At 65.5% G+C, this 54312-nt stretch overlaps 1 protein-coding gene across 2 annotated transcripts; it reads right to left on the bottom strand.

The window, feature by feature from the left end:
* Positions 1 to 218: 218 nt before the first annotated feature.
* On the bottom strand, positions 219 to 47378 carry THRA (thyroid hormone receptor alpha). 2 transcript variants are annotated; one of them, XM_048829750.2, is made up of 10 exons: positions 47210 to 47378; positions 26747 to 26823; positions 18977 to 19235; positions 13657 to 13718; positions 12283 to 12383; positions 11627 to 11774; positions 10753 to 10958; positions 9131 to 9277; positions 8657 to 8915; positions 219 to 8000 (listed from the first exon to the last, which is right to left on the bottom strand). In XM_048829750.2, exons 3-10 carry the CDS (start codon positions 19027 to 19029, stop codon positions 7750 to 7752), a joined length of 1227 nt encoding a protein of 408 aa, XP_048685707.1. In that variant the 5' UTR covers positions 19030 to 19235; positions 26747 to 26823; positions 47210 to 47378; the 3' UTR covers positions 219 to 7749. The 2 variants fall into 2 exon arrangements, with proteins under 2 accessions (XP_048685707.1, XP_048685706.1); XM_048829749.2 differs by lacking the exons at positions 18977 to 19235; positions 26747 to 26823; positions 47210 to 47378 and having other exon boundaries at positions 13657 to 14024.
* Positions 47379 to 54312: the final 6934 nt, after the last annotated feature.

Raw genomic sequence — 54312 nt, 5'->3', positions numbered from 1 at the left:
CCAAGGCAAGCTGCAGCGCCCCCATGACCCATAGCACCAGGCTAGAAATCCCCCCCCTGCCCCAATTTGGCTCAGGTATCCCTCGGGGTGGGGGCAGTGCCCCACAGCCCTGCCCCCCAATGCTCACCCCACATTCTGCAGCCTCCTGGGGTGATGGGGCGCCCACCCCTGCCCTCCCGGCTGGACACAGAAATCAGAGGCCAGCGGGGCGGTGGGGGTGGGGTTGGTTGTTTTTCATCATATATTTATTACATAAATATATAGTAAAATAGACCAGCAACAATTACCATAAAAATATCTTTCTTTAAAATCCTGACCAAAAACACAAAGGGTTTAAAATCGCACGTCACAGACACTGTGATTGTCATGTACAGCAGCAGCTCTCTGCCGCCCGGCCCCCTCCCTCGTGGGGCACGGGGGGATACATGGGAGGGGAAGGAGGGTGGTCTCACCTCCCTGCCCCGCCCCAGCCCCCGTTCCCCCCAATGCACTGAGACCCAAACATACATTCAGTAACTCCTGCCACTACCCTTCCACACCGCCGCAGCCGCGGGGCGGGAGCCACAATGCATAGTACATGGGCGGGGGAGGCCCCCCCAATGACTGGACACAGCAGGGAAGGACCCCCCCACCCCCCCAAAAGCGCCAAGCGAGCTCACGGTCTCTAGAGATGGGCTGGATTTGAAGCTGCTCCCCTCCCATTTCCCCCCCCAACCCCTCTGCAGAGCTTGGCGGGGGGGCAGGAGGTACCAGCTCCAGAAGCTAGGAGGTATGTGCTTGGTGACCAAATACTGACGGGGAGGATGTGGGAACATGGCGGGGGGGCACAGGCTGCCTCTGGCATAAATAGGGTCCCCCCTGGGGGTCAGCCCTCAGTCCCAAGGAGGGAGTCGGGGGGGGCCAGGGGGTGTTCATGCCACAGTCTGCCCACTGCGTGGCTGAGCTGGGGGGGGCCCTGGGAGCAGAGACAGAGGGGAGATAGCGACACTGGATAATGCAACTGCAACGGAGACCAACAGACGTGACCCGGAGCCGCCCCGGGGGAACAGCTAGACACGGCCACAGCCAGCAGGAGGCAGCATGGACCCCAGCCACCAACCTGGGGTGTCACGCAAGGGTGGGGGCCTAGCCAGGCCCGGCCCCATTGGCAGAGGGTGTATGTACGCGTGCCCGGGGAGTGTGTGCACCCAGGGGATGTGCGCACGCACAGGGGCCTGGCACTGAACCCCCCCATCCCCCAGGAGTGAAGTTGTGGCCCCCCAATGCTGGGGGCGCTTTACACAAGACAAACCACCGCCCCCAGCACACCTCCCCCCAGCATGTTTGAGCCCTGAATGCCTGAGGCCCCCTCCCCAGGAATGGGGGGGGTGTCACACCTTGCCCAGGGGGGGGAGGGGTTGGCCTGGAAGCCCCCCCTGGGGAATGGATTTGTCTGAAGGCTCCTGCAGACTCCCTGCCCCTTGGCAATGGTGGGAAGAAGGGAGGTTGTTGGGGTGGGGGTGGTTTTAGCTGGTGTACTCCCCCAGGCTGAGCCCCCCCACACCAGGCTGGCTGTCCGGGGGACTGGGGCCCAGCTCCTGAGGGGGCATGCATGGGGGCAGAGCACTGCCCGCATAACCGGGAGGGGCCTGGGAGATGGTCACTGATCTTCCTCTCTGCACCCGCAAGGAGCTTCCCTGACCCCGCTTGGAGGGTCTTAGCTTCCTCACCCCCAAGCTGGGGCTAAGCATCTCCCCTCCTTCCAGGGCCGGCAAAGGGCTTGGCCCCACAGGAGGCAGAGCGGGGCTCAGTTTTGTGGCTGCTGGGCTCTCTCTGGGGGGTGAGCCCCACGCCGGGGACAGGGCAGGGGATGCCTGTCCTCCAGGGGGCTCCCCCCACTGCTCCCTTCTAATGCTGGGTGCTGCATAGCTCCTGGCGGGCGCGGCTGAGCCCCGGGGCTGGGGGTCTCAGGGGGGTGCAGGGATACGTAGGTGTAGCACCCGCTACAGCACGCAGCACCCACCAGTGCGTACACAGACCTGCTCACACCCGCAAGCCTCGCACACCCGAGCCCCCAAGGAGAGTGAGGCTGGCTGGACGCCAGCCCAGCAGTGCCCCTCTGGCTGGCCAAGGGGAGCAAGCCACAGCGGGTGTCTGAGTGGTGGAGGGGCTGGAGCAGCTGACCGGGCACCCAGGAAAGCTGCGAGGAGAAGAGAAGAAATGGCGCTGGGCAGCGAGCGCGTCAGGTGATCAGTCAGACACACGTGTCCAGACCTGGGCGCCCCCCCCATGCTTGCACACGCGCGTGCACAGACTAGCGCACACGCAGACTCACAGACGCAAGGGCACACATGCAAACACAGACATGCACACCACACGTGCAAACACACACAGACCAATACAAGTGCGCCCCCCCCCGCCGCAGGGTTTGCAATAGGGACCAGGCCACTGGCCCAGCCCTTCCACCACCGTGAGCAGGACCCTGTCAAGGCCCTGCTGTCTGCCCCCCTCCAGGTCTGGGTGCCATTTCCCTGAGCAGGGGGGATGACAGCTCCCCCGTCCCCTGGGCCTTCAGCACCACCTCCGGCAGGGTCAGGCTGCAGAACCGGGCCAGAACTGTGCCCCACTCCTGTGCCAGGCTAGCAGGGGGAGGGGCCAGCTGAGAGGGGTCTCATACCAGGTGAGGGGCAAGGGGGCTGAATTTAGAGCCTTCCTCGCCAGCCACCTGTGGGCAGCCAGGCCCCTCCAGCTCTGCGCATTAGTGTTTGGGCATCAGGCTTGGCTGAGGGTCCTGCCAGCTGGCACTGCCGGTGGCCAGGGACCTAGTCAAACACCCGGGTCCCCCTCCCCTCCCTCAGAGACCAAAGCAATCAGCAGGACTGGGGGGCAGGGGAGGCTGAAGCTTCCTGACATCTGTCCCGCCCCTGCCCCAAACCCTATTTCCTAGACAAGCTGCTCAGCAGAGCGGAGGTACGCAGGGCAGCGTGTTTCCTCAGGACGGGGACTTCACAGTGTTCCTAGGAGCTTAAGACATTTTGCACCAATAGTGCAAAGAGACGAGGTCACAGCCCACCCCCAACTCAGCAGCCCCGTTGTCTCTGAACCGACCTGCCTGATGCTGGAGCCCGCCTGGAGCGAGCGGCTGCAGAGCGCGGCAGGGACTGGGGAGCAGCACCCACCCTAGGCGGTGTGATGGGGGCGGGGGGACACCATGTGTAACCCTGTGATCAGACAATGGGGTGGGGGGACAGTCGCTATTCGGAGCTGCCCCCCACAGCGTTCCTGCTGGGGAACAATCAGGGCTCCTGGGCTGCAGCTTTAAGCCGGGGGAGGAGGGGAGCCTGGGAGGGCCAGGAGAGCTTGCAGGAGTCCCAGCATCTCCACGGGTTTATAGAGAGGCCCCAGAATCAGAACCACCTCCCCCCACACGGGGGTTTGGATCAGAACCAGCCTTTCGCCTGGGGTTTGCAGTTGACCCATTTTTAGCCCCCTTCCTCCAGCACAGACCAGGAACAGCTGAAGACGCTGTGCCCGTCGCTAGCCACTTGGTGCCAAGCTGGAGTGGTGCCAGGCGGGGAAGAGACTGCCGGGTTCTGAAGCCAATTGCTAGCCCCAAGCATTCAAACCGGAGCTGTTTTATTAACTCATCCAATTTGGGTCCCTTTTCCCTGCCCTCCAAGCTGCACTCGCTTCCTGGTTTCTAGCTTTTCTCCGCAACCACCCCAGAGAAAAATCTTTTTCTTTTTTTAAATGAAAGCTGAAGTTTTCCCCTAACCCCCTGACGCTGGGAGCTGGGGCTTTACGAAAAGCATCAACCAGTGGGAGGAGAGCTGGCAACGCTGAGTAACGGGCCGGGATACTGCAGCTCACACCACCCCGGGCAGGGTAGGACCGATTACAGAAAGCCAGAATATCTGATGGGGAAACGTCCTCCTATATTGTACAGAATGGGCCACGTCTCCAAGCATGCGGCACCCACCCCTGGGCCCAGGTTTTCCACGGAGCCTGCGATGCTGGGGGCCGAGATTGTTTGAAAACCTGGGCCCTTCGTGGGTGCCGGGCCCTCGCGTCTCCACCTCTCCCAAACACAGGTTGCTCTGGGAATATACTGCAACAGGCAAGGCTAATACCAAAGGGGGCTCCAAAAACCTCTCTCCCCGCCAAAGAATCAACTCCTTCCATGGCTGCCGCTGGCTCCTGTGCCCTGGTCACAATGCTGACGGGACAGCTCCTCGGCCTAGGCCCACCACGTCCGGGTTCACGGCGGTGGCTGGGATCCCTGGCCAGCACACCAAGCTTTACGCCAGATCAAACCAACCAACCAATCAACAACAAAAGGTGTGTGGTTTTTTTTTTTTTTTTTGTAAAATAACCCGTAAAAAGATTTTTTTTAATTAAAAAAATTTATATATATAATTATATAATTATATATATATATATATATATATATATTAGCTTAAATCGGAGCGGCGTTAACCCTGTGGTGGCTCTCCTCACCCAGACCTGAACCTTAAACGGTACATTCAGAGTAAGCCGATCCCCCGCGCCATGGAGCAGCCCCCGCCCCCCCACCCCCGTTGGCCTCTCGACTGAGGTAAGAAAAAGAAAATTCACGCCCTAAAACGGGTAAGGAACAGCTTAAAAACAAACTCCCTCCACTGGATATTGATATAGATGGATAGATACAAATACAAGGCGCAAATCATTGGCCGAGGGTTTGCGGACAGACAGCTGGGGAAACGGGGGTGCGTGGGGGGGGTCCAAAGCATGGCTGACTACCAGTAAGTGCCCCCTACAGGCAGGGGTAAGTGAGTGCAGCTTCTCCGCACAAGGAGTGAAATTGAAAAGTCCAGAAAGTCTGACGTCCTTTGGGCCTTAGATCTGCCCCCTGGACGTTTAAATTCCTCAGTGACTGTTCCCCCCCAACCCCACCCGCTTTAAGAGAAAGAAAAGGGAAAAGCAGCGGAGGAGAAACTGAAGAGCCGGGCGGGCCAAGCCCCCGGGGCTGGCTAAGTGCAGAGGGACAGGCAGCTCCTTGCTACGAGCGCCGCGTCTCGCGCTCGCGGCAGAGGCTCAGCTCTGCTGGTTCAGCGTTAAGGATGGGTCGTGCCGGCGCCCCCCCACAGCTGCTGGCAGGCTGCAGGGGTGGGTTATTCCAGTGCCTCGGGTGCAGTCCCCGACAGGCGGTGCCGTGAACTCGCCTGCGCTGGGGAAGCCGCATCGGCCAATGCCGGGTTAAACACGCAGGGCCCGGCCGAGCTGGGATCGGAGACGCATGGGGGGGCACCCCAGGGCTGAGCCGGGTCTAAACACGCCTGCCGCGTCTCCTACGCCTCGTGCTTTCCCAGTGCGGGTGGGCCTCGGGCTGGGGACATGAAGGGTGACGGTGGGCGAGGGGGATCCCCGGGCACAGCAGGGAGTGTGCAGGGCCCATCCTGGTGACCACGGGGCCCTGGCTGTTGGGGGAAGTGGGGTGGCGGTGGCAGGAGAGGGATCAGCATGTCAAGCGGGGATGTAGACAACCAAAAAGCGACTCCGGGCCCAGTACAACTGAACTGCCCTGGCTTGGCCTGGCCCTAGCTCCCCCACGTGCCTAGAAAGGGGGACTCCCGGCCCCTGTGCCCAATAAGTGCCATTTTCCAGGGCTCCCCCATCCCTCCTCCCCCGCGCGCCCCTGCGTCCTGGAGAATCAAGGCTTTGAGGTGGTGAGGAGAGCTAGGCACTGGGATGGCAGTGCTGGCTGGGATGGCCTAGCTGGGGGGACAGGAGAGCACATGCTGCAGGCCAACACAGGGCAGACGACTGACGGCGTTAGTGCGAGCGGTGGCAGGGAGGGGGCCGTCCCATAGAAAGCGCGTGCTAAGGGCGGCCACCGACCCACTAAAAGCATGGGCCCCATGGGGAGCGGCGTGGGTGGGGCTCAGCGGATGGTCCTCCCCGGCCCCTTGCTGAGGAAGGGGTTCTCCCGGGGGCACGTTATCGGAGGTGATGAGCAGATGTTCCCTGCCCTGGGGGTATCAGAGTCAGACAGGCCACTAGAGGGGCAGGGACCTGGGCAGGGGGGGAGCCATCCAGGCAGAGCTGGTCAGAAAAAAGGCAAACTTCCCCATAGAAAATTATGACTTTTTGGCAAAATATTGAAAACTGCAATATTTCCATGCAAAATGGCACCGTGCTGCCTGATGGGAGTTGTAGGTCGGATGCCTCACGCTCCCATTCTCCTCCAGGGGCTGCTTTCTTGGGCTGGACTCCATCCTCCATGATGCCCCAGTGACTGTTCTTGGGCAGGGGGGGTCCATGGGAGCCTCTGGCCATGGTGCATCATGGGAGATGGAGTCTGACCAGAGAGTCCATCCCATAGAGATGAATGGGAGCTCGAGGCCCTCAAACCACAACTCCCAGGAGGTACGGCGGCACAAGTCCGAATTCAGCTCTAAGTTTTCTGGTGTTTGTTCCCTCAACGAAGCATCAAAACTTTCCGTGGGGAGCAGACTCTGCATGAAAAAAATGGCTCAAAGGAAAACCAAATTGTCCTGCGAGAGATTGTTTAAAGCCAATTTTTTTGACCAGCTCTTATCACCCCTCCCGCCCCCAGCACAGCCCCCAACCCCTGCGGGCTGAAGCCCCTCTCCCTTGCCCATGACTGCCTCGCCTTCGGGAAAGTGTCGGGACTACAGCCCTCGGCAGGCGCTGGGGGAGAGGTGGGTGTGCTGGGGGGATTGAGGTGTCAGGACAGACCTGCCTGCCCCATCCAGCCTGAGAGGTAGATGGGCCGAAGTGGCGGGTTTTTGCGGGGGAGGCGGGAAGAGGGCAAGGGACCTGAAAGGCCAACCTCGGAGCCCCGATTCTCCAGTGTGGCAGGGAGCTGACATTCTCCGGTGGTCCAACCCTGCAACCCTGGCATGGGGTTCAGCTGGCACCCTGGCTTCGCGCCCTGTAGTTCGATGGGAAATCGAGGCACCCCTGGGAATCTAGCCAGCGATTTCCCGCTGGAGTTTTGTCTTTCAATAAAAAAAAGTGCATTTGTCATTCATGCTCGGCTCCATGGCCTGAACACCCCCCCCCTCCTAGCCTCACCCCCTCTCCCTGCGCCCAGGTTCTCCCCGCTAATAATTTAATAGCTTTTCTCTTCTCAAAGTGCAGTTAGTTAATATTTTAGCCTCTCAGGGAGGGAATAAATGCTAAAAAGAACAAAAACAAAATCACCTAAGGAAATAATAAGGGAAACAAACGCTCTGACGTCTGGGACTGTCCTGTGCAAACAAACAAAATTCATAAAGTCCGTGGAACGAGAGAGGTTTATTTGGGGGGAGCCGTGAGGTGCCAGCTGAGCCCAGTGCCAGGGAGGTGATGGGACGGAGAATACTGTGTGTGGGGGGGTTCGTCCTGCAGTTGGGTGGAAATCAGGGCTATGTATCCATCCCCCCAACACCCCCATAACTGAGGGGTTCAGAGGAAAGGAGATCCAGGTTCCACTTATCCTCCCCTGCTACTCCAAATCCAACTCCCCCCAAGCCAAGCCCAAGTTTTGTGTGGTTTTTGAAAAGTTTTGCCCCTCCCCCCACCCCGACAGCAGCCCCGCCCCCATGGTCCCACCCCCTCCACGGGGGGGGGCGGGGGCGGCACTGCCGGTTGACACCCACGCGCAATATTTAGAAAAACAAACCAAAACGAAAAAGAACCAAGTAAAACGTGTCCAGGAGGGGCTGGGGGCGGGGCTCTCGCCCGAGTCCTGGCCCCGCCCCCTGGCCCCCTCCCCTCCCCCCCGCCCTAGACTTCCTGATCCTCAAAGACCTCGAGGAAGAGGGGTGGGAACAGCTCGGTGGGGCACTCCACCTTCATGTGCAGGAAGCGGCTGGCGTGGCAGGCTCCGATCATGCGCAGGTCGGTCACCTTCATCAGCAGCTTGGGCCAGAAGTGGGGAATGTTGTGTTTGCGATAGTTGATGTAGTGTTCGAACGCCAGCAGGAAGGTCTCCTGGCACTTCTCGATCTTCTCCACCCGCAACAGCCCGGTGCGGTCTGCGGGCGAGACGGGCGTCAGGGGGCCACGCAGCCTCCGCCCGAGGGTCGAGCCCCCGGCTGCCCTCTGTGCCTACCGCTGGCTATCCGCCCCTCTCCATCCAACCCCCACACCGCGCCTCCTCTATCCACCCCTCCCTCCCCACCTCTTCCCCTCTGCCCCCCCAGCCGCCTCCCCATCTGGCTGTTCAGTCCCATCATTACCGCTGTATCTCCACCCCATAGATGCTCCTTTATCCGTTCATCTCCACAACTACCCGCTATCTACCCCCACCACAAGCTCTCTGTCTCCAGCTCTCTCTGATACCTGAGCAACGGCTCCGGTTCTGGGCTCGCTGGCTGCACCGGGGACTTTGTCTCCTGCGCCCTGGGCCTCCCCCCTGGCGCTCTTTGCGGGCACCAGCAGCGGGAGCTTCACCCTCCCTACAGACGCTGAGCTGGTGCATCCCCGCAGCGTGGGGACCCCAGCAAGGGAAGCTGATGGGGGGGCGGGGGCAGGCCATGGAGATCTCAGCTGAGCTCACAAGGGGAGGAAGGAACCGCCCCCTAGCCCCATGGGCAGCATCGGCCATGTGGCCTGGTGCATGATGGGAATATCCCTCCCCAGCAGCAGGGCCCAGTGGGTGAGGGGGCGGCCGCCCCCCGCTGGCCCTTACCTGAGGACATGAGCAGCACGGCCTGGAGCAGGGCCACCTCCGTGTCGTCCAGGTTGAAGGCGGAGAGCGACTTGCCCAGGTCGAAGATGGCGTCGGACACCACGCCCAGCCCGCCGTTCTTCAGCTGCTCCCGCTTGACGGCCATCTCGCCGCTCAGTGTCAGCGTCTCGCTCTCGGGGTCGTAGCGCACGGCCGCCCGCAGCGACATGATCTCCATGCAGCAGCCCTTCAGCAGGATGATCTGGTCCTCGCAAGGCAGCTGCCGCGGGGCGGGGAGAGGGGGAGTCAGACACGTGGGGGGTGGGCAGGGTCGGGAGAGACCCTCGGCTGCCCCGTGCTCCGCCCACTGCCCCCCTTGGACTCCTCCCCCAGGCCCTGCCCCTCCCCGTCTCCCCCTGCTTTTAACCCCCTCTCTGCCCTCCCCCAACCCATCTCCCCTCTCCCGCCGACCACCCTCCCCCTGCCCCCGCCTACCTCTGAAAACATGGGCAGTTTTTTGGCAAAGTCCACCACGCGGGTGATGGCTGGGGTAATGATTTTTGTAAACTCGCTGAACGCCTCCAGGTCAACCTTGTCCCCATCAGGCATGGAGGCCATAGGCGACTGGCCGATGTCCTCGGGCTGTTGGGAAGGCCGGGACAGCCCGTCAGGGAGCCGGCCTGCCCATTGCGCTGCCTGGACCCTTCTCCCCAGCCTCCTCCCTGCATGAGCCCCCACTGCCCCCAACCCTGGGAGAGGGGCTCAGGGCTTGTCCTCTTGGGCCCCAGGCAGGCTCGGGGGGAGCAGCCTCCATCTGGGCCCCTTGTGGCCAGGTTAGGGGAGAGGTGGGGGGGGGGACAGGGTAAGAGAGGGAGCCATTCGCCCAGGGCACAGAGTCAGGAAGAGAACCCAGGAGTCCTGGCACCCTCTCCCCCACGCCTTGTCTCTCCCATGGCCCCAAGGGGCTGTGGCCAGGAGAGGGAGCCCCCTCAGCAGCCGAACCCTGGCTGGCACAGGAGGGGGGCCGTGGGACACCCGGCCTCCCCACTCAGAACTGTGCCCTTCACTCACCCACATGAGGTGGCATTAACCCCTTGGCAGCTGCAGGGGCCAGGGGGTGAGGCAGGATCAGGGCATGGATGAGCCCTTTGGAGGGGGGCTGGGTTTCCTCCCACTCGCTCCCGGGAGGACCCATCATTCTCCTGCGCTGCAGGTTTTGGGGTTAGCCTCTGCCCACCCCGTCTGAGCTCCAGCCAGACCCCTGGGCATTGCCCAGCAGCCAGCATCAGAGCCTGAATGGAACCGGGCTCATTCTCCAGGGTGTTGAGCCAGCAACAGGGCTGGGGAGAGAACCCAGGAGTCCTAGCTCCCAGCCCCCGGCCCCAACCCACTAGACCCGGCCTAGGTCAGCAGAGTTGGGAGGGCGCCCCCATCTGGCAGCGCTTTGGTGACCCACGTCTGAAATGAATTTGCTGAGTCTCAGCCCAGTTCCCAACGGCTGCATCCTGAGACTCCCCCCTTCTATCCCGACTGGCCCATATGAGCTCCCTGGGCTCAGCAAGGGCTGAGCGGGGCACAGAGCCGGAGGGTGGCCCTGCCCCCATGACGGAGGATGGGTGCGTCACAGGCGGCCTCGCAGAGCCAGTGGGAGAGGACGGGCTCAGGTTAGTGTTCTGTGATCCAGCACCCACTTGGAGAGGACAGTGTCGTGCTGCCAGATTTCTAATGGGCCCATCACCATGGTCTCTAGGCTCTGAGCCCAACGGGAAAGGGACCTCACTCCCACACCGGAAGGGGAGCAGGATGGGTCCCCCACACGGGCTGCACAGACACCAGCCAAGGCCAGAGCACAGGGGCGGGATCAAAGTGTCCCCTGCAAACTGCCGGCTCCTTGCAGTGGTGCGGCAGCTCTGGGCACCGGGGAGGGCCGTGTGCTCGAGCGGGCATTGCCCAGCAGGCCAGGGCACGTGAACGTGCGCGCGCCTGACTGCGGCTTGCACGCCTGCGAGGGGGCATACGGGCAGGGCTCGTCCGTGGTGGCTTGCCCCCAGGGCGAGCGGGCATACGGGCGGGCGTAGGCGAGGGGTCCGGGTCCGGGTCCAGGTCCGGGCGCTCACCAGGAATTTCCGCTTCTGTTTCCAGTGGCTGCCCTGGGCGTTGGTGCTGCGATGCGCCTCCGTCACCACGTGGATCAGCTCCCACTCCTCGGCGCTGGGCTCCGGGCGGTGCTGCAGGGTCTTGATCATCTCCTCCTTGCGCCGCCGCTCCCGGTTCTCCTCGATCAGCTTCCGCTTGGCCACCCGCTTGGAGTCGTCCAGCACCACTAGGGGGCAGCATGCAGAGGGGGCGGGGCGTGAGCACCGGGGGCGGGGCCCGACCGATCCAACCCCAGCTCAGCTCCAGGCAGCGGCCGTGGCGATTGGCCAGGGAGCCGCAGCACAGGACTGGGGGAGCCTTTCAATGGGCAGAAGGGGCACCCCGCGTCCTGGGCGGGGAATCCCGATGCCACGTTCCACATGACACCAGTGCGAAGTGAGGGGCCTGGGGCTACCCACAGGGGCAGCCCCTTTCTGGGGGCTCTGCCCCACCTGCCTCCACGGGTATGGAGGGTGGTCACCGCCCTCCCCACCCCCCCCCCCACACCCCACACCGGGGGGGGGGGGAATACGTGTCATTGTCTCACACTTGCAACCCCACCCCTCCGGCGTTAACCCCTTGCTGCCCTCACAGCTGCCCCCGGCCACGGTACCTGCTATGGCCCGCTGGCTTGTGGCTGGAAGAGGCGGGGGCTAGCAATGGAGGCGGGGCCAGAGTCCCCCCTCCCTGGCAGGCACCCGACCTGGGGAAACGGCCCCCCCCAGACAGGCCTGTAGCAGGGACTGCAGTAGCTGCTCCAATACCGGGCGAGTGAGCCTGGCCATGCGCTGCCTCCCCCCACGCCCTTGGCCTTGGCCCCCCCCCACCAGCCGCGGGCTGCCCCTCCCCCCTTACAGTCCATGGCCATGCCCACGGCGATGCACTTCTTGAAGCGGCAGAGCTGGCATTGGTTGCGGGTGATCTTGTCGATGACACAGCTGCCATCGTACTTGCAGGAGTAGGTCGGGTGCAGGTTCTTCTGGATGGTCCGTCGGAAAAAGCCCTGCGGGGAGCAGGACAGGCCCTGGTGAGACCCCCGGGCCGGGCCAGCCCCGAACCTATCCACCCCCGCCCCTGGAAAGGCGGGTGCAGGGGGAGGCCCCCAGAGGAACAAGCCCCCATGCAGCCCCACAGGGTCCTAAACAGGCGCAAGGCTGGTGTCGTGGGGGTGGCTCTCCTGGCACAGGGGTGCAGCCCCCGCTGAGGTGCAGCCCAGTTACGTGACAGGTTAGAGCAGGCAGAAGCGATGGAGGATCCTGGGTCCCCCTCCTCCAACGTTACCACAGCTCCCCTGCCCCAGAGGGGAGAGCGCCCCAGTGAGCCTCCCGCAGCCTGGGAAACTGAGCTCAATGATAGGAAGGTGCCCCCTACTGAGCCGCCACCCAGAGGTCTCCCCTCCACATGCAGACCAAGCCTAATGCTGCTGAGCTCGTGAGACACCCAGGCGCCTCCCTTGCCGGTGGGGGAGCCCGCTGCCCCGCAGGTGTGGGGGTGGCCGGGCCATGTCTCACCTTGCAGCCCTCGCAGGTGATGCAGCGGTAGTGGTAGCCAGTCGCCTTGTCACCGCACACGACGCATTGTTCATCTTTGTCCAGGTAACTAGGGATGTACCCTGGGGAGGAGGGAGCCCAGAGGTTACAGCCCTGCGGAGCCAGCGCTGTGGGGAGGGAGGGAGGGAGCCCCACGGCCTGCAGGAAGCGGGTGCAGTGGCAGAAGAATCCCGCAGCCTGGGACAGCCCCAGGGGTGGCAGGGACCCAGGCCCTGTGCCAGCAGGCTGGAGCCCCGGGGGGGGACACGTTCACCCAGCCAGACACCAGGTGCGACTGTCCTGCTCCATGCTGTAGGCCCCGGGCGCAGAGCCCAGGGCTGGGCAGCACACGGGCAAGGAAGGACCCGGGTGGGGCAGGGTGTCACAGAGAACCGGGGCCAGGGGCAGGTGCCAAGCAGCAGGCGAGCAGGGCACAGAGCGGAGGCAACGCAGACGTGTCCAGCGGGCCGCTGAGGAGCTGACAGCCAAAGCACATTGCGCTCAGCAAGCGGGCAGGGGCTGCCCATGGACCCAGGGCTCGGGACACAGAGAGACGCCCCCATGGTGCCTTGTTCTGGCAGGCGGGGACACGGGCGGGCGGAGGGGGCAGTTCAGGTGGCGCCGGGTGCGGCTGGCAGTGCCGGGAGGAACCAAGGGCTTGCACGGAAAATGCCAGACGCTGCAACCCAGGAACTTGACTCAGGAAACACAGACGCAGGTGGGCACAGAGCCCCCCATAAGCTGCCCATGCCCCCCCACGCCGTCCCCTCCCACACCAGCCCCTCCATGTTCCACACTCCTGTTGTGCTGCCCCCTCCACGCCTCTAAAAGCATCCGGCCCTGCTCCCATCCCAGCCGGGAAGCCCTGCCAGCCTTGTCCCTGGGACAGGCCCCCACCCCCGTCACGGAGGTCGTGTTGTTTGCTGAGCCAGTGGGTTTATCTCCCGCCGGCAGGGCCCCACTGTCCGGCCTGCTGGAGCTGATACCCTGACCTGCCCCAGCCCAACCTCCCTGGGACTCGGAGCTGGGCCCCCCCCCACGCCCTGGCCTGACCCTGAGACCCTCCCCAGGGCACTGTAGGAACGGATCTCCTTTGTGGGGGGCACACCGAACAGGGCAGGACCCTGCGCCCTCCTGGCCTGGACACCAAGTGCCCTGTGAAGGGGGCAATAACCCGCCCAGGGCTGGGGTGCCCCCCAGCCTGGGGCAGGGCCCAGTGACGAGGCCAAGGAGAAAACAGCCACATGCTTGACCCATCAGCTGGGGCACGAGACAACGCCCTGGGGTGCCCGCAGCCTGTCCTGGGGGCAGGGGGATGGGACAGGCCTGGCCCAGGGGTAGGGGGACACACGGTACCTGACATGCTGCTCTTCACCGAACATTGGCTGCTCTTTCTTTTGCGTTTCCCATCCAGCCACCTGCAGCAGAGCGAGAACAAGGCCTGGTTACTGGCCGCAGCGACGCCCCCCGCGCCTCCCCCCCTCGGGAGCCCCCCCGACAGGCGGGTCGCCCCTCCTGTCCCCATTGCACAGTTGGGAAAACCGAGGCCTAGGGCAGAGACCCACAGGCCAGCCCCAGCTCAGGCTGCAGGTGCCAAGGGGCCAGCCAGGGGCGGTGACAGGCTGCTATCTGGGAGAGCAGGGGAGATAAGGGGGCTTGGGAGGGCCAGGGGGAGGCTCTGAGCCCCCCCACACAGCTTCCCGGCCCCAGGCCTCCTCCTCCCACCCACTGAGTGACCTCCACTGGCCCTATAAACCTGACGCCACCCCCCCGTCCCTCTAACCCTAACCCCATGCCCCCCAGCCCTGTAACTCCGACCCCGTCCCTCCCTCTGAACCAGACCCCATTCCTCCCCGTCCCTCTAACCCCAACCCCATCCCCCCCAGCTCTGTAACTCCGACCCCGTCCCTGCCTCTGACCCCAACCCCACAGTCCTCTGACCCAGACCTCATCCTCCCCAGCCCTCTAACCCCAACCCCATCCCCACCAGCCTTGTAACTCCAACCCTGTCCCTCCCTCTGACCCAGACCCCATCCCCCCGTCCCTCTAACCCCAACCCCATCCCCCCACAGCCCTGTAACTCCGACCCCATCCCTCCTTCTGACCCAGCCCCCTTCCCCCCCCAGCCCTGTAACTCCGACCCCGTCGCAGCCTCTGACCCCGACCCCACAGCCCTCTGACCCAGACCCCATCCCCCCCCAGCCCTGTAACTCCAACCCCATCCCTCCCTAACCCCACAGCCCTCTGACCCAGACCCCATTCCCCCCGTCCCTCTAACCCCAACCCCATCCCCCCCAGCCCTGTAACTCCCACCCTGTCCCCTCCCTCTGACCAGACCCTATCCCCGCCCCCCGTCCCTCTAACTCCAAACCCATCCCCCTCAACCCTATAACTCCCACCCTGTTCCTCCCTCTGACCTGGACCCCATTCCCCCACCACCACCCCGCCATCTAACCCTATCACCACCCCGCCCCGGCCTCTAACCTGATCCCGTCCCCCCCCCGTGCAGTCTCACACTTTCCACGCCCTCAGAATCTCAATAAACAGGAATCCAAGGGTTGGATTCAGAGGCCCCAGGGCACTGAGATCGGGGGGCGAGGGGGGCAGGGGGCGCGGAAGCTAGTCCCCAGCAGTGGCACCCAACCTGCCCAGTTCGGGGGGTGGGGTGGGGGGGCAGATCCGCCCGCTGTGGGGGGGGGGGGGAGGCGGCATGCCGGCTGCAGAGGGGCCTCGCATGCCCTTCCGTCCCCAGGACGGCCGAGCTCGGAGGGGTTTGCTGCAGCGACGCCCCAGGAACCCCCAGGCAGAGCGACGGGAAACTGGCCAAGCAAACCACAAGGTGGTGCCGTGACATGCCACGAGCGAAACAGCCCCCAGCTGGATGGGTGGGGGGGGGGGGGCAGAGTCCAGGAAGGGGCGGGGGAATTTACCACCACAAATGGGCAACGGCCAGCGCCTCCTGGCTGCAGCCAGGGACTCCACCAACCACTGCCCTCTCGGACCTGCCTGCTGGGGCTCTTCCAGCTCCCTGGGTCCAAGAGGGGCCATTGGATTAGCACAGGGCAGGGGTCCCCCGCTTCAAGGCCTGGCAGGCATGGTGCAGGACAGGTGGGGGGGTCAGGGCAGGTGGGCACGGGGCAGAAGGGTGTGGGCCAGCCGGGGAGACAGGGTGTAGGGGACTGGGCAAGTGCAGGGCACACCGGGGGGCACAGGGCAGGGCAGGCCAGGGGGGCACGGGGCAGGAGGGCACAGGGCAGCCAAGGAGACAGGGCGTAGGGAACCAGGCAGGTGCAGGGCAGGCCAGGGGGGACAGGGCAGGAGGGCATGGGGCAGGAGGGCACAGGGCAGGTGGGGGGACAGGGTAGGCCGGGGGCACAGGGCAGGAGGGCATGGGGCAGGGCAGGCCGGGGGCCATGAGGGCACAGGGCAGGCGGGGGGGAAGGACAGGATGGCACAAGGCAGGCCAGGGGGCACGGGCCAGGAGGGCACAGGGCAGGGCAGGCTGGGGGGCACGGGCCAGGATGGGGGAGCAGGGCAGGAGGGGGAGGATCGCTGGCCCCCAGGGCCCACGGCTGGTTTTTCACTCTCAGTGACATTCAAAGACAAAATGTCCTTTTGGCCCAGCTGGCAGAGGCAGGTCGGCCAATCGGCAGCCAGGGGCCGGCAAGTCATTTGCATGGCGCGATTCCATTGGTGCGAGCGGCTGGAAAAGATCAGCCCCGGGTTTCCTGGGTGTGGGTCTGGCACCGAGCCAGGGGCATGGGGCTGGCACGGCCAAGGGGCTGCGGGCCGGGATTGAGGGGCACCGGCAGGGCTGTGCGTGGGGGACCGGGGAGCCCCGCCACCCCCCTGGGGCTGCTCCTGGGAGCGCCGCACTCCCTGGCACCTGCCAGGGGCCGACGCCCCCCCAGTCTCGGCTCTGTAGCGAGGGAAGGACGATCCTGCAGGGAGGGCAGCGCGGCGGAAGGGGGGCAGGCAGGCAGCACAGAGCCCAGGCATGACCCTGTGGGGCTGCACCACAAAAGGGGGGATTCTCCTGCTCCGAGGCCCGGAGCCGCCCAGGGGCTCAGAGGGTGACCCTGCCTTGGCCCAGCTCCTGGCCGGGGGGAGCCACGTGCTCCCCTGGGGAATCTGCCCCAGCCCTGCCTGTGCTCACACAGCTTGTTTACCAGCTGGGCACCGCCAGGGCGTGGGGCCCTCATCAGGGCTGCTGGGTCATCAGGGGACAGGAGCCTTCAGGGTAACGGGCTTCCTCCTGCCCTGCCTGACCCGGAGACTGCTCCCAGGGCAAATGAGGGCAAGCCGCTCCGTCGGCAAGGCGGGGCTGGAGTTGGGCAGAGAACCCCGGAGTCCTGGCTCTCCCCCTGCTCTAACCACTAGACCCCACTCCCCTCCCAGAGCTGGGGACAGAAGACAGGAGAGCTGTGGGGAGCCAGCACAAACCACTAGTCAGTTGTGTCCCTCCACTGCCCTGCCTCCCTTGGCCGGGGACCCTTTATCCCTCCCGACAGCAGCAGTAAATCACAGGCAACCTGATCCAGCGGCTCATGCCAACCCCTCCAGAGGAGGCCGGGGTGGAAAGCCCCGGCCCCAGCCCCACGTGGCTCTGCAGGGCTGGGCAGTGCTAGGGAGCATGTGTCAGCCCGGCCCCCACTTCCCCCGCCCTGAGAAGCCCCCCTCAGCGGGCCAGGGCCTCCAACGCTTCTCCTCCCATCCCAAGGCCCCCCGCCAGCAGGGGTGGCCCAGCACTTAGAGGGCAGCTAGCAGGAACCCCAGGCTCCGCCCCACCGAGTCATTCTCAGGCAGGTAAATGCCCCAGGGCTGGGTTCCTGTGGAGTGACACTGCCATCCGGTGGCCAGGTGTGCCAATCACAGGTGCACATCTCTGGCCCACACATCCCTGGGCTCCGCTCTCGGCCAAAGATGGGAATATGCGGGGAGACCTTGGATACGTTGCCTCCCTCCTCCGTGCCTCAGTTTCCCCCTCTGTAGGAGGGCACCTGCCTCCAGGGAGTGCTGGATGGGGGTAGTCACGGTCTGCACCCCTCAGAGCAGAGAGCTCCCCCACAGCAGTGCGAGGGTTAAGGGGCTGGTGACCCAAGGCCGGGATGTGAGGGACCCTGAGAGTGCGGGAGAGCATGTGCGTGCACAGAGATCTGCACAAGTGGTTGTGCACACACCTCGAGCCTCGCACGTCTGTGCCTGTTTGCACACACACACGTGCATGTTTGTTCTCCGGGGACTCCGTCTTTAGGGAAGAGCCTGCAGTCCCGGCTCTGCTCCAGGAGTCCTGCGCCAGCCCCGAGGCAGAGCGCTGCAAGGCTCAAGTCCTGCACCCAGGAGGAGTCCGGGCTGGCAGAAAGGCTGTTTGCAGCCCTGGAGGCACAAGCTGCTTGGGTCCCCCTGCCCCCCAAGCACAGCCCAGAGACAGAGAGGAATCCCGGCCCCTGCTCGGCTCTGCAGAATGTGCAGAGAGCGTGTCCCACAACCCGCCCCCCCGCCTCAGCCAGCACTGTCTGCCCACTGACCCCATGGGCCTGGGGAGGGTTCCTACTCGTGGCCTTCAGGCGGGTGGGTTTCCATCTAGTTTCCACCCCAAAGAACTTGACAACTAGGGATTGCCCCCACTCCCCCCCCCAAATGCAGCACGCTCTGGGGTGGATCACAGCAAGGGACATGCAGCAACGCTGCACGGCCAGTTAGGACAGGGAGTGACAGCAGAGACCGGGGGCAAGGGGGGGCATTCAAGGAGGCAGAAGTCATCAGCCATCTGATCCAGCGCTGGGCAGGGCCACCTGCACCCCAGGCCATGGGGGACAGGAAACCGGAGCGAGAGGCTGCGCAAATGCAGGGCAGGGGTGTGGGCCGCCTGTCTGGCCGCTGGCAAGGAGACACCTGCTGCTGCCCTGAACCCAGCTGGGCCGAGCCGGTGCCAGTCTGGAGCATGGACCCATTCTCTCACCCGCCCAGCCTGGGTGGGCAGCGCAGGAAACGGGGCCGGCTGACGCTGGCTCTTTGCATCACGTGCGGGCACGCCCATTTGCACTAGCGTACGCGCTCGTGCGGACCCTGTCTCTCATACCCCTCCCTCCGCTGCTGCCCCGGCTCTGCGTGGAGGGGAGGGGGCTGCTGGCTCACCCAGAGAGCCCCACGTGGGAGCAAACACGGCCCTGAATTCAGAGATATCCAGGGCCCGCAAGCCCCGAGCCACAAAGGGACCAGCATGGGCAGGAGGCCGTAGCCGGTCGGCCTGGCCAGCCCCTTCTCTATGCTGAGCCATGCCAGCCCCTCCCCCCGAGGGTTGAACTCATCCACCCATCCCCCAACGAAGAGGGCAGTGCCAATCTACAGGGATGAAAAGTCGGGGGTGGGAATCAGGATGAGTCCAGCTCAGCCGCCCACCTTGGGCCGCCAGAACCTGGGACCATCAGATCGGCAGCACCGAGCCTCTGCCGCTCAAGCTGAAGGGAGAACTCCATCAGCTAGCACCAGAGGTAGGCTCTTATCCCCTTAGAAGCCGGACCACTAGGGGAGGTTGCCCTAGGCCAGGGCAGGTCACAGCTGCTTTGGATGGAGAGGGGAGCGACAGGGGATGGCGGGGGGTTGGGAAGGGGTGCAGGGGGCTTAGCGGGGTTGCAGGAAGGGGGTGCGACAGGGGGCTCCCCCCAGCTCTTACCGGGTTTCCTCTGGCTCCGACAGGCAGTCCAGGGTGCTGGGCTTCTGTTCCATTCACCGCAATTCCATCCAGGAGCGCTCAGGAGAGACCAAGGTGGGCTCCGCCCCCAGGTGCTCTGCACCGCGGCCGCCACGGCAGACGCGGGGCGCCGGGGGGTGTCTATGGCGCGCTCCCCATGGCGCCCGGCTCAGCGCCCGCTGGCGGAGACCATCCCCCGGGGGTCGGGGGGGGAGGGGCGCCGATCCCAGTGGGAGACACCCTACAAAAAACAAACACGGGCTTGAAGTGGCAGCTACGGGGCCCAATCTTGGCAGAGGGCAGGGACTAACTCCCCGCCCAGAAGTGGCGGAAGAACCCCCGCTACTAAGCTGTGCTAGGGCTCTTACCGCCCGCCCCCCCACTCCCCGCCTCCCATTGTGGGGCTCAGCTTTGCCCTGAAAGGGCCCCCTCTAGTGGGGAGCACAGGCTCCATGCCCACCCCCCCAGCCATGGCCAGCGAGAGGGCTCAGGGGCACTTGCGCCCCATGGGGTGGGGACGGGAAGGGGCCTGGTTCCGCTCTGTGAAGGACGGGAGCCATGGGGGGGTGACTGGGATCCCGTCAGCCCCACTGCAAATCCCTGTCCCCCAGGCAACACCCCCGCCCCCCGGCTATCACACTGCTCTGATGGCAGAAAAAAGGAGGGGTACAGGTGAGACAGAAAGTCAGACACGGAGAAGGGGGCTGCTGGAATCCCCCCAGGGGCTCACCAGCCCTTGGCTCCCCCCCACCCCGGCCGGGAGCCTGCCCCCTTCCCCTTCCCCTTGCTGACAGCAGCTGAGGTTACCCAGAGGTTAACAAGCAGCTGGATGCCCTCCCGCAGCCTGGCACAGGGCACAGTCATGCAACCCCCCAACTCCCCACGGCTCCCTCCCCCAGCCCTCCCTTCCCCCCATCCCAACATAAGGATTTCTGCAGACAGCCTGGCACAGGGCCAAGCTAAGCAGACGCATCAAAGGGCAGCGGAGAAGCGGGGTCCCCGCAGGGCCCCCCTCCCCCTGAGGCAGGAAGTGCTGGGAGGTGGGGGGAGGCAAGCTGTGTCCTCGGCTGACCCCAGCGGGGTCTCGCCCGGTGCGTGACGGCTGGGCACGTGTGGGAACAATCGCCCTCCGGGGTCGGCTGAGGACAAGAGACTGGCGCTCCCGGCTTCCCGGCGGACCCAGCAGAGGCGCGGCCGCCCCGGGGCACACGGCCCCGCTGCCGCCACATGAGGGCCTCGGCGGAGGGGACTTGAGATGGCAAGTGACGGGGCCTGCCAGGCATCGGGGCTGGCACAGAATCGCAGGGGTGGGAGGAGAGACGTGCCGGGTGCATTAACCTACAGCTGTGGCTTGGCACATCCATTGAGCGCAGGAGTTTGCAGGTGGGGAGTGTGCACAAGAGTTTGCACTAGCATGCGTGGAGCGTCCGGACTGGCATGCCAGCGTGCAACAGGCTGCGCACGAGGGGGCAGACCTGGGCCTGGCAGAATGCAGCTCTGGGCAGAGAAGCATGTGCAAGGGGGCAGCCTCATGCGAGAGCAGGCGCACGTGTCCCGAGAGCCGGGGGGGGAGAGGGGAGAAACGTGTCCCGAGAACCAGGGGGGGAGAGGGGAGAAACGTGTCCCGAGAGCCGGGGGGGCGCACGCCTGTCCCGAGTGCTGCAGGTCACACACATGTCCGGGGGGCATGCACCAGTCACAAGCTCCAGCACCTTTGCCTCCTGGCCCGTGTGACACGGCCCTGATCTGCCCCCCTCCCCAAAAGCACCGGGCTCTGCAGGGCCCCCCAGAATAGCTCCGGCTCGCCCCCTCCTCTGGGGGGTGTCCCTCCCCCTGGAGCTTGTCTGTTACACCCATGACGGGAGGCCCCGGGGCAGGAGCCTTCGGGGAGCGAGGGGGGCCTGGGCGTGAGTGATTTGGAGAGGTGGGGCTGAAGATGCCCGGCCTTCGGGCTCCCCCACCAGGCAGTCGCGGGGCAGACGGGGAGACACTGGACAGCTCCAGGGCTGGGACGCGGAGACTCCAGGCCACAGGCTCCGATCCGGGTCAGACGGCCCCAGAGCCATTCCCAGCCCCGGGGCTGTTCAACCCCCCGCTCATCCACCTGGCCCCGCCGTGGCCTGTTCCCTGTCCTGCCCTCTCTGATGACCCAGCCCAGCACCCCGCTGCCCAGTCGTAGCAGAGAGGCTAGAACTGACCACGACGTAGGGGCTGCGCTTCCTGAGGGGGGGGTGTGCGTGTCCAGGGGACACCCAGGGCCTCATCTCCCTTCAGCAGGAAGAGAGGAGCCTGTGAGCAAATCACAAGAGAGTCCCCGCACTTGCCCTGGCCTGCGGACTGGAGCCAGCAGGACGGGCACAGACAAGAAGGGGGGTGAGAGCACCACTCTCTTCCCACAGCACCCAGAGCCCCAGGTAATGGGGGGAAACTGAGGCACAGAGGGGCAGGGACTGGCAGAGGCAGTACTAGAACCCAGGCATCCTGGCTCCTAACCCCCCTCTCTGCCCACCCCACCTTTCTAAACCCCGAGCCTGCACTCGCCTCCCAGAACCGGGAGCAGAACCCAGGAGTCCTGTTAGGCCCCCGCTCTAGCCACTAGCCTGTGCGGCCTCTCAGGGTTACGGTAGGCGCAGCTTTGACAGGAGGGGGAAATCCCTCACAAGGCAGCAACCTCCCCCCACACCTTACTGTGCTGCAAGGGCTTATGGGGGATATGCAAATGAATCTCCCCTCCCAGAGACTCGGGGGCTATCCCTGGAAGTGGGGAGGGCACCGGCCCGGGGCAGTGCCATGCCCACCTGTGGCCCAGCACCTCTCCCGGCAGGCAGGCGGATCCCTACAGCGGGCACTCCCCAGGGCACCAGCGGGTGGGATGAGCCAAGGACATGGCCTCACCCTCACAGGGATTCCCTGGGTGCCAGCCAAGGCCGGTCATGCTCTCGGCCCCAGCACAGAGCAGAGCGGTGAATCTCCACAGTTGTAGGGCTCTCACGCCAGGCACTGCCGGGGAGGGGCTGGGGGCGGCTTTCCCAGCCAGAGAAAGAAGCAAGGGGGGCTGGGGACGGGGACCCGCTGGGCCCCAGAGCCAGAAACTTCCTGCTCTCAAACTTCTGGCAAGTGCCCCAGTGCTGCAAGTGAGCAAGCAACTTAAAGCACAGACCTGGGAGCCAGGACACCTGGGTTCTCTCCCAGCTCTGGGAGGGGAGTTAGGTCTAGTGGTTAGAGCGGGGGGGGGGGGGCTGGGAGCCAGGACACCTGGGTTCTCTCCCAGCTCTGGGAAGGGAGTTAGGTCTAGTGGTTAGAGCGGGGGTGGGGGGCTGGGAGCCAGGACTCCTGGGTGCTATCCCAGCTCTGTCACTGGCCTGGTGCGTGACCTCAGGGCAGACCCTTCCCCTCGCTGTGCCTCAGTTTCCCCATCTGTACTCTGGGACATGACATGACAGCAAGCGAAGGGCAATGAACACAGGAGTGGATTTTTTTTGGGGGGGGGGGGGGGGAGTGCACAGACAAGCGATTGTGTGTCAATGTCTGTGCACACATGAGTATACAAGCAGGTGTGTGAATGGGCATGCCTGCTTTCAGCCAGCCCCCTCCTCTGCCCCCCAGCTGAGAGAACCGCATCTGGTCATTGCAGCAATAGGGGCCCCACGGCACCCTGCCAGCCCATGCCGCCCAAGAGCCCAGAGCGGAGTGTGGGCCTGGCAGCACACCCCCGTGCCCGCCCACAGCCAGCGCACATGGGTGTGCCGAGCCCCGGAGGGATCACTGCAGTGGGTGTGATGACATTAAGCCCCCGACCCCCGCCAGGAGAGCAGGGACGGGCGGGGGATCAGCTCCACAAGCCACCCTGCCCTGGCTGCCCAGAGACCAGCCTGTCGTGTGCCAGGGCTTGGCCCTGCTCTTGCGGCACTGCACGGCGGGACACTCCCCCAGCCCCCTGGGACTCCCCCAGCCTGGACAGGGCTGAGAGCAGAGGCAGCGTGGCCCCGTGGCTCCAGCCAGAGTAGGGAGGGACTGGCGGTTCAAGGACACCACCTGCTTCTGCCCCGCCATCAGCCTGCGGCAGCCAACAAGCCACATGTGGAGGAGGCTGGGACCTGGCCGGGCACTGGGAAGGGACGAACAAACCAGGCCTTTTCTGGCAACCTTGGCCTGCCTCACGGCCCACTGCACAGATAGGGAAACTGAGGCACTGAGCAGCATTGACGTGCCCCAGCTCACACGGTGAGTCAGTGCAGTGGGAGAGCCAGAAATAAAACTCAGGAGTCCGGACTTCCAGCCTCACCTGCTTTAACACACCAGGCCCCTCCCAGAGCGAGGCTAGGACCCGGAGTCCCAACTGCAAGCTCTAACCATGTGACCACGCTGCCAGCGCACGCTCTGTACAGAGCACAGCGTGGCCCTGGCGAGCCCAGTGCCCAGGGTGCCCATCTAAGAAGCCTCCCTTCTCAGCTCCACCCGCGCCATGTCCGGGAAAGCAGGACTCACACACCAGGGCCAGAGCCCGCCGCTTTGCCAAGCTCAGCGCCCAGGGAGAAGGCAGGGGCTGGCCCAGCTGGGGCACATGGAGTCAGCTTTCGCTCGGACCCAGGAGTCCGGGTCCGACACAGCAGGGTTTGGAATGGGGTGAGAGGTGCTTGTCACACTTCTCCTTTCCCCCTTCTCTCACTTCCCTGTAGGGGAAGTCGCTGCCGAGCAGCTGTGGGGGTGGGGGCTGCACCCCTGGAAGGTACCAGCACTGAGCTGAGGGGCACCAGGGCTCCCGGGGTCCAGACTGAGCACTCTTGCCCCCGCCCACCGCCCCGCCCCATGGGACTCTGACTTGCAAAGGCCTTGGCGCTCCCAGGTATCACAAGATGACTCAGAAGAAAGGAACAGTGTCCCCACACCACGCAAAAGTCTGGGGCCTGACCCAGCTTCCCTCCCAACCCCGGCGAAAAGTGGGTGGCCACAGGGCAGAGCCCTGCCCCCCAGCACCAACTGCAGGTCATCGTTAAGCTCTCCACCCATCTACAGGAGCGCTCTCATGTCAAAGAGCTTCCCCACCGCATGGGCACTGCTCCCCCCTCAGCCCAAATGCGACTACCTCTGGGGTGGACAAAGCAGCCAGGCAACAAGTACACAGCCAGGCTGCCCAGGGATCATGCAGCCAGGCCTGAAATGCAGCCACCTCTGGGGTGGAGCACAGCAGCCAGATAACCGTCACTTAGCAACACCACACAGCAGCAGGACAGGAGGTGAAGAGGAAACCTTCCCGCCGTCAGAGCTGCAGATCCTCGCACCAGGCAACCAAGAGGCTGGGCACAATTCAACCACTCACAAAGGACTGGCAGCCCTGGGCCTGATGGGCAAGGGGACAGGAAGGCTCAGGGGCAGCTTCAAGGCCATTGCTGTGGCCAGCGGGGGGCCGGAGGGAGGGTGCAGAGGGGGTGGGCCATCCCCGCCGCCCTGATCTGCCCCCCAGGAGGGGAGGCTGGCAGAGCAGCTGACACAGAGCCCAGCTTTGTTGCTGCATCTCCCGGGGCGACTAATCCCCGCACCTGTGGCTGGGCCGGAGGGTTTCCAGCTCCTGACCACAGGACACAGGCTGTTCCCAGCCCGGCGCTGCCCCCCACCCCCCCCGGCACATGCCCTGCCTGGCCCGGGCACAGAGCCCAGCTCCACAGCCGGAAGGGCCCCGCAGAGCCGCCCCACGTGGGATCAGACAGAGCCGGGAAACGAACGGGGAAACCCAGATCATCGGAGGAGAAATTAAAGAAAGGAAAAGCCCGCGGAGCATAGGGAACCGGGTGGGGCAGAGCAGGGAGAGATGGAAAGCCCCTCAACAGCAGGCCCCAGCCCATCCCACCTGGTTAACCACCCCCCCCAGCCCCTCCAGCCTGGTGACCCCCACCCCCAGTCCCTCCACCTGATTGCCCCGGCCCATCCAGCCTGATAAACACCCCCGCCCCCAGTCCCTCCACCTCAGGCCCCATCCCCTGTGCTGCCTCAGCCCGTGGGCCCGTCTCCCCATCCCAGGTCAGACACGTCTGCTCCCCCGCCCCGACCTTCTGTCTCTGCCACGGCCCCTGGGGAAAGCCCCCACCCCCAGCCTGCAGCAGCTGAAAACGTGGCCTGGGGCGCCGGGAAGGGCCCCTCCACGCAGCCCAGGGGAAACGCAGCAGGGAGAACCAGTGACCTCGCGCACAAAGCATCCCCGCCCTCGGGCCAAGGGTTCAAGGCCGGCTGGGGCCTGAGCGAGACGAGCTTGATGGGCCTCAGCCCAGACGCTCCCAGGCGCGGCTCCAGACAGACCCTGGCTGGAACCCCTGGAGCAGGGGGCAGGTCCCATCCAGGGAGGGGGCTAGCAGGGTGCGATGGGAGAGCCCTGCCATGGACCCAGCACCGGCCAGGCCTGGCTCAGCATCGCCCCGTCCCAAAGGTGGGACCCCTGAGGGGTGCCAGGCCCCTGCAGCAGGGGCTGCTCTCTGCAGACCCCGGCGCTCCCTGGCTGCTCTGCCCCAATGCCAGCCCGGAGCCGAGGTCCCAGCAAACGAGCCCTGAGCGGGCCTGGCCTGGCGCTGGGGGTGTCTGTTGCTGTGCGGGAGATGACGCAACCCAGCCGAGCGGTTGTGAAATGCCAGGTGCTGACCCGGGTGCAGGGGCTTCTGCTGGGGACGGGGCGGGCCCAGGCTCTCTGTAAGCAGGGCCTGGCACCTGGCGCGGGGGGCTGGGGCTGGCCCGTGGCTCCGTGGGGTGATACAGAGAGTCCCCCGCAGCCTGGCATGACAGACCAGCCAGCCCCAGCCCTGTGCGGCACGCGCTGCCCTCCGCCGGGGAGCCGGGCCGGTGACGGAGGGGCTGGCGATGGGGGCCGCGGGCCCTACTCCCTGCAGGAGCGGTCACTTGCCGCCCCGCCCTAGGAGCTCAGTGCTGCCTGCTCAAGAGGGACCCCCCCCCCCATCCGTGAGCCCCGTGGGCCCTCGGCAGGCCCCAATCCCAAGGGGAGCTCAGGCTCCATTGCCCCCGGTGCTCAGAGGGGGGAGGAGCCCCACACCCAGCAGCCGGGGCGCGCCGGGGAACATTCCGCTCCCGGGGAGAGCCGGGCCCACAGTGTTTCCACGGCGCCCGCCTCGGGGCACCAGGCCCACTGCCCCACCCCCGCCCTCGAGCCATCTGGCTCCCGGAGGCGAGTCGGCGTCTCGCCCTGGGGTGTGCGTGTCCCAGAGCAGGGACGGGGCATGCCGCCCCCCCCCACATCCTGCCCCATAGGGGGTGGGGTCATAATCCATACCCTATTGGGTTCCAGACGCCAGCATGGGGCCAGGCACGGAGAGGGATTCCCTGAGGGGAACAGGGCTGAGACCCCCGCCACGCTCATCACACACGTGGGCCCCTGCGCCGCAACCAGGTCCCCACGGCCCTGGGGGCAGAAGGCCCCAGAACACATTCCCACGAGCACCCCGTTGCCCTTTAAAGCCAAGCACCGGTCCCAGGGCCACCACCAGCCGCGGGGTTACTGGTGCAGCCACCGCACGGCCCGGGACAGAACCCCGTCCCCAAAGGGCTGGGGCGCGAGGGGCGACTCCATGAGTGGGCGGCCGGCAGCAGCAGGTATTTATCCTAGATGCAAACCAGCCACTAGAGGGAGACCTGACGCACACCCCCCTCCCCAGCCCAGCACCCCCCTTCCCTCCCCCCCCCCGGTGCCCCACCAGGGGCAGACGCCAACCGCACATGGCAACTTGGGGAAGGTAACAGAAAGTGACTCACAGTTGTAGGTGACACCAGGGTGGGGGGGCAGGGCGAGGCTGCTTCACGCCCCTCCTCTTCCTCCACTTGGATCCCTCCTGCAAGGAAGGTGCAACAGCAAGGTCAGGCGACAGAGCAGGGCTGTGAGGGGAGCCATTCCCACGAGCCGGGCGCCGTGGTGAGGTTCAGGGGCCAGTCGGGCCCCCCCGAGCACCCGCCCAAGGGACAGGGCTGACTCACATCCTTGTCCCCATCCGGCTAAAGCCAGGCAGTGCCCAGTTAATCAATCCCACCCCCTGGGCATGCTGGGTATCCCCATGGTACAGAGGGGGAAACTGAGGCACAGAGCAGGGAAGCAGCTGGCACAGCCAGCCGGTGGCAGGGCTGGGACTAGAACCCAGGTGCCCTGCGCCCACTGTGGGGGTGAGGAGCCGCTGTGGGTGGGATGGGGAGGCAGGGGCCTAAAGCTGGTATGCTCAGCTCCATGCCCCCCCACGCTGGGCACAGAACACCTGGGCTCCAACACCCACACTCTGCTGAGGCTCCCTCTTCACCCCCGGGCCCCAGCTCTGCAGGCTCCAGCTCAAAACCAGCCTCTTAACCCGTCGCCTACTGTTGGGCAGAGCCAGCTGTCCTCCCCAGAGCTCCGATGGGCTCATCTCTTAGCTCCCCCCGACAGGGGAAGAGCTGGGAGTCCAATGGCCAGCTAACCGCCCTGCAGAGCCCCGCTAGGCTCTGGGGCATTGCTGGGGGGCAGGGGGAGACGAGGAAGAGGTGGCTGCCGGGCGACAGGATGCCATCAGTGAGTGCAATGGCAACCGGTGCCCGTGGGGCTTGGCCTCTCTCGCCTCCTTTGCTCTTCCTCCCGCCCTGCCAGTTGTGGCGGTGGCTTTGGGCAATGTGCCCATCATGTGCTGGGAGCCCCCCTGACGGGCACCTGCTCCTCACCCCCCTGCCTGCAAGCTGGCGCCTGCCCGCCCCCCACCAGCGCAAGGTGTGGAAAAGCCCTCGCACGCTTCAGGCATCTCCCGCCCTGCCCTGGCACGGCACCCGGTCCAAGAGGGGCCCCAGCATGCCCCGCTGCAGACAAACCTATCTGGGGGGTGCCCGGCTCTGGGCAGGGGGCCAGGCCGGCCATGGTGCCCAGCTCACCAGCGGCCTCTGCTGAAAGCTGCAGCCTCGATGCAAGGACAGCCGGGAAAGTAGGTCAAGTTTGTCTTGGCCAAGGGAGAGAGTCCGTGTGCAGATTTATAACATGGCAACCACCACCCGGCTGGGCACTGGGGAGAGCCAGCCCGGGGGGCAGGGAGCTGGGCCCCATTTCTGAGCTTTAGCATCCCCCCTCCTCTGGAAGCACCAGCCCAAGGTGGAGCATCAGCGGGGGATGGACCTGGTGAGACAAAGGCAGAGCGCTCCCCAATGCTGCCGGGAGAGGCACTCGCCCCCCCTAATCAGAGCTAGCCCCAGTGTGATACTGTACTAGGGGGTCCTAGGCCACAGGGAGGGGGGCAGGGGGTGACGGGCTGCAGGGAGGGGGACAGGGGCTCGGCAGGGGGCGCCAGGCTGCTGGGAGAGGGGAGGTGGGGCAGGGGGTACAGAGCTGCAGGGAGGGGACCAGGGGGGTGCTCTCCCCTCTGGCTCAGAGCTCACCCCGCTGCACGGGGCTCTCTCGGCTGGGATCCCCACAGCAGTCCCCGCTGACAGATCTCGTGGGCCGTCCCCCGAGAGGCAGGGCGTGAACCCTGGTGTCCGGGCCCATTTCCAGCTCGGGAGATTCCCAGCTGCCTCCCTCAACCCCACCCTGCCATCCCGCCTCCCGGGCTACCCCCTTGGCGTTGGCGTTGGCATGGCGACGGGCGCCCCACCCCAGAGCAGGCTGCATGGCGGCAGCAGGGGAAGCCGAGCTCTCTGAAGTGGCACGGAGCCCGGGGGCAGGGGCTGCATTGGGGGGCAGAGATCCTGTCACCCCCACCCCCCCGCCTGCCCTTCCCAGGCTCCATCGCTCCCTTGCCCCCGCTGTCACCCCTGCCCCAGAGGGGTCGCTGGGCACCTTCAGGGCAGAGCCAAGCCACAGGTGGGCAATGGCAAACGCCCTTATGGGACAGGGGTCACACAGAGGGTGACGAAGAGAACCCAGGCATCCTGATGCCCAGGTCGGTATTTTAACCCTAAGTCTGACTCCTGGGTAAAGCAAAGCCTGGCTCGTGCCTCGGCCGGTGCCCGCGTGGGTTCAGACCCCGCCATGAGACCCAGCAGCAAAACCCGGGGCGCAAGCAGGTATGGGGGGGTGTCCATGCCCAGCTAGAAAAGCCCTCCCCATCCAATACCCTGGGCTGTCACGTGGACCCCCCTCCGTGGGCACGGGAGATGCCAACACGTCAATCCCAATCTGAGCCCTCAGCCCTGCCCCCGCATCCAAAGCCGCCAGCCCCTGGTGCCCCCGGGGTCCCCTGCCAGCAGCATCGCGGGAGCCTGCTGAGCTACCCGCTCCCTGGAGAGCGGGAGACGCTGCTCTGGCCCAGGGGAAAGGGGTGTGGGCCGCTGGGTGAATCACCCAGACCAGCTCCCAGGCGGGCAGGAACAGGGCAGGTCGGGGCTGCGGGGCATCGGCAGGGCTGTCTGGGAGCCAGGACTCCTGGGTTCTGCAAGGGCATAGGTTTTCCCTGCTTCCCAGGGCCTGGGGCCTTCCCCAAACCACACCCCGTCTGCCGTAACCATTGTGCTAGATTTTCTCTTCCACCACCCGCCCTGCAACCCTGCCAAATCGCCCCTGATCCTGGGGAATCCCCGCAGGGCTCCCTTCTGCTCCCCGCCACCTCTCTCTCAGCAGGGTCTCCGCTGGCATGGCACTCAGGGCCCCCAGTGCAACACCTCCAACTGGGGGTTATTTGGGCGTTCTCCGCACTGCCCAGGAGGAGCCCCTGGGGCCGGCGCCCCCCCCCAGCAGCCCGCAGCTCCCAGCATTGCTCAATCAGGCTGAGTCAGTCACTGGCACGTCCCAGCCCAGACAGACACTGAGCAGAACAGCCTGTGCCACAGGGCCCCTGTTAACCCTTCCCCAGCCTGGCCCGGGCCGATCCCTCCCCCTACCTGCTCTGCCTCCCCCCATGCACTCCCCACCCCCCCGTCTCAGCTCTCCTGTTGTCGGGGGGCACAGCCTGGGCCCGCTCCTCACTCCTCTCCCTGTCGCCAGCACCAACCCGGACTCGCCCAGGGCCTCATCCAACGCGTGGGGCTGGGTGCCCTCTGAGCCCGCGGGCAGGGAGCTGCCCGGCTCCTGGCACGTGATGGGCGTGAGGGGCAGACAGCAGGAGCGTGGGCAGGGACAGCGTGGAAGAGGCTCCGAGGGCGGGTGCCCGTGAGCAGGGACGCACACGTGCAAGGCAGACGGTGCCAATTCGCTCTCCCTGTCCCCGTGTTTACACAGACGCGGCGCTTGGCAGCTCTGCACACCACAACCATGTAGCGTGGGGGGGGGCCGGGAGCCAGGGCTCCGAGGTTCTCCCCCTGGCTCTGCCCCTCCATGAATCCTTGGGGTCAAGTGCTGCCCCTCTGTGCCAGCGAAGGTGTGCTCTGGGCGTCCGGTATTTGGGGCACACAGTCCCCCCAGGCGGGGGGCACACAGGGTCCTGGACAGCGCCCCCTGTAGCTCCCTCCCACCCAGGCCGCAGGCTGGATCCACCCTCTCGGGGCAGCCAGCCGGGGCCGCTCCCTGCTCCAGGCCGGCTCTTGGCTGTGCCCCACCCTGGGCAGCGCCCACACGCTACAGCGTAAATACAGCCCGGGCGAGGGGCTGCGCCGAAGGGTTCGTTCCATCGGGGATCAGCCGCGCAAACACTTCCAAGTATAGGCACTGGCAGGAAGCCAAGGACACAGGATCTGCGGCCTTCACGGGCCGGCTCCAGCCCTCATGCTGCGAGTCTCCCGCTACCCCCTCGCTGAGACCCCCAGCCGCACAGGGACCCCCCCACCCCGAGCTCCTGTGCCCCGCAGGAGGGGATGGGGCAGGGCTGGCAGCCACCGGCTCCGTATCGCCCCAAGTTGCAACACCCCAATCCCCAGCCCATCACCCCACCCTCTGCGAGTCAGCTGCAGGGCTGCCAATGGAACCCCGGAATCGTGGCTCCCAGGACTGTGCTCAGATCACTGGCGCCAGCCCCTGTCTCTCTCTGGGGTCCTACCTGGGGAGCACTCCCTGCCCCACACTTTGCAGGCCACTGCTGCTCCCCAGAGGTGGCTGCATTTTGGCAGAGTTGCAATTCCCACGGCTCAGGCACTGGAACGACCCGGGGGCCGGTAGCAACAACGCAGGATCTGGGATCCCCAGGGGTATGCAGAGAAACCCCCACATCCAAACCCGAATGGGACCAGCCCTCCTCAGCTGGGATCAGGGCTTTACAGGTGGGGACTGTAACTCTTACAGCCCCCTGGGCTGCCCCTGCCCCCAACATGCAGGCGGGGAAACCGAGGCACAGAGCAGGAATGTTCTGCCAGCGCTAGAAAGCTTAGTGTGTGCTGACATGATCTCTCCAGCTCAGGCGGGTCTCTCCTGTCTAAGGCGCGTTCTAGCCATGTCCCTGACACGCTCCCACGGGAGGCAGCCTGGCCTCGCCGCACGGGCCCAAGTCAGGTCTGGGAACGGCCTGAGATTTGCAGCCATTCACAGCACCAGCCGCAGCCTCTGGAGTCGCTGCTCAGCGCCTGGGCCCAGCCCCCCAACACCCGGTGAGAGCCCTGCATGCCTCCAGGGGCCCATAAGCAGGGGCCACTTCTGACATTTCAAAGACAGCTGCCAAGCTGGGTCAGAGCCGGGGCCGGAAGCCAGGAGACCCCAGCTCCAGCCAGGGCTCGGTGGGCAGAACCCAGCACCGAGGGCGTGAACAGAACGAACGTGGGGGAGAAAACTCAGCAGCATTTCTCACCACGCCTCCCCCCACACCAGCCAGACACCCAGCTCCCACCCCCAGCACCGGCCAGACACCCAGCTCCCACCCCCAGACATCCAGCTCCTCCCCCCTCCCACAGACACCCAGCTCCCACCCCCAGACATCCAGCTCCCACACACCCCCCTCCGCACCAGCCAGACACCGAGCTCCGCCCCCCAGCACCGGCCAGACACCCAGCTCCCACCCCCAGACACCCAGCTCCCACCCCCCCCCGAGCACCGGCCAGACACCCAGCTCCTGCCCCCAGGCACCCAGCTCCTGCCCCACTCCCACACTGGCCAGACATCCAGCTCGACACCCAGCTCTTCCTCCCCCTACCCTGCACCAGCCAGACACCCAGCTCTGCCCCCCTCATGGCCAGACACACAGTTCCTCCCCCATTCCTGCACCCCACCTCTCCTCACACCACCCTCCCCACGCTGCCCACAGCCCCCCTGGTGCTGGGGGGGGAGGGGTGTCGCACCACGTGGATCCGGTGAGATCCAGTGTTGCTAACAGGGAGCATGGAAAGTCCAGCCCAAAGAACAAGCCCCCTTGTCCGCTCTCAGTCCCAGCTGACTCTCCGTATGACCCTGGGCAAGTCCCTTGCCCACCTGCCCTTCCTCTGCCTCGGTTTCCCCACCTGGGCGTGCCACCGGCAAAGGGCAACGGGACTGGCACCCAGCCATGCGGAGCCATGCAGCCGGCCGGGCCCCACCCTCGGGCCATGACCTGGGCAGGGGCACAGGTGTGAAAGGCTCCGTCACGCTCTCAACGAGGTGGCTTAGGGCGAAAGCCGGCGCTGAGCCCGGATAAGCTGCGCTAACAATGACGACTAATTAACGGCCTCGGAAGAACCCACTGCAGCCCAGCAGCCGGGGGAGGAGCATTAGCGCAGCTCAGCTTGGGGCTCCTCCCGCCCTGCCCCTGCCCCCCTCATCCACCCAAGCTGCTTCTGCCCCAGCAGGTCAATCCCCTCCCCACGCAGTTCTCTGCCAGTCGGGGTTCACCCCCACGGCCGGCGCCCTGCCCCAGTGCTGCTTGTCCCCCCGGCCCGTCTCCCAGCACGCTGGGCGCCCTGCCCCCCAGCCTACACCCCCCCCCATATACCCACCTCCTAACACAGGGTCCCAAATGCACCTCCCCCATCCAAGGATCCTGACACAGCCCCCAACTCTCCCTCCCCCATCCCCCCCCAGCGACACTCCCTCCCCAGCACCCGGGCTCAGGGGACCAGACAGGCCCCTAATACACTCGGGGGGATGCCTCAGATGCCCATTCCCCTGGCTGGTACCCCAAGGGCAGCCCCAGCTCTGCCCGGGAGCCTCTGCCAGCCCTGCACCCGCAGGGCCACGGGCATTGGGACAGCTCAGAGAAGCTGGTGCTGCAGGGAGCCCTGCCCCAGCTCCTGCCACTCGTGTGTGAGGAATCTGGGGCCGAACCGAGAGCCCCCCAGCCCAGACGAGGGCTCCCCAGACGCTTGGACAACCCAGGGCAGCCTTGGACCCGGGGAGGGGGGGCTCTGGCGGGAAGCAGAGAGGGCGTCACGCCCGGCGTGGCCAGCCGAGGGGGCAATCGCCCACAGACACCAGGGGCTGCCCCACGGCAATGGCTTTGCCACTGCCTGAAGGACAACCGGTCCCTCCGCACCAGGCTCCCGCCACAGGGTGACTCAGCCAGACACCCGGCCAGGCCTGGACGGACCCAGCCAGCCGGTGGGCACCAAGCCCGCTCCTGACTTGCCAAGGGGAAGGGGGGCCCCCCAACCAGTCACCTGTGGAGAGCGGGACTTGAACCTCAGCCTAGGGCATAAATGAAATAAACTGGCCGAGTCTCAGCCCAGCGACCCCCCCACCCTCCCGTGCCCACCCTGCAAACGCCACGGCATGGCAGTCGGCTCAGTCAGGGGCTGCGGGTCAGGACTGAGGGGCCCTGGCAGAGCTGGGGGGGGAGCCCAGGGCTGGGCTGACAGGAGGCTGCGGGTCGGGATTGAGGGGCCCTGGCAGAGCTGGGGAAAATGGGGGGAAAATCACAAAACCAAAGCAGCAATGTTTCTCTTGCACCCAGAGCTGTTGGGGACACCCCCCTTTCCCCGCCGCACATACCCCAGGGTGGGGGGACCGGGGCAAGAGCCAGCCCCAGAGGTGCCTGTCCCGGCCGCCCTCCCTGGTTTCCCGGGCACGTATCCGAAAACGTTTCATTAGCTGAAGTGCCCCCCAGCGGGCGCCTGCCCAGCGGGGGAAGGGAGCGCTCTGCAGCGGCAGCCGACCTCCAGCACCTGTCACCAGCCCAACCAGCACCCTACAAACCTGCCGGGGCCAGCGGGCAGCGCCGGGGCCTGGCCGTCAGTTTTCCACCGGCGCCCACAGGGCACGCGCCACTGGCAGCCCGGGGAAACGACTGTAACAGCTTCCGAGCCGCACTCCCTGCCCCACAGGGGCCCCGCTTTCCTGTGCTTGGGCAGGAACCTGCATCTGCACCCGCCCCACATCTGTGCAACGGCACGTTCACACCCAGCAGCCAAGTGGGCCCGTGCGGATTCCTGCCACTGACGGGAAACCGGCTCTGCAGGGACCGGGGGGAGGCTTATGCCAGTGACCGACACCCCCCCGCCAAGCGGCGCTCCAGTTTTGTGGCCCAGTCAGTGCTGGGTGTCTCTGCCAGCTAGTGCCCACTGTGGGGCAGGATTTCTGCTGCCCACACCTGCCCCGCGAGGAAGGGGCTGAAACCCGACAAACTCATTTCCCACGAGGGCCCCACAGCACTGACATCCAGCTAGTCCCCAATCACCTAACCCAGAGCCTCCTCCCAGCTCCCTGCCCTGGCCCAGCCCAGCAGGGATTTTACTGCTGAGCTGGGCAAAACGAGGCGGGTTTTATGGGGCTGAAAAACAACTGGTGGGCAAAGTCCAGGGCCGGGCGGGACCCCGGCTAGGCCGGCGGCTGCAGCGGGGAAGTGGATTTGGGGATGTCGCACAGCCACAGAGCATTGCGGGACCCAGCAAGAGAAAACCCCAAGCCTCAGCCGGGGAGGGGGACCCAGGGGCTGGGGGCAGGAGCTAGTTACCGGGGGGGATGTTGCCCTAGACACTGAGTGGGTGGATGTTTCTGCCTGCAAGAAACTCGGAGGGCTGCGAAGCAGGACTGAGGGGCACCAGCAGAGCCGCCCACACATGCCTGGGAGCCTGGCACAGGGAACGGGCTGGCAGAGCTGTCCCGCCACAGATGTGGCCAGGTGCCAGGCGTGCAGACAGCTCCCAGCGCGGGCTGCAAAGATGGCTCAGCCAGCCCCGCTGGGAGGCAGGACGCAAGGCCTGGAGCAGCCGGGGCAAACGGACCTCAGGGTGACGGGGAAAGGGGCGCTACGCGGTGGGGCAGGACAGAGACAGGAAATGGGGCACTTGGAGGTGGTGCAGGGCGCTGGGTCAGGTGGGACCAAGCGGGTCTGGGGGGGGGATTTGATCCCTGCACCTCCCTAGGGCAGTGCTAGGGGCCTGATGCCTGGGCGAGGGGACAAGGAGACTCCCTCTGCTGGTGTCCCGAGGCGCCCAGCTTAGAGGCACTAACTTGGCCTGTGGGTGGGGGGCTAGCCTCGGGGGGATTCCCATTGGCTGGCATCTCGCTACCAGCACCGTGGAGCGGGATATCTGAGAATGAGGTTGAAGTGCGTGGCACCAATTGGGTACAGCCAGGCCAACGTTCCCAGGCCTGGCTTGGAGCCCCGCCGGTGGGTCAGGCCCTCCAAGGGGCACAGAACAGTGTCGGGGGCTACGTGAGAGTTCATCCCTGCTTAGGGCGGATTTAATCGGGGGGATGCCCGTGCCAAGGTCTGGCAGGTGCTCGCAGCTAGTGGGACCTTTGCAAGCTGATTAACCAACATCATCAACAGTTGGTGGGGAGGGGCCGGGCAAGCGGCAGAATCGGGGAGGGCGGGCATGGGCGTGTCACTGAGCGTGTGTACATGGAGGGGTGTGAATGAGTGTTTGTGTGGGTGCAGATGCATTCGTGTACATGTGTGAGTGGATTAAAAGGCACAGATAGGTACACGCACCGGCATGTGCATCAGAATGCATGGCCATGTGCACACGTGTGTGAGGCTACATGTGTGGGAGTGTCTGTGAGCAGGTCTGTGTCCAAGTGCCATCTACCCATCCAGGGGTGCACACCTGAATTTAACTGCACACCAGGGATCACGTGTGCTCTCTCTCCACCTGGGCGTGCACACACCGTCTCTGGCTGGGTGTGCGTATCCCATAAGTGTGCCTACCAGCATGCGTGTGTGCACGCCCCGTCCCTGGCTGGGCATGCACACCAGCGTGCACACCCCCTCTCTGGCTGGGCGTGCACGCAGGCGTGTGTGCGTGGCCTCTGCCAGGGTAGGCATGTCCCTGGAGGTGCGCACACCGATGGGTGGCTGGGGACAGCCGGAACATGACTAAATGCAGCTGGAATCCCAAGCATTCGGTGGCAGCAGCTGGGCTGTTTGGAGTGGCTCAGGTTTGGAAGGAGGATGCCATGCGGATGACATAATAGAGACCTGGGACCCAGCCTACCCCCATGGCAGGGAGAAGACGCCCGCAGCCGCCCCCACACGGGGGCCGGGGTGCCAATGGTGCTGAGGCTCTGACTGCGCCGGGGTGAGGAGTTTAAGCCAGAGCACAAGGCCTCGGCCTCTGCTCCATGGGAGGTGACGATCTCAGTGCTACAAGCTCCCTCCCCGCACAAAGACAGGCCGGGATCTACCTGGCAACAGAACAAACAATTGTGAAATCAACCGGCTGCCAGCACGCTCCCGTGTAAAGAACCCACAGACCGCCAGCCTACACCTCCCTGCTGCCGCCCCGCCAGGGCTGACCTACATTGGGAGGGCAGGGGTCAGCTCCAGGCTGGAGGGCCGGGGAGGGTTGTGCTGGGGGAGATCGACCTCTTGAGAGTCAGTATCAGGTGTAAAAGTGTTTGTGCAGCTTCGAAAAAAAATTAAAAGCAAAAGATGACTCTAAAAACATGCCAACAGGGCCCATGGTAGCAAATGAATGCAACATTTGGGCCTGTTTATGTAGTGGGTGACATAAATACACAGTATTAAAATCACACACACACGTGCGCACCTCTTCCCCCCCCCACAGCACGGAGATCTCCCACTTCCTTACAGCTTGTGAGATTCTGCCTGACAAGCCAATCTCCCACACCCTGAAAAACAGGAAAATTAACTTTTCTAGAAAACTTTTTTTTTTCTGTCCTGGGACTTTGATTTCAAGAGTTATAAACAGCTCATTGTTGGGCGTGTGGCGTCAAAGGGAACTGCGCTGAGCAGCTTGGCAGAGCCAGCATGAGAAGGTGTTGGGGGTTTTAAATCCAATCACTGATCATTAGAAGATTTAGCATTTTATGCTTTGCATGTCGCCTTTTGTTTTCCAAAGGATCCCCAGGCTGAGCAGCGTGCCGCCAAGATGCGGCCATTTCTGGGATGAGAGACAGCAAACCGCATACAGGACTCGCTGGGATGACGCCTCTGGCTAAAAGCACAGGACTTCTGGGTTCTATTCGCAGCTTTGAGAGGGGAGTGGGGTCCAGTGGTCAGAGGAGGGGAACTGGGAGACAGGACTCCTGGGTGCTAGTCCCAGCTCCGCCCCTGGCTTGCTGTGTCACCATCCGCACTCTGCGCCTCAGTTTCCCCACCTCCCATGGTTGCTGCAAAGTTTCACAAACCTCAGAGGGGAAGCGCGGGAGGCCTTTACTGAGAGGAGGGGAAGCTCTGACCAAGGGGGCCAGAGCAAACACCAGCTTTACGAGAAACACCACAGGATGCTGAACGCCCCCAAGGATGATCTGACCCACGGCTGGGGGAAAGTGCGAAAACCCCTCCTGTTTCACAACTACAGCCAGAGAGAGATGTGGAGCCCCCTCTTGCACCATCGCTGTGAAACCACCATCCCCTGGCCGGATGGCCAAGCTCCCCCTGGGGGCAGGGCGCAGGGCTCAACGCCCGGGGCCGTCCCCAGGAGACGGAAACCTGCATCCTGGGCCGGAGAGAGCTGGGGCCGAAACCATGTGGTAGCCTACGTCAGCGCCCAGGGAGCGAGTCCAGCTAACGCCCCAGCGACATGGCCACCCTGTGACCCAGCATATGGGCCAGGAGAGGGACCGCGGCAGAGAAAGGAGGGGTCAGAGCCCTCCGGGGACACAACTGATGGGGCACTGGGGGGCGGGAGGCAAAGCTGGGCCAGTCGCCAATGTTCCCTGACACCTGGCGAGGAGGGCAGGCAGGAGGTGCCGACCCCAGGGCCTGGACGGGTTAGGGGACGGGCAGAATTGCTTCTGCTCCAGAGACTAGCCAGACTTTTGGCAAAGAAACCCGCGCGGCTTGCGAGCAGACAGCTCCCCAGGGAGCCCGGCGCGATCGAGATCTCACTGGATTCCAAGACACTTGATTGGCTGGGGACGCACGAGTCGGAACCCTGGGGGAACCAATCAGCATCTGGGATTCTCCAGGGAATCCCCCGCCCGCAAACTCCTGCCCCACCCAACACAGGGCGCAGCAGCCGGTGTCACCCCCCAGCCCCATGGGCAAGCCCTGGCCCTCCTGGCTCTTGGAGCCCAAGGAGTCCCCCTCCCCCCTGCAGCTGGAGAGGAGGGGCCGGCACCGGAAGGTTAAACCAAATGCCATCCTGGCCGCTGCTGGGGTTGCAGGGGAGAGCCCTGGGGGGAGGCATGCCAGCAGACGGGGTCCCAGAACAGGGGCTGCCGGGGGGCTGTTCTGAGCAGGAAGGCAGCCTCGCGGCCCCAAATTGGGAGTTCCTGCCAGCTGCTTCCGACTGTGGTTCACCCGGGGAATCCCCGGCTCCCACTGGCCCATCACCCACCTCGGGCACAACCCTCCCCCAGCCGGCGGGGCAGGCGGGGGCTCGCGGCACACGGGGGTCACCGCTCACTCAGCCCAGTGCCCTGGCTCAGGGCCTAGCGGCTGCGGTCGCCATACCAGCGCTCTCTGCTCTGAGCCCGCCACTCCCGTCACACGAGCTACCAGACTCCCCCAGCCCCAGCAGCCAACGCGTAACGAGCATCCTGGGGCTCAGCTCTCCCTGCCCCCATCACAGTCAGTCCTCTGCCCGGGGAGCATGAAGGGCTGACGGAGCCGGGGAGACTGAACAGCCCCCACCCCACTCCACTCCACAGGGCCCCCCCCCAGGGCTGGGAGCAGGGTTTGCCCAGACGCTGCCCAGCTGGTGCCTCTGGGCTCCTGCAGATTCCCAGACATGCGACCCTAATGCCTGCGCCCTGCCCCCATTCACCAGCTGCGCAAGGACCCGGGTGCAGCAAAGTGCCCATGGGCCAGATCACCAGCATCTGCTTCCATGCCCCATGTCACGGGGTGGGGAGACTTGAAAATGACTCTCAGCCGCCAGCAGCAGTAAATGTCTCGTCCCATGCATGAGACCGGGCAGCAGGATGCCTGGGTCCTATTCTGGCTCGATGAGCAAGTGGGAAATAGGAGTTCAGTGGTTAGGTCAGGGTACCAGCACTCAGGACTCCTGGGTCCCATATCTAGCGTTGTCAGAGCAGGGGGGCGAGTGGTTAGAGCAGGTGGACTGGGGTGGGAGTCAGGATACCTGGGTTCCATCCCAGTTCTACCACCACCTTGCTGAGGGACCTTGGGCAGGTCACAGCAATTGCTATCCTATGTCTTCGCATAGCGCCCATCACTGTGGCGTCTGACCTCTCCGTGCCTTGGTTTCCCCATCTATAAAACAGGGCTGGTGACCCTGTCCTGCACCCGCAGAGCACGCCGAGGTGCCTGGATGAAGGCTGTTGTCACTGGCCTGGTCCCTGGGCCCATCCAAGTGGTGTCCGGGCAGCCCCCGTAGGATGCCCTGAAGGATGTGTCTGCACTGCAGCCGGGGCAGACAGACGCTGCGGCTCAGTCCCCGGGTCGGGTGGGCTGGGGGGTCCCCGGATCGGGTGGGCTGGGGAGCCGCAGCGCTGGTGTCTCCCCTGCGGCAGCGAGGCTGGGGCAGCCGGTTCGGGTGCGTGCTCCGGGGCTGAAAAGAGCAGCGTGGACGTTTGGGCCGGAGAGCGCCCCCCGGCTGGGTCTCAGAGCCCGGGCTCCAGCCCCAACGGGGTCGCCAGCCCTGCAGGGCGAAGCCCGTGAGCCTGAGTCAGCAGTGCCGAGCTGAGCCCGGTTCCAGGAGGTCGATCCCCCACTGCGCCGAGCCGGGAGCCGCCCCGGAGCCGTTCCCCCCGGCCTACGCTTCAGCTGAGGTTTGTTCCAGCGCTCAGACGCTCCCCGCCCCACCCCGGGGAGCCGAGCACACCGGCTAACGCAGCTCTGCGCACCCCGGCCAGCCAGCCTGAACCCAGTTCCCCTACAGGGGCTGGGCCGCGCTCTGGCAACCTCGCCCACCCAGCCGGCTGCGGGGCCCTGGCAGGAAGTCGCACGGCGCAGGCGGAGCCAGGAGGCGTCTGCCGATGTGCCAGTTGCACGCTGCTCTGTGGCCACAGCCTTGCGAAGGGGGAGGGCGGCTGAGTCAACAGGTTCTTGGCCCTGGTCCGCCCTGGTGCAAGGCGCTGTCTTCATCACAAGGCTCTGCCCTTCCGTCCAGAGTGCCGGGAACAGCTGCTACCCAGGCTCCCGACGCCCCCCAGGAGGGGCTGGCCGGCCAGCACCCGCCCCGCGTGGAGACACCAGGGCACGGAGCAGGGCAGAGTCTCAACCGAGGCTGGCTCCTGGCCCCCGCTGGGCTAGGAAACGCTCCCCAGAGCAGGGAATAGAACCCAGGAGTCCTGACCCCTCAACCCCCACCCCAACCACGACACTCCTGAACCCAGGGGTCCAGACGACTCCTTCGCTGCTCCAGCCACTAGCCAGGGCTCCCTCCCCTCCCACCCTTGCTCCACCAGCCTCCTGGAGACCCCAGCCCACGGCCCAGCTGGGGGGAGGGGAGGGCACAAAGCCATGGGAGAGCTGGGCTCGCCCCGCTTCCCCACCAGGTCCCCAGTTCTGAATTCCAGGCGTCCTTGCAGCCAGAACCCAGCCAGGCCAAGGAACTTCCCAGCGTCGGGGCCAAGGGCCTGTCCCGGCTCTGCCTCCCAGGCCGCTGGGGCTGCTGTTGGATCACACTGTCAGCGCTTCCCAGGAGGGTGGCGACCCACATTCCAAGCGCTCCTCCCAGCTGCCTGTGTCTAGTGCAGACATGGGGGTGGAAGGGCCCTCCCTCCCCTTGTACGGGAGCACTCAGAGGTGCAGTCCCCGGGGCCCGGAGCGGAGAGGGGAGAGCGGCTGATGTCCCCAGCTCTCCCGCCAGAGCGTGAGCCCTAAGCTGAGGCTGTCCCCTGACCCCCCCCAACCCAAGATTCCAGAGGGGGTTCCCAGGTGTGGGGGGTGCCCCTACATTCTTCATCCCCCCCAGCGAGGCCCCCTCCTCTGCCGCTTCCCGGGTACTGGGCAGAGAGGTTGGGGCTGCGTGTGTGGAGCCAGGGAAATCAAACCCGGCCCTGCCTGTCTTAGCTCTTCCTTGCCTGCTCCACTGCGGTGGGCACACCATGGGCACGCACACGCCTGCTCATCCATGCGTGTGTGCAGGGAGGAACACACATGCCTCTCTCCACGAACCCCTGTGCGCTCCTACTCCACACGCGGGGATGCACATGCAGGTCTGTGTCCGTGCACACGCTCCTGAGCCAAAATGCACCGGTGCGCACAGGGGCACGGATTCACCCTTGCACACGCAGGGGGGCGTGGATTTGTGTCCGAGTCCATGGTGGGATGCAGACATACACATGGATCCACGTGTGCACGAATCCATGTCCGCCGCGGCACGCATGCACATCGTTTGTCTACTGCAGGGACTTTTGCCAAGAATGGGGCGGGGGGGGGGGGGACCATTAAAGAAACCTCCAGCTCTCAGCGAGTTCCTCACCCTGAGAAACACCCTGGGGCCCAGGAGAAAAATTAAAAAACCTCAAGGAGCTGGGGAGAGGGGAGGTGCGGGGGGGGTCCTGCAAACTGGTTCCACAAGGTGCTGGCACAGGCGTGTGCCTGCCCTCAATTCCACAGCAGGGAAGGAAATGAAATCCCTGAAGCCCCCTCCCTCCCCCAGCTCTCCCCTAGCCCAGGATGCCTTGGGACAGGCTGGGGGGGGGGCCCTGTGCTCAGGCAGGGGCACACAACAGCCCCCCCACACCCCTCCCATGCATCACACCCAGGCAGGGACCCACCCTCAACCCACGTGCAATGTCCCGGGAACTGTTTTAGAGAGCTCAGATCTCCCCATTCGCATCCAGTTCCTACCATCTGCCTCGCCCCTGTGCGGGCAATCCGAGGCCATGGGGCGGGAGAGGGGGGAGGAAGCGAGCGCAGGCCATGGAGAGGGCAGCTCGGAGGGCTGGCGCAGCCAAAGTGGGCGCAGCCAAAGGTCATGCCGGGCGAGCCGGAAAAGCCGGCGCAGGGTTTGCCCCACAGCCATCACTGTTGCGAGGCCCCTGCTCACAAGCCCCACAGGCTGAGGGCTCCCTTGGCGGCTCCACTCGGCCCAGGGAGCAGACAGGGTGGCAGGGCCTTGGAGCAGGACGGGGGTCAGGAACGTTTGATGCAGTGTGGCCACAAGCCAGGCAGAGACGGTGCCCGCCAGGCGCCAGGAAGCAGAGAGCTCAGCTGCATGTGCACCCCTCCTAGGTAACACCAACGTGCTCATGCAAACCCCAGCTTGCACATGCGCACCAGGGCGCCTACCCCAGGGGGGCAGCTTGATTTCTCGGTGCCTCTGTTCCCCACCCATACAGTGGGGAAAACCCCGGCTTTCTCCCACCCCATGAATTCTGCGGGGATAGGCCTGTCTGGGCAGCGCCCGGCACGACGGGGCCCCGACCTCGGCCACTGAGCGTCTGGCCGGCGCCCGGCACGACGGGGCCCCGATCTCGGTTACTGTGTGTCTGGGCAGCGCCCAGCCCGACGGGGCCCCGATCTCGGTCACCGAGTGTCTGGGCAGCACCCAGCCCGACGGGGCCCCGATCTCGGTCACCAAGTGTCTGGGCGGCGCCCGGCACGACGGGGCCCCGATCTCGGTCACCAAGTGTCTGGGCGGCGCCCGGCACGACGGGGCCCCGATCTCGGTTACTGCATCTGGCCGGCGCCCGGCACGACGGGGCCCCGATCTCGGTCACTGTGTGTCTGGGCGGCGCCCAGCAAGACGGGGCCCCGATCTCGGTCACTGTGTGTCTGGGCGGCGCCCAGCACGACGGGGCCCCGATCTCGGTTACTGCATCTGGCCGGCGCCCGGCACGACGGGGCCCCGATCTCGGTTACTGTGTGTCTGGGCAGCGCACGGCCCGACGGGGCCCCAACCTCGGTCACTGTGTGTCTGGGCAGCGCCCAGCACGATGGGGCCCCGATCTCGGTTACTGTGTGTCTGGGCAGCGCCCGGCACGACAGGGCCCCGATCTCGGTCACTGAGTGTCTGGGCAGCGCCCGGCACGACGGGGCCCCGATCTCGGTCACTGAGTGTCTGGGCGGCGCCCGGCACGACTGGGCCCCGACCTCGGTTACTGTGTGTCTGGGCGGCGCCCGGCACGACGGGGCCCCGATCTCGGTCACTGTGTGTCTGGGCGGCGCCCGGCACGACTGGGACCCGACCTCGGTTACTGTGTGTCTGGGCGGCGCTCGGCACGACGGGGCCCCGACCTCGGTCACTGTGTGTCTGGGCGGCGCTCGGCATGACGGGGCCCCGACCTCGGTCACTGTGTGTCTGGGCGGCGCTCGGCACGACGGGGCCCCGACCTCGGTTACTGCGTCTGGCCGGCGCCCGGCACGATGGGGCCCCGACCTCGGTCACTGAGTGTCTGGGCGGCGCCCGGCACGACGGGGCCCCGACCTCGGTCACTGTGTGTCTGGGCAGCACCCGGCACGACGGGGCCCCGATCTCGGTCACTGAGTGTCTGGCCGGCGCCCGGCACGACGGGGCCCCGATCTCGGTCACTGAGTGTCTAGCCGGCGCCCGGCACGACGGGGCCCCGATCTCGGTCACTGAGTGTCTGGCCGGCGCCCGGCACGACGGGGCCCCGATCTCGGTCACTGAGTGTCTGGCCGGCGCCCGGCACGACGGGGCCCCGATCTCGGTCACTGAGTGTCTGGCCGGCGCCCGGCACGACGGGGCCCCGATCTCGGTCACTGAGTGTCTGGCCGGCGCCCGGCACGACGGGGCCCCGATCTCGGTCACTGAGTGTCTGGCCGGCGCCCGGCACGACGGGGCCCCGACCTCGGTCACTGTGTGTCTGGGCGGCGCTCGGCTGGACTGGGCCCCGATCTCGGTTACTGCGTCTGGCCGGCGTCCGGCACGACTGGGCCCCGATCTCGGTTACTGTGTGTCTGGCCGGCGCTCGGCTGGACTGGGCCCCAATCTCGGTCACTGCGTCTGGCCGGCGCCCGGCACGACTGGGCCCCGATCTCGGTTACTGTGTGTCTGGCCGGCGCTCGGCTGGACTGGGCCCCGATCTCGGTCACTGCGTCTGGCCGGCGCCCGGCACGACGGGGCCCCGACCTCGGTTACTGTGTCTGGGCTGCGCCCGGCACGACGGGGCCCCGACCTCGGTTACTGTGTCTGGGCGGCGCTCGGCTGGACTGGGCCCCGACCTCGGTTACTGCGTCTGGCCGGCGCCCGGCACGATGGGGCCCCGATCTCGGTTACTGCATCTGGCCGGCGCCCGGCGCGACGGGGCCCCAATCTCGGTCACTGTGTGTCTGGGCGGCGCTCGGCTGGACTGGGCCCCGACCTCGGTCACTGCGTCTGGCCGGCACCCGGCGCGACGGGGCCCCGATCTCGGTCACTGTGTGTCTGGGCGGCGCCCGGCACAACGGGGCCCCGATCTCGGTCACTGCGTCTGGCCGGCGCCCGGCACGACGGGGCCCCGATCTCGGTCACTGCGTCTGGCCGGCGCCCGGCACGACGGGGCCCCGATCTCGGTCACTGCGTCTGGCCGGCGCCCGGCACGACGGGGCCCCGATCTCGGTCACTGCGTCTGGCCGGCGCCCGGCACGACGGGGCCCCGATCTCGGTCACTGAGTGTCTGGCCGGCGCCCGGCACGACGGGGCCCCGATCTCGGTCACTGTGTGTCTGGCCGGCGCCCGGCACGACGGGGCCCTGCTCGCTGCTGGGGTCTTTTGGCACTAACAGGTTATAAACTACTATGACGAGTTCTCCAACTGCAGCTACCCGTCATCTTCTACCAATAACCGCAGAACAAGCCAGACCCCCCCAGTCTCCACAAAGCCCCCTCCCCTTCGCCAGAGGTGGCCTCCAGCTGACAGGACAGTCAGCTGGGTTTCCTGATAGCTTTAGCAGAGCCATTAATTGTGTATGTGGCAATGGACAATGACAAGGGGAAGGCAGAGAAAGCTGAGGAGGGACCCCGGGGATGGTGGGGGAGGGACTGCAAGGCGGAGACAGCTGCATACAGGGTGCTTTGCCCAGCCGCTCCAGATAAGAGCATCAGACCTGGCCCTCGGTGGGCTCACAGGTGACTGTGCCCCCCGGCCTGACCTCCCACGCTGCCCCTGCTAGCCCCTTCCAGGGACACCTGGCACGGTCTGCTGGAGATCCTGAGCAAGTCATCCCGGACTTGTGGGAGGACGGACGGGGTGCCATACCCGGCCCTGCCCAGTACGTTCTCCTTCCACTCTCCAGAGCGGGCCCATTCACACTCCTAAGGGACATCCCGGGGTCACAGGTCACCTGCCCCCTCCGCCCAAACCAGCTCCCGCAACCACAAAATCGCTGCAAAAAATTAAATGCATTCCTGACGCCGCTCGCCAAGTTTGGAGAGGGGGTGGGGCCAGGCTGAGCAGAGCGCCCTCCGCAGGCTCCCCGGGAGCGGAACGCGTGAAGCCAGGTCAGCTTGGGCGCAGGCAGACCTTGGCTGAAGTCTGACGGGGTCCCTGTTTTCTGGGGGGCGACGGGGTGATGTTCAATCCAGCAGGCCAGGGCCAGGGGCTGGCTGGGGGCACGCTACAGAGGGCCTGACCTTGCGTGTGTCCCCACAGCACTCAGCCCCACGCTGGATTGGGCCCCCACCTCACCCCCACCTCCGGAGCGTGCTGGCCACGGCTGTCACTCTCCTTTCCGCAGACTTGGCCGCTGACACCGTGACTGACTGTCGCTGCTACGCCCGTGCCGCCCGTCTGGAGCCTCCCTGGGCTGGGGAGCGGAACCCCACTGCACGGGTCCAGCGGTATGCCCCACTCCCCCACGGATCCCCGGCCACAAGTGGGGGGTGACGGGGGGGGGGAAGGGGAACACTGCTCGCTCCTACCCCTCCCTGCCACCGAAGAGGAGTTGTTCAATCCGTCTGGCTCTGCCGGAAAAGGGCCGTGCCAGCATAACGGAAACCCACGCAGCCCCCCTAGGACCCCCCTGACTTGTGATCAGCCAGCCACATGCCAAATGGCCCTGGTTTTTAAGAAAATATTTACCCATATTTTCCTCCCCGCTCTGCCTCCCCCTCCCCAACTCACCTCCCCTTTGCTCCAGCAGCCCCCCAACATCCTCCCCCCTGCAGCAGTCGCTCGCTCGCACACAGGTCCTGGCGCCCCACCCCACCCCCTTTAAAAGCAAAAATACCATTGCCGGGCAGTAGAAAGCTGGGGATATTCAAAGTCAGAAACACAGAGAGAGAGAGGGTGTCCCCCCCTCCCCAAAACTGGATTAACCCCCACCCCAATAGCTCCTGTCCTGCAAACAACTCCTTCCCGGGCCCAGCTGGTCAGCAGAGTCAGCGTTGCCATCATTCCAGGGGAGATTAGAGGCGCTTTGCCTGCTGCATCTCTGTGCGGCTGGGGGACCCAGCCCCAGCGCCCGGGGTCCCGAGTGCCAGGCCCAGACTGGCACGGTGCGGGGCAAGCTATGTCCACAGTAAACAAACCGAGCTTTTAAAGGGCTGGCGCTGTCTGGCAGTGCGTGTGTCTGTCTGTCTTGCCCCTCCAGCTAGGCCAGAGCTCTCCATTAGCTGGAGAGGAAAATATAGGTTAATGCCAGCCCGGGGAGTGGGCGGGGGGGGGCGGATTAAAGCTGGGTGTCAGGAAGGAACCTGGGATCCGGGCTTTGGGGTAGGGTGGGGTTGGGGGGGGCGGTGAATTAGTAGGAAACACAACACGGTGCAAAATACAAAACCCAAGCATGTGTGTGCGGGGGGGGAGGGGGGGATAATTGCCCCCTCCCCAGCCCGGGCCATGGCACTGACAGGGCCCGGGGCAGCAGGGAAGGGGGGCAACAGAGAACCCAGGAAACCGGACAGCACCTGGGGGGGAGGCAGAAGGGGCACGCTGGGCGGGTAGCCCCCCCCCCCGGCGCAGGGGAGAGGAGCCCCGCTGTCCAGCTGGGAAAGGCAGGAGGGGGGTGGGGGGGCTCAGCCCTGTGACTCTGCAGTTTAATCCCTCCAGTGCACGGACCCCCGCCCCCATGCACAGACACCCCCGTGCAATGCAATGCACGCGGCCCCCCCCCTCACTAATGCACGGGCCCCCCACGCACGGCCCCCAGATCCTGCCCCGCAGCGCACCCCGGTGCCTTACCTCGGCGGGGCTGCTCCTCGCCTGCCCCCCGGCTCTCCGCCCCGCTCTCCCGGCAGGAAGCGGCGGCTCGGCTCGGCTCGGCTCGGCCCGGCTGCGGGGGCCCCGGCGGCCCCGGGCCGGTGGCTGCGCGCGCGGGGCCGGGTCTGTAAATCCGGGGCTGGGAGCGCGGCTCTGGCTGCGTGTCCCCGGGAGCGGGCTGCGGAGCGCGGCGCGGCCAGGCTCCGCCCCGCCCCGCCGGCTCCTGCCGCGGCCCCAGCCCCCTTCGCCGGCGAAAGGCCGCTCCCTGCCGGCCGCCCGGCTCGCTGCGCCCGGCCCCGGGCCCCCCCGGCCCCGCCCCGCCCCGCCCCCGCGTTCCCCTGCGCCCCCCCTCCGTGCCCCGCGTTCCCCGGCCCCCCATCCCCTCCTCCCCGGGCCCAGCCCCTGCGCCCCCCCCTCCGTGCCCCGCGTTCCCTGCCCCCCATTGCCTGCGCCCCCCGACCCCGCCCCTGCGCCCCCCTCCGTGCCCCGCGTTCCCCTGCCCCCCATTCCCTGTGCCCCCACCCCATTGCCTGCCCCCCATCCCCTCCTCCCCGGGCCCAGCCCCTGCGCCCCCCCCTCCGTGCCCCGCGTTCCCTGCCCCCCATTGCCTGCGCCCCCCGACCCCGCCCCTGCGCCCCCCTCCGTGCCCCGCGTTCCCCTGCCCCCCATTCCCTGTGCCCCCACCCCATTGCCTGCCCCCCATCCCCTCCTCCCCGGGCCCAGCCCCTGCGCCCCCCCCTCCGTGCCCCGCGTTCCCTGCCCCCCATTGCCTGCGCCCCCCGACCCCGCCCCTGCGCCCCCCTCCGTGCCCCGCGTTCCCCTGCCCCCCATTCCCTGTGCCCCCACCCCATTGCCTGCCCCCCATCCCCTCCTCCCCGGGCCCAGCCCCTGCGCCCCCCCTCCGTGTCCCGCGTTCCCCTGCCCCCCATTGCCTGTGCCCCCCGACCCCGCCCCTGCGCCCCCCTCCGTGCCCCGCGTTCCCCTGCCCCCCATTCCCTGTGCCCCCACCCCATTGCCTGCCCCCCATCCCCTCCTCCCCGGGCCCAGCCCCTGCGCCCCCCCCTCCGTGCCCCGCGTTCCCTGCCCCCCATTGCCTGCGCCCCCCGACCCCGCCCCTGCGCCCCCCTCCGTGCCCCGCGTTCCCCTGCCCCCCATTCCCTGTGCCCCCACCCCATTGCCTGCCCCCCATCCCCTCCTCCCCGGGCCCAGCCCCTGCGCCCCCCCCTCCGTGTCCCGCGTTCCCCTGCCCCCCATTGCCTGCGCCCCCCCTCCGTGCCCCGCGTTCCCCTGCCCCCCATTCCCTGTGCCCCCACCCCATTGCCTGCACCCCATCCCCTCCTCCCCGGGCCCAGCCCCTGCGCCCCCCCTCCGTGCCCCGCGTTCCCCTGCCCCCCATTGCCTGCGCCCCCCCTCCGTGCCCCGCGTTCCCCTGCACCCCATTCCCTGTGCCCCCACCCCATTGCCTGCACCCCATCCCCTCCTCCCCCGCCCCCGCCCCGCCCCCGCGTTCCCCTGCCCCCCATTCCCTGTGCCCCCACCCCATTGCCTGCACCCCATCCCCTCCTCCCCCGGCCCCGCCCCGCCCCCGCGTTCCCCTGCCCCCCATCGCCTGCGCCCCCCCTCCGTGCCCCGCATTCCCCTGCCCCCCATTGCCTGCGCCCCCGGCCCCACCCCTGCGCCCCCACTCCGTGCCCCCCATTCCCTGTGCCCCCACCCCATTGCCTGCACCCCATCCCCTCCTCCTCGGGCCCAGTGCCTGCGCCCCCCCATTCCTCTGCCCCCCTTTGCCTGCGCCCCCCTGGCCCCTCCTCCCCAGGCCGGCCCCTCCTCCCCGGGCCAGCCCCTGCGCCCCCCCTCCGTGCCCCCCATTCCCCTGCGCCCCCCCGGCCCCTCCTCCCCGGGCCAGCCCCTGTGCCCCCCCTCCGTGCCCCCCATTCCCCTGCCCCCCATTGCCTGTACCCCCCCGGCTCCTCCTCCCCGGACCCAGCCCCTGCATCCGCACTCTATGTCCCCCATTCCCTGCCCCCCTTTCCCTGCGCCCCCCACCCCATTGCCTGCATCCCATCCCCTCATCCCCGGGCCAGCCCCTGTGCCCCCACTCCGTGCCCCCCATTCCCTGTACCCCCACCCCATTGCCTGCACGCCCAGCCCCCACTCTGTGCCCCGCATTCCCCTGCCTCCCATTCCCTGTGCCCCCACCCCTTTGCCTGCACCCCCTGTCCCCCTCCCCTGCACCCCCATTCTGTGCCCCCCATTCTGTGCCCCCATTCCGCTGCCCCCCATTCCCTCCTCCCTGGGCCCAGTCCCTGTGCCCCCACTCCATGCCCCCTGTTCCCTGTACTCCCATCCCCTCCTCCCCGGGCCCAGCCCCTGTGCCCCCATTCTGTGCCCCCATACCCCTGCACCCCATTCCTGTCCCCAGCCCCTGCTGCACCCCCCATTCCCTTGCCTCCAAGCCCTGCCCCCCCACCCTTTTCCTCTGCCCTCCAGGCCCTGCCCCCCCACCGCATTTCCCTGCCGCTCCCCGGGCCCAGCCCCTGCACCCCTCACCCAATTTCCCTGCACCCCCCATTTCCTGCATCCCCACCCCATTCCCCTGCCCCCAGCCCCTGTGCCCCCACCCCATTTCCTGCCCCCCAACCCCTGCATCCCCACCCTATCCCCCTACACCCCAGCCCGTGTGCCCCCCATTCCCTGCTCTTCAGGCCCAGCCCCTGCATCCCACAACCCCATTTCCCTTCATCCCCAGCATCACCTAATTCCCTCTCCCCCTCACACTCTGTCCCTCCTCCAGCCTCTCTGCCCCCACCCCATCTCACTGCACCCGCCATGTGCTCCAGGACACAAACAACCCAGTTATTTTACCGCATTAGCCAATGTGGTCTAGTAGAGTAGTCTGAATGCAGGACTCCTGGGTCCTACTCCCAGCACCTTCCCTGATGGCTGTCTCTAGGTGCCTCAGTTTCCCCATTTATCAAACGTGGCTATTTCCCAAGTGAATGTGTGTGGTGCATGCACACTGCTGCCCTCTACTGGCTGCAATAAGAGCTGCTACACTGCGTGTCACGGTCCCTTTACCGCATGCTCCCCTGTCTGTATGTTGTCCGGCATCTTGTGCATTTGTAAGCTCCTTGGGGAAGGGGCCATCCCTTTAGTCTGTGTTCGTACAGCGCCTAGCACCATGGGGCCTGGTGCATGACAGGGGCTCTCAGCTGTTGCTGCAATTTGGATAATAACCATAAAAGTCCCCACGCGGCTTATAGCTGAATGGAGATTCTCGGGGCTCCGAGCGCAGGGCCTGGGAGATCTATCTCCTGCTGAGTCTAGACATGGGCTGGGCCTAGATTTTTTGCAACTCCTGGGGCGTACTCAAGATTAGCTAACGTTTATGAATCCCTTTGAAGGCAGGAAGCATGCATTAATTTTCATTAATGATAATAAAGAACACCATGTAAAGCAGAAACCTCTTCATAACAGGGAGACCGGGGCTGGGAGGAGAAGGAGCTAAGCCGCTGGGCTGCCGTGTGCGCCGCTGAACACCGACTTCTCCTTTCCCTCTGTAGTCGTCAGCTTTGCCGGCGGCCCGTGCTGGAGAAGCCCTGTCAAATTGAATGCAAAGTGATCACTGGTCTATGGGCTCCCGATTCTTCCCCCGGCGGGTTCTCTCCTGGCTGTGGAAATCTATAGGATGATTAAAAAACCCCACACCCACTCTTCTGTAGAAAGGATTAAATTCCGTAGGTCATTTGTCACTTCTGTAGGACCCCATCAAAAGATTATGGAGCCCTAATGGTTTCTCCCTTGGGAAATCCCGCTGGCTTGTTCACGAGGAGATGCCCAGAGCTCGGAGTTCTCAGGAGTCGTCGTCTTACGGTAGCACCTTGGAGGGTTGTGGCAGGCTCTGCACATACACCGAACAGGACAGTCCCGGCAGCACAGTTTGCAGTCTAAGGGCAAGTCGAGGCACCAGGTGGCTCCAGACCGAGCGCCAGGGAAGCACCAGCAAACGCTGGGACAATATCAGCAGTATGACCAGCACTGGTCTCAGCACACCAGCCTAGTTGAATTCCAGCTCTGGTTAGACACCACCTAAATCCTTGGCACTGGCTAAATGTTAATTCTCCACCGGTCCAGTGTCTCTCCTGGTGGCCACAGGGCTGGGACAGCTGTCGGTGAGGTGGAAAGGCATAGAGAGGTTGGCCCAGAGGGCAGGGGCGCTCCGGCCAGCAGCAGGTAGGCAGGCAGGCTTCAAGGAAGCTGGGTCTAGATGGGTACAAGTGCCTGGGAGGGGTGCAGAGACAGAAAAGGGCGGATGCTAGTCTCAGTTACACCAGGGAAAATCCTCTGGGCTCACAACTTCCCCTAGTGTAACCTAGAGCAGAACCTGCCCCGCAGTCCATGAAACTGGCAGGACAGTTTAGAAACGTGGGGCAGGCTGGAACCAGACAAGAGTGATTTCACACACATACACACACACAGAGAGATACAGACACACACATGGTGTGCAAACACACAGCTCCAGAGACACAGACACTGGAGCATGCAAAACGCATGCATGCTCACACCTGGGCATGCAGGCACCCACAAATGGCCCAAGATGTAGACATGTAGGTGGCGTGCAAACACACATGTTCACACATGCAGAGAGAAGTGCACTGCTGTACGCAAACACACACACACACACACACAGGCCTCTGCATGCACAGCCGGAGACAGACAGACACCCACGCACAGGGGTGTAGTCACATTCACACGCACAGAGGCAGCCCCCCACCCCACAGCCATGCACATAAATCAGCCTGAGATAAACGCCCGTCAGGAGGAGAGGCCGGGATCAGAGCCCAGCGCTCTGTGGTTGCTCGGGGGAGAGCGATGATCTCACAGGGGAGCAATGACAATCCCCTTGTTGTGGTGAAGATGTTGGCCCCCCTATGCTCCCCTGGGGTACCCACAGGCTGGGCGGGGGAAGATTGCACAGGGTCGGAGGTACTATTGTGCATCCTGTCTGCCAGCCCCATGGCTGAGGGGGACAAGGACTGGCTGGTAGAGGGTCCACGCTGGGCTGTCCCCCAACTGAGTCTAGGGTAGAGGCTGCTCAGCCGTTATGAGGCCAAGGGTCTGCTGAGCTGTAACACTCGGGCCCCCAGCATCAGAGGGGCTTTGTGCCTCCGTCGCGTGAGGCTGCCAGTATGACGGGAGCCAGGGCGTGAACTCCAGTATCCTGGCCATAGACCAACTCGCCTCATTCTGTACTACCATCCCAAAGGCCCCGCTGTGGCATCAGCTGAACACGGCCCCCACCTCTCCTCCCGGACTGAACTGCCACCCAGCGTCGCCCTGCGCGGTTAAAGAGCTGCTGTGCCCCACCCCAGAAGCGGCTGCATTTGGGGACTGGGTGCAGCAATCCATGGCTGTTTTCCCATATGGCAGGTGTCTGGGCCGGCACGGCACGGTGGGCGAGAAGGGAAGGGCATTAAAAGGTGATGCCCTGAGACACACAGCACTGACCCTCTTTCCCTGTACCCCAAACCATTCCCAGCTCTGGCTCCGCCCCTTCCTGGCAGCTGCCATCTCCAAAACTGCACAGGTCCGGCGTGCAGCCCCGAGGACCCAGTCTGGGGGTGGGCAGAGAGATGGGCGCACCTCACAACCAGGTGTCCTGTCCACAGGGACGCATGGCTCTTCTGCCAGCTCAGCTCTTGCTCAGGAGGGAGGGGAAGGGGCAGGCGGGGGGTGTCACGGAGTCCCCAGGCGATGCTCTGGAACTGCTCCCTACGAAGCCAGGCAGGACTCTGGGGAAGTCTCCTCTCTGGGAGCAGCCTGTCTGCAGGACACACAGCTCATCCGGCTTCCACCTTCCTGGGTCTGACCTCGGAGCATTCAGCATCCTCTGCCCCTCCGTGCGCTTCCCACAGCCAGTCCGCCCAGGCAGGTTCCTAGAGAAGCCAGAGGGTCCTTCCCCCCAACTCCGCAGTCAGATGTGACTCTCAGCCAGCCAGTAAAACAGAAGGTTTATTAGATGACAGGAACATGGTCTAACACAGAGCTTGTAGGTGCAGAGAACAGGACCCCTCAGCTGGGTCCATTTTGGGGGGCAGTGAGCCAGACAACCCCATCTGCACTTCACTCCATGTCCCCAGCCAGCCCCAAACTGAAACTCTCTCCAGCCCCTCCTCCTCCAGGCTTTGTCCCTTTCCAGGCCAGGAGGTCACCTGGTTCTTTGTTCTCCAGCCCTTTAGCTCTCACCTGGCAGGGGGGAAGGGCCCAGGCCATCAGTGGCCAGGAAACAGGGTGTCGGCCATTCTCTGTGTCCAGACTCCTGCACACACCTGCCCTCTAGGGCTCTGCAACGATCATACATGCTTACCCCACCACCTAGATACTTAAGAACTGCATAAGGGAAACTGAGGCACCCCCACAATATTCAGAGGAAACATTAAGAACAGTCCCACTTCGTCACAGGGGGCATGTGTGTGTGTGCAGAGCAAGGGGAGCAGCTTTGGAGAGCTGGTGAATACTGCGGGAAAGGAGTTTGCTGGGGTTCGGGGAATGTAACAGTTTGGCCCAATGGTGAACAATATAATTTGTGCTTGGGGGACGGGGGTGCGGCTTAGGTTGGAGGGGATCCACAGCACCAGGGGTATGGAGATTGCAGGGCTGACACAGCTGGGAGCGCGGGTCAGACTCGAGGGGCGTGGGAGCGGGAGGCAAGGCTGATATAGCATGGGAGGGGGCTGTCCTGCTGTCCCTGTTCTGCAGCCCCAGACACCTCCCCTTGTGCCAGGCCTGGCCGAATTGTGGGGGGATGCGCCTTGCGGGGGAGATTTGCAATCGCGTGACTTGGAGAGACCAGAGCCCTGATTGCTGAGAGCCCTGTGTTTCTGGGGCCCCTGAGTCAGCAGCAATTCAGCCTTGGAGAGTGGGGGTCAGGAGGCGGGGAGGGACAGCGAGGGGCTGTGCTGGAGATGGGGTCCCCCACTGGGACGCTGGGCTGGGCTGGGCTGGGCTGGGCTCTGCTCCCTCAGTACTGCAGTAGCCTGGATGCCAGCCGCCACCCCCCCAGCCAGGGCTGCTACCCCCTTCCC

Source organism: Caretta caretta, chromosome 27 (genome assembly GCF_965140235.1).
Source record: "Caretta caretta isolate rCarCar2 chromosome 27, rCarCar1.hap1, whole genome shotgun sequence".
Classification (NCBI taxonomy): domain Eukaryota; kingdom Metazoa; phylum Chordata; order Testudines; family Cheloniidae; genus Caretta; species Caretta caretta.
This window is presented reverse-complemented; position numbering and strand designations above follow the sequence as displayed.

Excerpts from the sequence above, each read along its gene's own strand:
- THRA (XM_048829749.2), bottom strand. The coding sequence starts at position 13,825 with ATGGGGACAGGAGGGGCGACCCGCCTGTCGGGGGGGCTCCCGAGGGGG. Across the intron at positions 11,775-12,282 it reads TCACCTGCGAGGGCTGCAAG|GGCTTTTTCCGACGGACCAT; the intron begins GTGAGACATGGC and ends TGCTCCCCGCAG. Across the intron at positions 8,916-9,130 it reads AACTGCCCATGTTTTCAGAG|CTGCCTTGCGAGGACCAGAT; the intron begins GTAGGCGGGGGC and ends GCCCCGCGGCAG.